Here is a 56,795-nt window from a genome sequence, read left to right on the forward strand (position 1 = left end):
GAATAAGATGTAAAATAAGATCAATAATTTAGAAAGTTTTATCAAAAAAGAATTATTTTAAAACTTTTATAAATTCATTAACAAATTAACTAATACTCGTATTTACTGAGTAATTTTCCATGAATAATATTTCCAAAAATAAAAATAAGAAAAATTTCAGGTTGGGGCCCACTTTCCCACCAATAATTAATAGCCGTACCCATTTCTATATAATTTATAAGCCTGTATGTACTCGAATACATACAGACGAGGTCTGATTAAAAAAATATGCGGAATTTAAAAATTTTCTCTAACTATATAAGTCCAACTCTTACATTTTTTATTTTCTGTGTTGGTGCACTTGTCTCTAACGTATATTTAAATTGGATGCTTAGTTTATTGTTGGCTTTCGAAAAGGCTACACGAGTTTTCATGTGGTCATCAATTTTTAATTTGTGGAAAGAATAGAAAAGAATTTCCATTAAATTTTGCTTTAAGAATGAAATTAAGTGCAGCACTACATTGTGAATGTTGCTTTCGGCGATTCTTCTATGAATAAAACGAGTGTTGACAAGTGGAACAAGCTTTTCCAATAGAGCCGTGAAGACGTTGAAGATGACGAGCGCCCTCGACATCCCAGCACATCAACAACCGATGAAAATGTCGAAAAAGTAAAAGAAAATGATTATGGACAATCCCCGAATCACTATCAGAGAGGTTGTTGATGATGTTGGTATGTCATAAATTTTTTCGGATGTTTTGGATATGAAATCTGTGACAGTAAAATTTGTTTCTAACTGTTGAATTTTGACCAAAAGCAGTACCGAATGAACATTGCTCAAAGTTGCTGAATGAACGATGACCAAAACTGTTTAAACGGGTCATAACTGGTGATGAAATATGGGTGTACAGGTATGACGTCGAAACTAAGGCCCAATTGTCCCAATATAAGCTTCTCGAAGAATCAAGACAAAAAAAGATCGTCAAGTTCGATTAAATGTGAAGGTTGTGATCACGGTGTTCTTCGATTTCAACAGCATAGTGTATCATGAGTTCTTGCCACCAGGTCCTACGGTGAATAAGGAGTACTACCTTGAAGTTCTACGCCGTTGCGTGAAGCAATCCGAAGAAATCGCCCGGATTTGTGGGGAAACAATTCATGGCAATTGCACCATGATAATATACCTGCTCACACTTTACTACTTGTTTGTGAATTTTTGGCCAAAAACAACACTGTTATGATGTTTTCGTTAGTTACAGCCTAGCAACGGTAGCCATCTTTGTTCATCTGACTGGTTCATTTGCTTTGTTTACGTTAAGGTGTGTTTTGATTGGTTGTTCTGTTTTATTTATAGTAGTCTTTATTGGTTGCTTACTGTTTGGATATTCATCTTGTTAGTATTTTGTTATTTTAGCATGAGTAGTGAACCCGAATCGGAGAAAGTATCACGTTCTTCGGGCTATCTCTGGAGAAAGGCAGCGCAAGTGGGGAAAACAGAAAAGATGCGTGAATCTAAGGTGCATGTTGAGCACAATAGAAAATGCATAAGAATGAAACGCGAGATCCGTCAGAAGAAAAAAGAAGCTAAAGAAAGAGAGGATACAGAGAAAGGCGATAAGGTAGCTCAGAGCACAAAGGGTTTGGATTTTGATTCAGAAGCAGAGTTAATGGAGAAACTGTTTGGTCCTGAAACTAATCAAACCAAGCAGGTCCTTCCGCCGACGAAAGCGAAGGAAGTAAAGGCAGCGGCACTGAAAGAATTAGAGGCGCGACTTACATCTTCTGATGTCTCTAGTGATGTCATTACTGAAGTGATTGAGATGTTTAATAGCCTCTGTGTTGAAGTCGAAGAGTTCGTGGGGAGCTTAAAAATATGTTAGGGAAAAGAGTGCGGCATACGTTCTGTCTCGGGTTCGGAGGCTGCGGTTCTTGCACCTACTAACCGTCAAGCTGATCGACAGGCTGGAAAGATGAAGGCTTCAGGGCGGGTATAAGTGAGCGGCAGCGGTTCGATTCGTTGGCGACTAAGAAGCTAGCCTCTGAAGTTGTGAAAGCGTTGAAACCAAAATTTAAGCTTATTGATAAGCCTGAGGGAGTAACTGCCTCATCGTTTAAGGGTGAGGTGATGAAAAATCTGGAGGCTAGAAAAAATGGCTTACGAATTGTCAGCGTGCGGGATAACCCGAAGGGTGTAAAGATCGTGGCCATTGACAGTGAGACAGAGCGTGGAATAAGAAACAATGAGGCTATAAACAAATATCTGATCACTACTGTTGCAACGCAAACCCTGCGGCCAAGGATGGTATATGATGTCCCGCGGGACATTGGAGAAGAAGGGTTCGTGGATTCAGTAAGGTACAAAACATGGATTTTTCAACGGAGGACTTTTCCACTTTGTTCAAAGTGATGTGCCGACATAGAGACAGCAATGTTGTTCATTACATAGTTTAATGCGACAAGCTTTTGCGTACAATGTTTTTGGAAAAGAGTAGGTTGTTTATTGATCACCAATCATGTAAAGCAAAGGATTATTTAATTGTCAGCAAATGTTTCCGGTGTCTGGGATTAGGCCTTGGGGCAAAATTGTGTAAAGAAAAAGAGCTTTGTTCCAACTGTGGCAAAGAGAGACATTATGTCTGCAAGGTTAAAAAGGATGGGGGCCCTCTACCTGTGTAAACTGTCTCCATGCTCGAAAGCTGGCCAATCACGGTTGCAAATCAAAAGAATGTCCCGCGTACAAGCATGCGCGGAACCTTCTAAGTGTTAGGATCGATATTTAATGCTATTACAGGATTGATTTTATTCTAGTTTCCAGTTATGTATTTAGTAATTTTGTTTTTGTTAGGGTTTTCTGCTTCGGTTTATTGTTTTTTTTTATTTTTAATATTGTGCCGTTTTTTATTTTGGTTTGGTTTTGTTAGGTTTATTTTGTTTTATTTTTATGTAAATTTATTTATTTTATTAGTTTTAGGCTTTGATGTCTATGGTTTTGGTTTTGTTTTTGTTTTGATTTTAGTTATATATTCTCCTGATTGTTGTGGTTTAACACAACTAATAATCATAGACTAATTAGAAAACAATAATCTTTAACTTGGTACTATATCATGCGTTTTGATTTTGTGTATAATTTTTTTTAAGTTTAAACAGATCTGAGAAGTAGGAGTTGATCTTCTTATGCGTTTTTTTATGTTTGTTTTATTCTAGTTAGTTTTAGGTAGGTTTTTATATCTTGAACCCACCGGGTTGGTCTAGTGGTGAACGCGTCTTCCCAAAATCAACTCCCCAAAAATCAAATTCCCAAATCAGCTGATTTGGAAGTCGAGAGTTCCAGCGTTCAAGTCCTAGTAAAGCCAACTATTTTTACACGGGCTTGAATACTAGATCGTGGATACCGGTGTTCTTTGGTGGTTGGGTTTCAATTAACCACACATCTCACGTATGGTCGAACTGAGAATGTACAAGACTACACTTCATTCACACTCATACATATCATCCTCTGAAGTATTATCTAAACGGTAGTTACCGGAGGCTAAACAGGAAAAAGAAAGAAGGTTTTTATATCTGTGTTTCGTGTTAGTTTCTGGCTTTTTACTTTGCTTAGATTAGAGTGTTATATTTATTGTTTATTGTTGTTTGCTTGTTTTATGTTTAATAGGTTTTTGTTCTCGAATTAGCGTTTAGAGTTTGTGTGTTTTCTTTAGTGTTTCGTTAGGTTTGTTTCAGGTGTATTTTAGGTTTGTTTATTTTACTGACTACCTTTGGCCTAGTTTTTCTGTTTCGTGTTATGGTTTTGTTAATGTTATGTTTAGTTTACAACTTTATATTTCTTGTTTATTGTTTGTTTTATGTTTTCAGTTTTTGAAATAGTTAGAGCCAGTTTTGTGTGTTAGGCTCACCCTCGCTTGGTTAGGAATGTTCGTCTACTTAATCGGATGGTCCTGTTTTAGACTATTACGATCAGTGTTGCTTAGATCCGCGTTAGGCGTGGAGCACCGATGAGAATGTAGCTTGTGCCATTCGAATCAGTGGCATTTTGACAGCGGGTAGACTGGATTACGTGTTGAGGCTTTTGACGATGACCTCCGGTAAAGCCTCTAAGGGCTAGGTACGGAGGGGGTGGCGTGACGACTGGATTCGTCCAATGGTGGTTGTCTTCCCTCCGGGGTCAAGATATTATGATGCCTCACCCTCCGTATTCGCTGGACATGGCCCCCTGTGACTTCTTCCTGTTGACTGTGACTTCCTCCCTCCAAGATAAAAAGAAAGAACTACCATGAAAGATGTTCTTTTGCCAACATTCTTTCTCCCCTCTCTCTCTCGCCCTCTCACTCATTCACTCTCTCTCTCTCTTTCTTTCTCTCATGATAACTAGCTGGTGTTTGGTGGGATCAACTCGTAAGCGCGTACGCTGCTGTGAGTGCCAATAATTGTCTGATTTCATTAACAAGACACTTCCGTGCATGAAGATCCATGGCCATTGTCCTGGTCTCATTAAGGTTTAGCCTGCGGTTTTTTTATATCATCATCGATCTGCTTGATCCACGTTTTCTTTGTAGCTGATCGTTGGACTATCCAATGGGTAGGTCATTCATGCCAGATAAGTTTGTATTGTCGTCGGTTTCCACTCACTCTGCAGACGTGGCCAAACCATCGCAGTCTTCAATTTTGAATCGGTTCCTCGATTGTTGGCTGTTGATCGCAGTGATGGTGCATATATTTATCTCAGATGTGATCGCGAAGTGAGACTCTGATGTTCTGGCGTAGGCATCGCATTTGGATCACTTCTAGTTTGCTCAGGTCTGTCTTAAGTAGTTGAGTAAGTGAACTTGTACCGTACGGTCGTGTTGTTGTGCTGCTCCGCGATCCAGGTAAAAACCAGGGTTTTTCGTGGTTTTTATGGCTCTTTCTTGGAAACGGACAATAAGTATTGTTAGGTAAGTGTTTTGAAATTTTTATGATTTTGGTTAACGGACGGATTTTTTTATTGTGATTTTTGTCGTTTCGCCCTTATTGTCACAGGCAACAAGGATTATAGTGGGCGACTCTTCATTGTGCGTGATTATTTGGTTATCTCTAGCCGATAACAGATAACATATCAGTAGGTGGTAATATAATTAATACAATTATTATTAACGACAACATAGTTATATCATAAACTTAAGGTTATTTTTAAAAAAATAATTAGAAATAGAGAATGTTTCTTATATTACGGGTCCTCTGTATATACGAAGGGATTAAAGAGCTTGTTTATGGACCCCGAATAAACTGGTAGTGATAAAAGTGTGCAGATTGTTATTTATCTGACGAACGGTATAGCCACAGGATGGACGGGAATCCGTTTCACCCCACTAGGAACCTAGAGCGGTCGCCAGTGAGAACGGGTCGCTCTCTCCGAAGCTCCACATCATCCCTGAATGTGGAGATAGAAGTTGCTGGCTCGGCTATAGCTGCTACAACAAAGTTGAGGGCTTCTCCAGCAACCAAGCGCCTTCATGTCGCTTCCTCAGATAAGGAACAACGTTTGCGGCAACCTGGAGACTCATAGCTAGGCTGAAGGCATTGGCTGGTTACTTAAGTCAATATATAGACCGCAGCACGAAGCGTGAGCTTAAGCTTCTCAATAAAAATCTTACGGTACTGGCTTCGGAATTTAGAGATCTATGCGAGTTATCTCCATCGATTGATAAGATAACAATGGCAACACAAACAGATGTGTATCGAGAGTCGGAATTAGCGGTTAAATGGAAAATGACGTCTCTGACGAGGAACTTTTTACCTTGATCGCCCGGCGTTGGTCCTCGGAATTATTGGCCACTCCTGAAGTCAACAATGAACCGGCTGCTACTGATGAGCGGGTGCTTCTTGTGGATTTGCCGGACCGGACTGATCGAGGCTTGCATGATTGGCGTACTCTGGTGGTCCTCTTGGCTTCCTTCTTGTTTCGAGAGGGTAGGGCTAAACAAGGACAAGTGATCCGGGACAAAACGGAGGGATCTGTACTCCTAGGCTAAGAATCGACCCTGGTTGGCGGCTCGAGATATACGGTTTTTCATGACTCCAGAGGAAGATAGGGTCTGTGTGGCTTGACTGCCTGAAGGCCTTGTTCTCAATGAAGCGAGTGACCCGGTTTTCAGTTTTTCTGTCGACAAGTTCGGACACTTACCCGGAGAATCTTGGCCTACCTCGGTAGGGGCAGGGCAAAACCAAAAATAGAATTTGACGAAAAGGGAAAGTTCTGTAGCTAGGAGCAAAACCACCTCCAGTCCGGTGCATCAAGACATCAAAAAACTCGTCGTAAGATCTTCATGCAAGTCATATGCCGACTTGCTTAAGTGGATGAAGGTCCAAGTATATCAGTTAACGAAGCCACTGAAGTCTTGCCACTCAGTCATGGAAATAATGACTAATTGATGATAAAGGTGAAAAAGTTTAAGGCGGCAGAAAACTTAAGTCAGTATTACAGACCAAGGCCGATGATTTTCAGGTGAACCTTCGATCGAAGGTTGACCGCCATTCTGTAGTACACTTTTTTTATAATAACCCCTTACCTCCCAAGACTGTCCCCATCATCAGGCACTACTCAGTCTTGGAAGAGTGCTCTTTAACCCCTAACCTCACAGGTGCAGAAACTGACCCCGACTATGCCGTTCCCAGCTGTAAAAGCTGATCCCCCGGGTCTAGTTCTTTAACTGCCATGCCCCAAAGGGCCTCCCCACCAGGACTCTGGTCTTAACAAACTCTCCCTATCCTCCCCAGGAGTCCCGTTCACTCATCGGAAATGAGGCACCGGAGCATCTCACCCCTCCTGAACGGGGCTGTTCGTCCAACCCTAATCTGACATCCCCACAGTTCCTTCAGTTCCCCACATGCCCAACTTCTTCCGCTCTGCCTCTTAATGGTATTGTTTATCATCTCACTAACCACCCTGCAGTTATTTTCCCCATGAAGCATTGCCTCTACTATGTTACCTGAAGTAACCATATCCACTTTGCGATCTCACTTTGTCTCTCTTCATCCTATCACAAGCAATAAAAACTGTATGCTCCACTGTATCCTCTTCAGTACAGTAGAGACATACATCGGCTCTCTTCCTCTTTCTTTTAAATAAGTAACTACTAAAACAGTTGTGGCCCGTCAAAAATTGGGTGAGCTGAAACGACTGCTCCCCATGTCTCCTTCTATACTACAGCTTAATGGACAGGATAAACCTCCGCGTCCACAGCCCTACCTCTGCTCTCTCCCATCGACTTTTCCACCTCTCTTACAATTCTTGTCTTGCAGTCTTCTTACTCTTCCCCTTTGACATCTCCATTCTCTCCATAGCCAATAACTCAAGAGAAGGCAACGTTGTCACAACCAAAATGACCTCCGTAGAGCCCGTCCGATATGCACAAGCTACCCCAATAACCAGCCGCCTCTGCAGCCCCTCTAACTTCCTGACTGCCTTCTTCTTCTTTAAGTCTCTACTCCATACAGAGACCACATACAAGCTGACGGACTGTACCACCATAGCTAATATCCTACTCTTGGATGTACTCAGTCTGCCAACCCCACTCATAAGCATGGAGACAGCTGATAGAGTCCTACTGGTCTTATCAAATGCCACCATCACATGCGGCTGAATGGTGCATTTGGAGTCAATCCAAACTCCCAAATATATAGCCTTTTTTCACCGGCTCTATAGCCACCTCTTCAACAGTCAATATAATTTCTTGCAGCCTCCTCCTCCCTACCATTACCACTAACTTTTTCTTCTCTGCCACAAGACTGAGATTTCTCTCTCTCAACCACTTGTCCACCATACTGATTGCCAAATTACCTCTTCACATCACCTCCACCTCCGTCTTTCCAGTGATCACTAAAGACACATCATCAGCAAATCCCGTAATATGGACATCCTCAGGATACACCAACCGGAGAATGACATCATAAGCAATATTCCACAGAGTCAACCCTAGCACCGATACCTGTGGAACTCCACACTCCACCACGGCCTCTAATACCTGTCCTTCAGCCACTCCAACCACCACCCTATTCGTAAAATAATTCTAGATTATTCTCACCAAATAGGGACTGATTTGTCTTCTCAATAACTCTTCCAGAACACATCCAAATGCAATACGTATATCCAACGCTACCGCCGGAATAGACCCCATCCACCACGTGCCTGCCGCATCCCGGTCCACCAACCTCATGACCCTCTCCACCGCATCCATCATGGTGCGCCCTTCCTGAACCCCTACTGAAGATAACCAAGACCTCCTTTCAAACCAACCTCCTCCAACAGTCTCCCCACTATCATCCTTTCAAACAATTTACTTAAGCAACTGAGAAGGTCGAAATTTGCTTGGATCTTCCACCGTATCCTCTCCCTTCCAAAGCAACACAACCTTGGCCCTCTTCCACTCATCCGGCACATTACTATCAAGCAATATTCAATTAAACGCATGCAAAACCTGGCCCGGCACCACTTCAACCACAGCCGCAACCGCCTCATTTGGGATGCCGCCCGGGCTCTTCTTTCTAGATAACCGCCTTACAGCCCTCTACATCTCCTCCAAAGAAAATAATGGGATCTCCAGTGCAGCCACCTCCACCTCACTCTTGGTGCCTGGGAAATACCTTAATACATTCCCTTGTTACTTCCGTCAAGAGAATGGGTAGCGCTCTACCGAATTTCCCAGTTACAATCCTGTAGGCACTATCCCAAATATCCTCCTCAAGATTAGAATAAAGTTCTTTCCATTTCTCCTTACTTCTCAAAATGGCCATTCTATACACCTTCCTCTTATCTGCCAACACCACTCATTGTCTAGCCTCCTCATTTCACCACCCCTCCTCCATGCTTTCTGCAGACCACGTCGGGCCCTCATACATTCGGCTCTTGCCTCTGCCACCGCTGCTGACTACCAGTAAACGTTTTTATTACGCCGACCACCACTGTCCAATGGCTCCTCTACCACCCTTGCCATCACAGCTGTTAAATACCGAGGTGTCACCTCCTCCATATGATCAAGGCTTTCCATCATCTTTCTCTGAAATTTGCAGAGCCTTTTACAGAAAACACCTTTCTCTCCTGCATACCAGCCTAACACACTGAGTCTCCAACTTCAAAGAAAACAACTTCATGGTTACTAAGACTCTCCTCCTCCCTCATCACTTGTCAATTCCTCATCCTTTTTGCCAACCTTGGTGAAACAAACATTACATCAACAAAGGAACATCCATTATACCTTGCCATCATTCAGACACACCTTTACTCACAATCATTTCTTCCAGAATAATACCTCTAGGGTTGGTAATATTACCCCCAGGCCACATTTTTGGCATTAAAATCAACTGCCAAACCAAGTCCTTCCTTGTTTGATTTAACATCACACACAAGTCCTCTACTATTTCCTCAAACTCTTGTATACTGAAATTGGGAGAGATATACCCACTAACCACCACCATATCAGGGAACTCCATAAATACAAAGCCCCTATCCTCACCTCTTGAGAGTAGAGGTCTATCTCTAACTACGAACAATGCAGCCTCTTTTCCCTGTCTGCTATCCATCACTGTTCCTCCACTCTCCTCCAATTGGGCTCTGACACCACTAATATGTTAACATCCAACCTCCTACCTAATTCTAGCAGGACATCATGCGCTGCCCCATTCCTATTTACATTCAACTGAAGGAATCTAACCACTTTTGGGTTTGCAAAGGGCGCTATCCATTCAATGCCCATTCTCATCACATTTCAAACACCTCATCTGCACTTTACAGTCCACCAACCTGTGCCCAACTTCACCACAGTTAAAACGCATGACAGTCCTATCTATTTCACTGCATCTAGCAGCCATGTGCCCACTCAACTGACATTTATAGCACCTAGGCTCATTTCTTTGCTGGGACACCCGACAGTGCACCCAACCCGCTCTCACTCTTCCCATAGCAGCTAACCCCGCAGCCAACACCGCTAACATAGTAACTACTCCATTTTTAGTACCTCCATAGGCTGGCCCAAAGTAAAATCACCTTTATCTCACCATCAAAATCTCCAGGAGCCTCCCTAGGGCTGCCACAATTTCCTCTTCTGACATCTCCATCTCCAGGTCTCTTATATACAGGAATTCCCACTTCTAAACCCAAAGGTGACACTTACTCCTGCTAATTTATTCTTAATTGGCTTTGAGACCACCTCACACTCACACTTAGGAGCCTTTAACTAATAAGTAGGGATTCCCCGCCATCCTTCTTCATTTCACCAAAATCACTACGATTAGCTCCCTCTTTCACCTTCTTGACTAAGTCGGGGCAGGAAGCACCATCTGCCCTGAACACAATCATACCAGAGCTCTCACCCTCATCTTGTTGGGCTCTCACCGCTCCTCTACCCCCCTCCTTAACCTCTTCCACATAAACCTCAAATTTCCTATTCATCTTTGTACCACAATACTCAAGCAACCTTTTGAACATCATGCCACACTTGTCTGCCGCCATAACATATTTAATCGCCGCATTTAATTCCAACAGCTTCCTCAGCGACCTATACACATCCTCAATTACCACCTTCTCGAGTCAACAATAACAGTTAAGACCCGACCTTGTCTTTCAACCAAATCATCTAATATCACCTTCGGCTGTCCAACCTCCAACACAAGTTGACGACTCTTTAGTTTATGTTGCTTAGCCAAGCTCCTCACCACAGGTGCCTTTTCCCATACTTTTCTTTCAAATTTTGCCTTGCTCGCTATGTCGTACAAAACCACAATATCCTCTCCACCAACATTAAAAATTAATTCTTTAACATACTCTCACTGCGAAAGGTCTCCACGGGCCACCTCTTACTTATTAACTTATTATCATCAAACCCCGAAAAATGAACTCGCCGCCGTATTCCCCGTATTTTGAGCACCCACAAGCCAATTTTTGTGGGGCGCCGAGGTTTTTTTTGGTGAGGGGTTCGGGGGGGAAGTAAAATGAATAAGTCCAAAGAAAAGGTTAAACATTTTGGGTGGGGAATCACCGTGCCAAAAGATGGAGAATGACCCAAAACGTATAAAACCAGAAGGATTTTTTGATAGGACCAAGCAAGATATAGGAATAGGCTTCAGGATAGTTATGGGGCGTTTTGGACGCCGTCTTCCCACTCTCAGAGCTACCCAGGTCTTGGAGTTGTTCGGGACTCTCTTCCCGAGGGCGGTTGATCCCCCCAGGATGGAGATAGTTGCGGGCGACCTGCCATTGTTCGAAATACATCAGCTCTTCTTGGCTGCACGAGGTATGAAGCCTCTTAAAAGTCCGGGACCAGACGCGATCCCGTTGGAGGTTGTAAAGATCGTCATGGAGGTTGCTCCGATTGCAGGAATCAAAAATATAATAAGATATTAAGGGCAGTTTAATATCATGAACTATATGATAGTTACACGATTACATACCAGACGAGAAGATCTCTAGATTAGTATTCATCGAGAAACCTTGTGGTCCTGGTGAAACCACAACTTACCGACTGTTGTGCCTAACGAACAGCTTTTGTAAGCTGTTTGATAGGTTACTTGTGGCTAGGCTGCAGCAGGAAGTCGAGGCGAGAGGCCGTCTGAGCGACATGCAATACGGCTACAGGCAAGGTCGTTCTACGCTGGATGCTGCGAAACACATCATGGATTTGGCAGAACGGGCTGCCAATAGGACTCGGCGTTCCAGGAGTATTCCGGCTGTGATACTCCTGGACATTCAAAATGCTTTTAATTTCATTAGTTGGGTGTCCATCTTCAGAGCGCTGGAGAAATGGCGTATTTCCCCGAACCTTCAGCTAATTTTACAGAGATATCTCCAGCGCAGAAAGGTGGTGTACGAACTGGGAGACCAACATCTGTATTTCGATGTAAAATGTGGGGTTTCACAGGGCTCGGTTGTTAGGTTAGCGCTGTGGAATCTCGTGTATGAGGGTGTACTAAGCCTGACTTTTCCCGAAGGGGTCTCATCTGTCGCATATGCCGACGATTTAGCTCTCGTAGTAGTTGCCAGGAGTGAAAGAGATGTTATGTCGAAAGCGAACCATTCAATAATCATATTGACAAGTAGTTGGCTAAGCAAAGTTTGAATTCATCTCCCCGCAAAACTAAAGTAGTTGTCTTGGCTGGAAGGAGGCGGCTAGAGTCTATGCGTTTCAAAGTGAAGTGGCACTCCATAGTTACGGATCATGAAGTTAAATATTTGGATTTCTGGATCGACCGTTGGCGCTCATTTTCTGCACATGTCGGCTAGGATGCGAAGAAGGCTGAGAAGACCATCCGGGCTCTGAGTAGGTTACTGACAAATGTGAGTGACCCTAAATCTTCCAAGCGTAAGATATACGTACATGTAGTTAACTCTATAATTCTTTATGGGATCCCTGTGTGGAAAAACGCCATGAGTTCGAAGAGAAATGTACGAACATTGGAAAGTTTACAGAGGCGTATGGCCCTGAGAGCGTGCTCCGCATACAGGACTGTCTCGGTTGAGACAGTCTTTGTTGTAGCAGGAACGCCACCAGTCGAGTTCCTTGCTAAAATGAGATACGCAACCTATTCAAGTATGAACAAAAGCGAGGCGTACGACCTTTTGTTAGAACGATGGCAGGTCCGTTGGAGTGAAGCGTCGACTGGTGCATGGACTAGACGCTTAACCAGTGAGGTTACGCCGTGGGTCCTTAGGGGATTTGCTGAGCTCGGTTACTAGTCACAGTTCCTGACGAGCCTCGGCTGTTTCCGCCAATATCTCCACAAGTTCCGCCAATCCACTCCACAAGAGAGTGGATGATAACGCGTGTCCATATTGCGGAACCTGGATGACGTGGAACACGTTGTGTTCCACTGTTTACGTTGGGAACCCTTGCGGGATAATTACAGACATCTGGGTCCTCTCACACCAGAGAAGGTGCCTCTCACATAATACAGAAGATGCTTTACAATGAGGAATCATGGGATTCCATCTCTCGTATGGTCACCCGTTATTATGAGTAAGGAGTCAGATGCGAGAACAGAATAGTCTGAGAAAGTCCTAAGTATTCCAGATGCTAAGTGAATAATTAGACCGGAGCGAAGGGTGGACGAACAGCCTCCTGCGGAGCCGTAATTTGTTCGCGCTTGTTACAGTGATGATACCCGAGGACTCTCGAACCCCTGAGCCAGAAGGCACCCCCCGGGACTGAGAGTGCTTCATTGTGGCCCGACCTCATGACATGTGGGGAGAAGTGGTGAGATGGAGTTTTAGTCCTCAATGTCAGTGAATACTCCACTGTCATCGGCAAACATCAAATCAGTCAGAATGTCATCCTCTCAAAACTGAATTCCTTTTCTGCCCTGGAAAACTCGTCACATTATGGAGTCAACTACAGTGTTAAAGATGAGTGGGGAGGCAATGTCTCCTTGGCGGACTTCTGTCAGGATGGAAAACTCCTCAGATAGTTCATTTTGAATGTGTATCTGACTCGAAGATCCACTGTAGCTCTCCTGGAGAAAGGTGATAACTTTTGGAGGGATTTGCTCTGTCTCCAGTGTCTTCAAAAGTGCGCCAGTGAATGCAATTAAAGACAGATCAAAAGTCAAAGGCAGATCGAAAGTCGATGAAGGCGATAACTGCTCGAATTTTTTCTTCCGTTAGTTGACGAATGACGAATATCTGGTCACAGCATCCTTGTGTCGAAATCCGGCTTGCTCCTCGTGGCTTGTTTGCTCACGAATTTCTACAGGCGCAATTGGATGACCATGAACACTTTGCCAACAACTGATAGAAGACGTATGCCGCAGTAGTTCTTGCACATGAAGTCGCTGAAGCAGAACAGCACCTCCGGCCTTGATAGACTCTGGGGTGATCTCATCTCCTCCATGTTCTTTTGCATTTTTCAAGGCAAGGATAACTGTTTTCACCCCTTCAATAGTTGGTTCGACATCAGACATTCGGAACTCAGGTAGCTCCATTGATGATCCCTGTGATGGTTCGTGGTTGTAAAGCCTTTCAAAGAACTGCCTCCAGCACTGATGGCACTCAGTTGTTGATCTTACAAAAGTTCTATCATCTTTTCGGATGTCATTTATTGGCTTGACCTTCCTCTCAATTTTCGGAGAGTTCAATAGTGTGTAATATTCATGTTTTGAGACTGCTTCTTCCAAGTCAGTCACCACTTGGTTCCCATTTCTTTCCCCGTCTTGTTTAAGGTGACAGCGGATCTCCTTATTCAGTTGTCGATAAAGTTCAAAGTTCACAATTTCACTCGTTTCCGCTGATCGTCCATGTTGAGACATTGATCAGATACCCACGGTCACTCGATGTCTGGTGGTTGAGCATATGGCCTTTGCCAGTGCATGAGAGCATCCGAGATCTGCCTTTCTTCGATGTCAACATCTTCAGTTTGGGCCAATGCTGCAAAATGGTTGGTTAGCGCAAGTTGGAATTCTTGCTTGCGAACAGGGTTCCGCAAATATTTCCCATCTAACCTAACTGATGGTCGTGATTTGCATTTGGCTCTTTGTAGTCGGAGTTTCATCACTTCACGCACAAAGTAGTGGTCTGATCAAAAGTCAGGTAAACGCATTAAACGGACGTCTTTAAGTGATGATCGGAATCGGCAATTGATCAGGATGTAGTCTAATACAGCAGTGTCTTTGCCAGCTCGGTTTCGCCAAGTAAGCTGATGTTTCTGAGGTTGCTGAAACTGACTGTTTCCAACAACCAGTTTATTGGTATTGGCAAAGGACAGGAGACGCAGTCCATTGTCGTTGATCATTCCGTGTCCAAAGTGACCCATTGTTCGTTCCTAACCGGTTCGATCAGCACCAATATAGGCAATGAAATCGCCTGACAAGAGGATCATATCAGTCTTTGGGATGGAATCCAATGAATGTTGGAGCTGACCGTAGAAATCATCCTTGGTCGAGTCTGGGTTGGTTTAAGTCGGTGTATAGATGGCAAACATATGGGTATTGATGGTGCCATTGATTGTAAGAATTGTCAGACGATTGGATATTGGCTGAAATGTGATCACGCTCTGGACTGCAGGCTTGGTCAACATGAATTCGACGCCGGCTTCTCTTTTTCCCAACATTGAAGAGATAAAGAGACAATTGCTGAAGGAGCTAAACACAATACCGAAAATTGTGTTCCAGAGGTGCTTTGAAGAATGGAAAAAGCGCTGACATAAATATATTACATCTGAACTGTAGTACTTTGAAGATGTCAAAATTAATATTGCTGAATAAATAAAGATCTTTTAGAAAAACTAAAATTCTACGTATTTTTTATCAAACGTGTGTTTGTGCGCATGATTGATGTGCATCAACCTAAATCACTTTATATCTCAGCACTAGAATATCAAAAAATCTGAAATTTAGCACATTTTGTCCTATATATGGGACGTGTGTCATTAACATTTGGTCCTAATAAAAATTGCATTTGGTACTTAAAAAGTAAAGAGATAATAGAGTGCAGTGGAGGTTTCATATCTTGTGATGTGTAAAGGTTGGTGACAGGCTTACGCTGATGCATTTTTAGTACCAGTCAAGACATTTACAAATTAAATCAAAACACACTCCGTAGTATTTTTCATGATTTTTTAATATTTTATTGGACACTGTCCATGCAAACCATACTTTTGAAAACAGAAACTTATCAACTAATTTATTTTCAAAATTCGTAACCATTATTATTTTTACAATAAAGATTATTTAGGAGCAAGTATGACTTTGTAGTCTGCACTAATTTGTAGATTAAACTTTCATTCGATAATTTGCCTACTATATTAATATTTATTTATCTTTCATTTATTTTTATCTCTTTCTATTTATTTATCTTTCATTTATTTTTATCTCTTTCTATTTATTTTTCATTTCTGTATAAGACATTTTTATTAATTCTACATCGAACTCTATGGACAATTTCATCTTTAACTCTATGCAAAAAATGAAATGAAAACACATTTTATCAAGCTTAAACTTTTATTCAATCATTTTCCTACTACATGAAGGTTCTTTTATATTTCAATATGACTTTTTTTTCTACATACAATTCTATGCCTAAACATATTTATCTTGAGCTAATGTTTTTTGCAAACCATTTATATACTAGAGCTGAACAAAGAGATGTGATGAACAAAATGTATCACAACTTATTTTTAAATAGTATTTCGTATCTTATTGAATCCATTTTGTAGAATTCTTTGTAGGATAAAAACAGTAAAGGTAAAGTCATGTATTTTCACTTAGCACTGCTCTCTGTTGAGTTAGAAATAAATTCGGCTGATAAGCAATTAACATGGCCCTCTTGCCTAAAACTAAAGTATTTAGTGGATGGTAAGCCGTCGTCACTGCTAAAAACGTTCCCTCCGCCTTCTCCTCAGTCGAAGGAACCGTATAATCGCCCTGAAAAGATTTTGAAATACTTATAAACCAATTAATTTTATATAAAATTAAACACTTCAACGTTTTTCACCGTCAATCCAAATACTCAATGCGCCTGAATAAGGATGTCATTAAATTGATTTTTCCACTTTAAAAAAGTTTTGTCTTGACTATAATAAAATATCTATACCATTTCAGATTTTCATAAGATTGAAAAGTGCTTACTTCTAATCAGAATATAGTAAAGGCATACTGCTAGTGTTGAATATAACTATATAGTTATAAGTTGTATGATATTTGATTGAATAGCTCCATATATTTTTCTGCTATTTGAATAACAAAATTTTTGTCATCTAAAATATCGCCAGTCTGATAAATTGTTAAAAAAGCTTACGTAACTGAAGCATATTATATTATGTGTTGGTATTTTCAATCAGATGTTTACAAAACATATGTTCAGAAAAACAAAGGAAAGCAAAATGGCCGTTGTCAAAATTTCAAGGATGTCGCGTATTTGAGATTTTTTAGAATGCTTTTTTAAGTTTTTGTATACTTGCCTATTTTAACGTTGTACTTTTGATGAAATAAATAAAAACAAGTTGTTAATTAATGAGTGTTTTTTTGCGGCCAAAATTTAAAATTTCTGTAGTACTTTTTTCTCAGTCTACGTGAGTCCTGACATTTTTACAGTATTGAAGTTATGCCAATCTAGTAATTTTGGTGAGTGATAATCACTTAATCGTTGACCAATTACTCTAACACTTATTTCTTCCCATTAGTGTGATTCATTTCCAATAAAATCATTTCCCGTATTGTCTTTCAAAGTTAATCTAAATGATTTCGTCGTCTTTTGTGTTACATAAATTTTTTATGGTTTTTACATTATGTTTTTTCTCCATTTCGTTCTCATGCTGATATAACTTACCCAGGTAGTTCTTCAAAGACCATACACTCCGTTTTACACTTTTTGTTTAATGTGCTTCACATTACTGCTAAATGATTGTTTATTTCCTTCCTACAAGAGTCATATATATGAGTTGGCTCTTGCAATTTCTAAGGTCAGACTGATTTTTTTTTTGTAAATACGTTAATGTAATTTAAATTTGATTACTTCATATTTGGTTACTTTTTCCTTGTTTATATGAATGCATTCTGTTTATAGCTTTTTTTAAATGTGTCAAGCTTGTAGAGATTTATTTAGATTTAAATGACAGTAATACTTAACTAATTATAACCTGGAAAATTCTCTGAGTAACTATGTTACAGTGTAAAATTATGACATTGTGGTAGTTTAAAATACAACCTATGCCTGAAAAAATAAATTGTGTTTTCTATGCCCTGTAATGCTATTGTGAATTTGAATTAGGGGCATTTCATTTACAGTTATGTCAGATAATTTCAGAGTTGTTAATCTGCCTCTTGGTTACAGTTATTTGGCTGCCAATTCCATACTGCCTTTGTGTTTCTATATTATATCACTTACAGATACATCCTAGAAAATTGTTTTCAGCTACTTTTGAAAACCTAAATCATAGTAGATTGGTTATAAGCTGTATGTAGAACCTAAAAATTATGCCCCTCATTGATCTAAAGTTTGTGAATTAAGTTCTTGTTCATTTTGTTTTTAATGGTTTTCTTTCATGAATATGTTTTACAAGCAGAGCTTATTGTGTTAACAGTCTGATTCTGTTTATTCATAGTAATCATATATATAAACCAATGATTATAATTATGTTGCAGCCATTTAATTTACTCATCAGTTTTTCTGACATTATGTAGAGCAGTAAGAAGTTCCTACACAATTTTTTATTTCTAAATATTTTTGATAATTTTGCACTGAAATTGCTTTTCAATATACATTGAGGAGTATATTATGTATTTTATAAATTAGTTTTAACAAATTAATTTTTAGTTTATATTTTTGTTGGTTTAATAGGTGCCTTTGTTTAAACATACGGTACTCTAGGTGCTGTTACTTAGGTAATTGGGGTGATTGTTGATTTAACCAGGAATATGCCTTCGCAATGGGAACTACGCCCCCAACAGGTAGGTGTATTTCAATTTTACATCTTTAAAAAGTTTTCTGATTTACTGATAATTCAGCGTTATACTTTAATATGATTTCATTGATTTTTTTTTTAAATACTGAGTTTAGATGGCAGCTGTAACTACAGAAATTAATTACTTTTATAATCATGTTAACATTAAATAAATAAATAAATATTTCATTCATATTAGTTAATTATTACATATTCAAAACAGACTGGTGTCCTATAAAAGAGCAGCAGAAACATAACACAAAGTAAGGCTTTGCCTGTATCGATGTTTGTTCAAACAATTGTTACTTATAAAAATAAAGTTTCCGAGTGTGATGAGTAAATAATAAGAAAAAGTGTTTGTAACTTGATATCAGTCTGTAATTGTAATTATTATTATCTTTTATGACCGCATAGGATCACTTAATTTAGTCCGTTATCCAAGACTCTTCAGTGGGACTGTTTGGGCCTTGCGGTCCTCCTCAGTACTTTTTCATTCGTTCCCATCTTTGTGCCCTTTCTAATGTTGAAAATTTTTGTGTTGTGAGATTTTTTTCTTGTGAGTGTGAAACGAGTGTTTTTGTTCTTGATTTTCTTGTTTAATATTATCTTATCTGTGGTGCCTACTTGTGTAAGGTCAATTTCCGTCAGATTCTCTCTTATATCTCTGATCCATCTGCATCCCGTCTTGGTGTTTTTAAGTCAAGATTGTACTGTATTAGCTGTTTCATAAGTCTTGAATCTTGCACCTCATGATATGTTCTAGAATCCTAGTCTCCTCTTACGCATGGTATCAGTGATGGGTTCTAACTCTTTGTACATGACTTTGTTGGGCACAATACACCACTTCCTATCTTTCTGGAACTTTTTATTGATGCGTCTTCAGATTAGTCTGTCTGTCTGATTGTTCGTTCAGGTGGAAGAGTTTTCTGCTGCATAAGTGGCTTCTGGTTTTATAACTGTGTTGTATTGTCTTATTTTTGAGTTTATTGATAGGCATTTTTTATCGTAAGTATACCAGGCTAATTTTTGAGCTTTAGCTAGTTTGTTTCTTCTTATTTGGATCAAGATTTTTTTTTTGTTTAAGTTGTTTGTTACCATTTCTTCTAGGTATTTAAATTGGCTTACTATTTTGATTTTATTACTGTTTATGTTTACTTATTTTAATTGTGTTGGTTTTTGGGGCATCATTTCTGTCTTTTCGAATGAAATTTTGAAACCAAATTTATTTGTAATGTTTTGAAGTTCCAATATCTGTGATTTAGCTTCATCAGTGTCTTGCTAGCAGTGCCAAGTCATCAGTGAAACCCAAGAAATTTTGTTTTGTTATTTTGATCTATTTTTACTGTTGGAGGTATTTTTTTAGTCATTCTCTTGTTACCATTCCTAGAGTGCAGCTGAATAATAATGGTGAGAGTCCATCGCTTTGGCGCATTCCTGTTTTGATCTCAAAAGGTTCTGAGAGCTCACTTCTGAATTTTACCTTTGACTTAGTGTTTATGAGGGTCAATTGTATCATGTTTATTAATTTGGTATATAGTCCGAGGTGTCTTAGAATTTTTGGTTGGGATTCTCTGTGAATTCAGTCATTAGCTTTCTTCAAATGTTATCATGATGTCGCTGTTTCTTTTACTGTTGTAATCCATTATTAGCTTGACACTCATTATATGGCCTGGACAGCTCCGCTAGGGTCTGTTATCTCCCTGATTTCTTCCTAGGTATTCCTACCCTGGTATTCTCATAGGTTTTTCTAAAGTTGTGAACCGACCCTGTTGGTGATGATTCTTGAAAGAATTTTGTATGTTGTGTCTAGAAGTGAGATTCCACTATAATTATTAGGGTCTGTTTTGTCGCCTTTTTTTGTAGCAGATGGATGAGGGCTGTCGTCCAGTGTTTTACACACACACACACAGTTAAAAAGTAAATTAAATTAATTGCAAAATCAAATTAATGAAATTTTATAAATATTATAATAAAAACCACTGCAGAATAAATATTTTTTTAGGTTCTAATTGAATATATTTGATTAATATCAATTCCCACCTATTGGTTCTAATACAACACTAAGTGCCTCATTTGAGACCCATTAAATGGTAAAAATGTTACTTTATTTATCCCAAGTTAAAAATTTCATAACAAAACTCAACAAAATTATCCATATTCATAAAATGTTTAAATATTCTACTTAGTATATTTAAAAATAAATAAAAAGGTATAATTCATTTGCAGAGATATTGTCAATTTTGTAAAATTCAATTCATGAAGAAAGTAAAAAGAAAAATTTGGAAAAAACTGCATGAGGTATATTCAAAAAGTATTTAACTTACTTTTTCTTGAAAGCATTTGACTGGAAGCAGTAAAATGTAGTAGAGCACAGCACTAGTACCTAGTATGCATATCTATTTCTTTGTAACCTCAAGAGCACGTCTGTCTATAGCCATTGTGTGTTTTAGTATAAAAGGTGCTTCTTCTATTTTGTGAATAATTATGAAATAATTACTTTGAATAGTATCACTTCATCAAGTTCTGTCAAAAACTTGGCTATCCCCAAAGTATAATGATTTGCAAAATGAAGTTGTCTTTCAGGAATGAAGTTGTGGGAGTTAGAAAGTCATATAACATTTTAAATTGAGTTGAGTTGTATTATTACCTTTGTAATAATAATAGTAGGTCATCAACAAATCAAAAAATGTCCAACCAATAATCAACTTCATGGTCAACATTTCTTCGGTAACACTAGCAACAGCTTCAGCTATTCTCAGTCTCAATGTGTTCAGATCAGGTACAGGTGTCGCATAACAATGAATGAGATGATTCATTCCTAAAATCTCCAACTAGTAATCCCCAATGTGGTGATATACCTTCCTGCTGGAAAACCACCTTAGGTTGGAATTCATTTAGTTGAGATTTAGCAAAGTGTTGCAACACATCCAGGTTAATGTTAGCTGTTATTGATTTCTCAATAAAAAAGAAGGGACCAATGATTCTGTTGTGCATCAAACTGCATCACACATTCACTTTAGGAAAAAATCTCTAATTGTTTCCTTGGTAAAGTATGGATTTTCTGAGCCACATATTCTCACATTATGCCTGTTTACTTTCTCTGAGGTGTAGAAAGTAGCCTCATCTGAAAAACACAGATGCTGCAGGTACTCATTATCATTATCAATTCGTTGCAAAATCTCAGTCTCAAAGGCAGCACAACAAAAGCCATCATCTGGCTGTAGGTATTGTAATATCTGAACTTTATACGCAGCAACTTTAATTTCTTGTGTAAAATTTCATGCACTTTTGACCAGAGAATCCCTAGTTCTTGAGATGCACGATTGGTGGACTTTGCATACCACAAAACTGTACTCTTGCTTTCAGGTGCTGGCCATCCAAATACCCTAATAAAATTTTTCTGCAATTTTTCTACAATCCTTCCACTGAGTAACTGAATAGAATACAAAATTTTATATACCTCTTAAGTAATTACTCTTTGATATTCATAGAAGTAGTATCACCTGCGAACAGAGTAGTATTGAATAGATACAATTTGTGAATAAAGGGTCTGAAAGTGAGAGGATTACTAATAAAATATTAAGAACAGAGAGGATCCAAGGACACTTCTGAAGGCACCACATGTTTTACATTTTGGAGTGAGGATCTTCATATTTATGTGGTTGTATCAAGAAATAAAATAAATTTTTATTTAGCTGGTTTACCAAATAAAATTTAGTCAGTTATAATTGGCTGTAAGCATCTCCTTTAATACCATTGTCACTTAGGATTTTATCATAGCAAGCTGTGTGGAATTAATTTAAAGACTTCACAGAGATAAGGAAAAGTAAAATATAATTTTTTTTTAATTTTCTATTCTAGTTAAAGTTTTTATGATTGTATAACAGCTATATCCACTGATAATCTTTTTTTTTAAATTGCAGTGGAGATTCAACAGTATATTGGGCTTGAAAAAATTGCCCAAAAATGTGTTTTGCATACTTTCAAATTCAGATAATTTGAATGGCTCCAAAATTAGTCAACTTTTAAATCCAGTACAGAATTTAATAGAAGATAAGAACAATAAAGTTTCAATGGAACTGCAATACGTTCCATTTCTGAAAACTAGTTAATCAAATTTGATTTATAAAGGAACAGTAATAGAATCTATAAATTATTTTTTTTAAATAGAAGATCTGTTTGTGTATGGGAAGAAAGAACTTTATGCAGGAGCACAAAATGAGATATACATTACCATTATTTTAACTAATATTTTATTTTATAGTTTTCTGAAAAGGGCACTACTAACAGAAAACACAAACAGTGTTGCAATTTTTTTCATATTAAAATATCCTTGAAAATTTTTCTGAATATTAGTTTATAAAGCAAACTTGATTTTTAATTTAAATCATGTTTTTTATTGAATCAGCTGTAAGAAAGTGGTGAAATTTTCTTTGTACATTTCTGTCATTACATAAGAAATGGTAAAATTAATAAATGTGGGTTTTTGCCTGTTTTCAAAGTAACATGTGTGTTTCCAAAAAGTAATTTATTAATATTTGGGTTGATATGGAAAATGTCATATTGTGAGATACTTCACAAAAGTCATTTCTATACACAATTTGTAGACATTAAATTCATTTTCTGTGAAAGAATAATTTAGATCTGGTGATCTAGTCACAGTTGCAGATGTCATTGTGCCAAAATTTATATTATTATTGACCATATGATAGAAAAGTCCTCTTCCTGCATTTTTCTATACCAAATGATTATATTTATACGTGAGATTAACCTGAGATTAGGATTTTTTCATACACTGTAATATGAGTGAAATGTTTTGGAATGCAGTTGGAACTTGTGAGAAGAGATCTCTGGATCCCTCTTATCTTATCTGTCTTAAATATAAGATATATCTTAAATAGAAGAAGTAGAAGAAGAATGGGAGAATGTTAAAAAGGAAATTCTTAAATCAGCAGAAGCAAACTTAGGCGGAATAAAGAGAACCGGTAGAAAACCTTGGGTTTCAGACGATATATTGCAGCTTATGGATGAACGTAGAAAATATAAGAATGCTAGTGATGAAGAAAGTAAAAGGAACTATCGGAAATTAAGAAATGCTATAAACAGGAAGTGCAAACTGGTGAAAGAAGAGTGGATTAAAGAAAAGTGTTCAGAAGTGGAAAGAGAAATGAACATTGGTAAAATAGACGGAGCATACAGGAATCTTAAGGAAAATTTTGGGGTACATAAATTAAAATCTAATAATGTGTTAAACAAAGATGGTACACCAATATATAATACGAAAGGTAAAGTCGATAGATGGGTGGAATATATTGAAGAGTTATACGGAGGAAATGAATTAGAAAATGGTGTTATAGAGGAAGAAGAGGAAGTTGAGGAGGATAAAATGGGAGAAGCAATACTGAGATCTGAATTTAAGAGAGCATTAAAAGATTTAAATGGCAGAAAGGCTCCTGGAACAGACGGAATACCTGTAGAATTACTGCGCAGTGCAGGTGAGGAAGCGATCGATAGATTATACAAACTGGTGTGTAATATTTATGAAAATGGGGAATTTCCATCAGACTTCAAAAAAAGTGTTATAGTTATGATACCAAAGAAAGCAGGGGCAGATAAATGTGAAGAATACAGAACAATTAGTTTAACTAGTCATGCATCAAAAATCTTAACTAGAATTTTATACAGAAGAATTGAGAGGAGAGTGGAAGAAGTGTTAGGAGAAGACCAGTTTGGTTTCAGGAAAAGTATAGGGACAAGGAAAGCAATATTAGGCCTCAGATTAATAGTAGAAGGAAGATTAAAGAAAAACAAACCAACATACTTGGCGTTTATAGACCTAGAAAAGGCTTTCGATAACGTAGACTGGAATAAAATGTTCAGCATTTTAAAAAAATTAGGGTTCAAATACAGAGATAGAAGAACAATTGCTAACATGTACAGGAACCAAACAGCAACAATAACAATTGAAGAACATAAGAAAGAAGCCCTAATAAGAAAGGGAGTCCGACAAGGATGTTCCCTATCTCCGTTACTTTTTAATCTTTACATGGAACTAGCAGTTAATGATGTTAAAGAACAATTTAGATTCGGAGTAACAGTACAAGGTGAAAAGATAAAGATGCTACGATTTGCTGATGATATAGTAATTCTAGCCGAGAGTAAAAAGGATTTAGAAGAAACAATGAACGGCATAGATGAAGTCCTACGCAAGAACTATCGCATGAAAATAAACAAGAACAAAACAAAAGTAATGAAATGTAGTAGAAATAACAAAGATGGACCGCTGAATGTGAAAATAGGAGGAGAAAAGATTATGGAGGTAGAAGAATTTTGTTATTTGTGAAGTAAAATTACTAAAGATGGACGAAGCAGGAGCGATATAAAATGCCGAATAGCACAAGCTAAACGAGCCTTCAGTAAGAAATATAATTTGTTTACATCAAAAATTAATTTAAATGTCAGGAAAAGATTTTTGAAAGTGTATGTTTGGAGTGTCGCTTTATATGGAAGTGAAACTTGGACAATCGGAGTATCTGAGAAGAAAAGATTAGAAGCTTTTGAAATGCGGTGCTATAGGAGAATGTTAAAAATCAGATGGGTGGATAAAGTGACAAATGAAGAGGTATTGCGGCAAATAGATGAAGAAAGAAGCATTTGGAAAAATATAGTTAAAAGAAGAGACAGACTTATAGGCCACATACTAAGGCATCCTGGAATAGTCGCTTTAATATTGGAAGGACAGGTAGAAGGGAAAAATTGTGTAGGCAGGCCACGTTTGGAGTATGTAAAACAAATTGTTGGGGATGTAGGATGTAGAGGGTATACTGAAATGAAATGACTAGCACTAGATAGGGAATCTTGGAGAGCTGCATCAAACCAGTCAAATGACTGAAGACAAAAAAAAAATCTTAAATATTCCACATAAGTTTTCTTCTAGAAGTTAAAATGTTATAATTGGCTATAAATAATTGTAGATTCTAAATTTTTTATCTGTGTAAGTAGTTTTCCTATCTACTGTAAGACTGAAATGATATGGTTGTGATCATTAGTTATTCATAATTTTGTAATTATTTGTTAGACCTTTCACAATATCCGGGTAGTGCACCTAGTGCAGTGCCCGTCGTGGAAGGCCGCAGTTGTCCTACCTGTCGCAGTCCAATGCGTGATGGAGGTATATGCCTTTGTACACCAACTGTATCAAAGTCATCTCATGCCCAGTCATCACCAATACTTCGGAAGAAGACACGACGTCGAAAACAGCAACATGCAGCTGAAACAGCTGTTACACCCTCAGATGTTTCAAAATCTCAGTCTGTTGGGGAAACACAAGAATCACAATTACAACTTAGGCGTCAGCTATTCAAACCTGAATCCTCCAGTAACTTAGGTAAGAATATTATTATTGCTTGTTTTAGTTGTATATATAATTTTGGTATTATTTAAGAAAATTATGCTAAGCGTAAAAACTTTTTTCTTAATTCTTCATGAGTTATTGTCCACTTTTACTTTAAAACCTGAATAATTTTGTTTTTCTGTTAATGTTGAATATTTTCCTGAGAAATTGAATATGAGTGAAATTTAATTGGTGTAAGGTAGCTCTTAATTTAACTTCTATTTTGATATCTTAATTCATCTATGTGTTTTAAGCACAGTTACTGTTTAATTGGTTTTATCCATCTCAAGCTGAGCATTTCTGAAGCTATATTATTTAATGAAACCTTACAAAAAAAGCGAGCTAGTTACATGGGTATAAATCCATATATAAATAACAATAATTTTAGTTAGATTTAAATCATGTACTGTAGCATTACAGAACAGCTACATTAATCATTTTTATCCAAATAGTAGTAGGCAAATATATTTTACTATTAGTAGATATTCTGTACTTGAGAGTTTCTCTAGAGATCATTTAATTTTTTTTATTCTCTTCTTCTATAATTAATATTTTATTAATTTTTTCTAAAATTTAGTTAGTTCTATATCTTTTTTTTTCTTTTTTTTTTTTTTTTTTTGTTAACAGTAAAAATAAACTTCAATAACATTGTTTTCTTCCTCTTAATCAGTATTTCCTTCTTCCCCTTAAACTGTATTCTCAGTCACCTAATAAATCATTGTAACACCTTATTTTTAAAATACCAGCTTTTTCAATAATAATTTTTTTTTCTTTCATCCAACTCCGTTTTTAGTTATCCTAACTGCACATTTGATATATGAGGTTTGATAAAAAATATGTAAAATTTTAGTTTTTCTCAAAACATTTTTATTTATTCATCAATATGGATTTTGTCACCTTCAAAGTACTCTTTATGAGATATAATACATTTGTGATACTGCTTTTTCCAATCTTTGAAGCACCTCTTGAATACAATTTTGAGTATGGTATTTAGCTCCTTCAGCAATTCTATCTCTTCAATGGTGGCAAAAGTCATCTTTTAGCTTGAGGAATAGGAAGAAGTCACAGGGGGTCATGTTCAGCAAATATGTAGGCTGAGGCATCATAACAGTGGTAGGTTTTGGCCAAAAATGCAGGAACAAGTACTGAAGTGTGAGTAGGTTCATTATCGTGGTGCAATTGCCATGAATTATTTCACTACAAATCCAGGTATTTTCTTTGGATTGCTTCATGCAAACGATGTACAACTTCAGGATAGTAATCCTTATTGACTGTCTAATAGTGATTGTCTGTAAACATTTTCTTCACTTTTTCGACGTCATTAGTTGATGTGCTGGGATGTCCAGGGCACTCATCATCTTCAATGGCTGCATGGCCCTTTTGGAAACATTTTTACCACTAGTAAACACTTGTTTTATTCATAGAAGAATCACCAAAAGCAATATTCAATATTTCCAATGTGGTGCTATGCTTTATTCTATTCTTAAAGAAAAATTTAATGAAAATTCTTTGTTTCATTTTTCCACAAGTTAAAAATCACCAAAAAACACATGTAACCTTTTCAATAGCCAACAATAAAGCAAGCATCCAATATGTCTACTAATGTAAGCATACATAAGTGAAAAAACAGAAACATTACAATAAAAAATTGATAACTGGATTTATACAGCTTAGAAAATTTTAAAAGTCTGCATATTTTTTGATCAAACTTCATATTTAAAAAAACTTTTCAAACAGTACTCAAATGGCTACTGTAGTGAGACAAAGCAGATTCCTTTCTGATGTATAAAGGGTCATATTCACCTACACTATAGGTAGTAATGTGTCTCATGTGAATGAAAGTACTTGAATGATGATGCTTAAATTCTGAAAGTAAATTGATAAGTTAACAAAATCATTACTTGCACAATTTATAGTTGTCCATCTAATAACTAGCTGAAGGATATAACATGTATGTAGGTTAATATTTAACCTACAATCCTTAAAGATCCTTGGCAGAAATCCTTAAAGAAATCTTGGAATCCATCTTGTTGCAGCCAGTTTGATGATATTAGCATATAGCCAAGATAATATAGAAGAGTTGTGGTTGGTTAGGAATTGTACCAGGCAAATGAGGAAAAGATTTTCATTAAATAAATCATAACTCATAATGAAACTTGGATCTATGGATTCATTGTTCGTCTAAAGAATAGCATTAGAGTAGCTTGGCAAATCTTTCCAAGGTCATAAGAAACTCATCAAGTCATTTTTTCCCCAGGATGGTTCTCCATCATTTTTTTTTTTTCTAAAGGAACAAGTTGTTAGTTAATAAAGTCTAGTACTTGAAAGTGATACATATCAGAGAAAAAGTAAGGAGTAGATGGCCTGCATTTTGGAAAGATAAATTGGTCCTCCACTAAAAGTGCACTTTTCACTGATTTTTTATGATTTTGGCACATAAAGCAAACTTCTACATACTGCAAAACTACCAGACTATACTTCTTCAGTTTATATTTCCAAAGTTAAACTCCATTGAAAGGAACAGGATTTTTTGTTAATACAAGAGATAACAAAATTCTCAACCAGAATTATATTTGATACCAAAACTGCATTTCTTCATTACTTCCAGAAGAGGCAATGATCAAGAGTTGTGTATCATTGAAAAAAGAGTGTAGTACATGAAGGTGTTTCCAGGAGATGGTTTTTGATTAGAATGTAACCAAAAACTGAATTTTTTTTAATATTTTGTTGTTAGTTTTTTTTTTTTTAATAAGGTATAAGTTCCTATTTATTTTAATAGACTGTTGCTGTTAATTGCAGTTTACCTTGTAAACATTTTCTACAGTTTTTCAGTGTATTAATTGAATTGATGATTATTATTAGTCTTAAAAATGTACATAAAGATATTGACCATTAATTTTTTAATGTATACTTTTGATATAACAGAATGTTAATTTTTCCATAAAATAGGTGAAAATTTAATATTTTGAATATTTAAATGTAATTTTTTTTAAATTAATGAGTAGTCAGACTTTTTTTAAAGAGATTTCAGTGTTTTATACTTTTAATATACAGAGTTTGACTTAATAATTGAAGTTGCAACTGTTTTTTAATGTTTTCTAGTATTTTGTTTGAATGACAATAATTCTGTGGTAAAACACAGAAAACGGTTATTTTATGTATAAAATATAAATTTTAAGTTGTTGAAGCTTCTCTTTCTGATCTGATATTAATACTTATCTTTAACAAGCTTTGATAATAGCATATCCATTCAATCTGGTAACAATATTATTCATTTAACAAATAGAATTTTTTTATCTGATTAGAATCCCATTTATCTTTCTTAGCAATACTTTTATGGTTTTTATATAGTGCTGTTATTGGCTGCTTTATCATTTCTTATGTATCTTTTTTTGTGTTAAGGCAGAATAGAACCATTCGCATTTTTACATATATCCTTATAAGAGAAGTTTAGTTTCCCTCTTATATTTAAAAGTATCTCCAGTTTTCATTTCACTTATATTTTTAAATGAATGTGTCATATGGATGAGAGTAACTGCATGGGAAAACAATAAGCATACAGTTGCTTTTTCTTAACAAACTAACTACTTTCAGTGCCCACATTAATATAACAATAATCCGAATCAGTGGTTTACTCAAGTCATACACTTTTCCACTGTGTTGTTGCTGACTTTCTGCTCTGCACTTCCTATCTTTACAAAACCTTAAAATTTAAACAGTGTTTAAGAGATATATATCAGGTTGGTGGTGTACTACAAAGGATAATAAACACATGAATGTAATACTTATTAAAATAAGTTGGGTGCTATCTGAAAATTCCCAAATTTATTGAAATTCATTCATTTACAAAAAACTGATTGGCTATATCTTCTTCAAAGTGATAGTCTGTTGTATTAATCTCAGCATGACCTTTAATTCTTGGAAGCACTGCTAGAAGTAATTTGTCATTAGCTTCTTTATGACATCCTGTTGATTCCTCCTGAATCTCCTTGACTATACATGCCAATTCTTCTTCATTTGAGCTTCTCATTTATTTTGGGAAAAACAAGGACTATGTAGGAAGTGGGAGGGAGGTTGGCAGTCATACTCATTTGAACTTTACGCACACATGAAAATTAGCTTATTTTTAATTATTCAGTAGTAAATGAAGCATAAATTTTGTCTCAGCACAGCAGATTCCAAGTTTTTCTAACAAAGTTTGCAAGCTAATTCTATATGACAAACCTAAAGCCTTCACAAACATCATGAATCATTTACCATCAGTCTTCATGAATTTTTCATGTGCTTTAACAACATTTACATTCGTGATACCAGTTGATGGCCTCTCTTGAGCATTTGTTATCTTCGTAGATTTTCTCTTCTTTTTAAAATTTTTGCTTAAATTACTCAGGCTTCATCAAAAAACAGTTGTGTGAATATTTGGTTTGTCTCTGTGGTTGTCTTCTTCTCAATTTTGAAACAAAATTAAATTTTTTTTCGGTCATACATAACTCAAATATGTATAGTGTAAACAAATTCACGTTTCCTAATAACAGCAATTGCTATACTGGTTCTCTAATAATAATGAAGAAAGCACCTAGCAGCAAAGGTGTCCTTTTAAAGGAGTATACCACACTCCTTTAAACGTTTATACCATTGCATATACAGTCTTAAGTAAGATCTGTTAGTGTAAGAGGACATATAATTATATACGAGGTGCTACCCAAAAGTTCGGGGAATTTGAATTTCACGCGCGAACCATTGCTGGTACGACCTGATGCCACTAGATGTGGCTAACAGTACTCTTTGTAAATCAGTGTTCCAACAGCTGTGACAGTGAGAGGCCGCATTGTCGACTTTCATGCGGTTGTGTAACATTGTGTTTTACTGCTTCGCTGAAGTTCTAAATGGCAGATTTTAAAGAGCAAAGAACCTGCATCAAATTTTGCTTCATGTTTAAAAAAACTGGTGCGGAAACCCGTGTATGCTTTTGGAAGCATTTGGTGACAATGCTATGAGTAAAAGTATAACTCAAAGATGTTGTAGTATTCAAAGATGGATGAATGACAGTCAATGACGATGAGCATTCAGGAAGACCATCAACAAGCGCAACACTGGAAAACATCGTGAAAGTGCAAGAGGCTATTGTTGCAGATCGTAGACAAGCAATCCATGATGTTTGTGCAATTGTACAAATGTCATATGGTTCTGTGCAACGCATCTTGTCAGACAATTTGAACATGAGACGCATTGCTGCAAAATTCGTACAAAGACTGTTGAACAGCGACCAGAAACAAAATCGCGTAGCTGTCTGTAGTGATTTGAAAAATTCAGCAAGAGATGACCCTAACTTCATCTCCAACATCATAACCGGTGATGAGACATGGGTGTACGAGTATAACCCTGAAACTAAGCAGCAGTCATCGCAGTGGAAGTCGCCAAGTTCACCACGGCCAAAAAAAGCACGCCAAGTTCGCAGCAACGTGATGTCCATGATGATTTTTTTTTTTTTGACATCAAAGGCATTATCCATAAGGAATTTGTTCCTCTTGGTCAAACTGTCAATGGGATGTTCTATTGTGAAGTTTTGAAGTGGTTACGTGAAAGCATTAGGCGCTAACGTTCAGATCTGTGGGGTAACAACAGCTGGGTTCTGCACCATGACAACGCGCCCGCGCACACATCACTAACTGTTCGGAATTTCTTGGCTAACAAAAAGACAGTAGTGATTCCCCCCACCAACCCTATTTGCCTGACCTTGCCCCGTGCGACTTTTTTCTCTTTCTTAAAATAAAATTTCAATTAAAAGGCTGTCGTTTTAACACAATTGAGGAGATTCAGGAAGAAACGCAGAACGTGCTTCGAACACTTACACCTGCAGACTTCCAGGGATGCATGGAATCGTGGGAAAAACGCTGGAATCACTGTATCAATGCCCAAGGGGATTACTTTGAAGGAGGCAGTGGAAATTATAAGTTATGGTAAGCTATTTTATTTTTATGGTAAAATTCCCGGAACGTTTGGGTAGCACCTTGTATACAAATTAATTTTTAAAGAAGAGGTTTAAGTGAACGTCACCAACTTTCTAAGAAAACTTTAAAATCTGCTTCGTTTAACTAATAATCTTTTTTTTAATGAATTTTCTAACTATGTCAACTTTTTATATTTAAAAAAGAGAAGAATTTTAAATAAACATTACCAATTTTCTTTCTAGAGAAATTGATATTCTACTTCATTTAATTAATAATTCAAAATTTTTTAAAATGATTTTTCTAACTGTATAAATGATTTATATTCAAAATATTTTGTCCAAATATATAGAAGAGTGTCTTTATGTTCCACGTGGTATTCATTAATGGTAATTTTTTAAGAGCCTGAGTCCTTGATGTAATCACTCTACTTATCATTGTCTTCATATGTTGCATTTTTTGTATTATAGTAATATTGGAAAATATTGATAGATTAAGATCACACATGTTTACTTTCATGTTTTGGTGTACCTCTGTGTTCTATGTTGTTATGTTATGTGTTATAAACAGTATATAATTTCTGTTGTTTATTCTACCTTTAATTTTTTATTTATTTGTTTGTAATTAATATTTTATAAATTTAATGAAAAACTATTTTGAAATTTAGAAGCACTCATTTCCCCTGTTTTGCATGTATTTAATATTAACTGATTTAAGTATGGAACATAATAGTGAAAATTTGAATGAATTTTAATACTATGAAGAATAGAAAACATTGTAATAAGTATAGGGAAAATATGCTTAATTAAAATTAATTTACTTTTTGTAATATTGCAGCTTAACATTCTTAAATTCTGTTTATATTTCTGAGGTTTTACAATACAAAATCAATATGAGCTGCTAATAAAATACATATTTTTCATTAATTCCTATTAAAAAAAAATCATGTTAATATTTAATTACTTACTTATTTCTTTGAGAATTTTACTATAAGTGTACATCTTTACTGTCTTTTTTGAGCATTCAACATCAGTTAACCTGATGGCTCAATGTCCATGGTATACCACAACAGGGATTGTATAATATTGTAACAAGTACGATATAACGGGTCTGAGTAATGGATTTCTATCAATTATTATGAAAGTAATGTAAATAATAATCGCAGGAATCCAGAAAGGGACAAAAAGGAGAACGGAACCCTTGTTGTAAGAATAGGTCCATTTTACAATCGTCTTTTGTTATTCTGCCCACTAACACAATGAACACCTGTTGTACGGTGAGAAGTTTGGAATTCATGGGAACAAAAGCCTCTGTCAACTTTCTCACACTTCGACTTGGGTCCAGTCCAATAAGTAAAGAGGCTAGCAGTATAAATAGCCCAGTAAGACCAGCTAAAGAAAGAGTTCTATTAGAACCAGACTTTGAGGTGTTACAACATCATTCCTGCAAGGGCTGTTTAGCAAGGAGAGGCTGCGAGTTGTGTGGGTTCGGCGGAGTTCTGCGAACTAGTCCAGCATCACGTTACAACAAAGGTCCAGCGGAGAATCACAAGGTGTGAGTCTGTGAGACGTCAGTCCAGCGAGGAGAGTCCTGAATCCACTTCAGTACAAGTGAGGTGATGCCATGAGTAAATCCAAGTATACAAGAAATACTATCGATGAGGTACAGTAAAACTACAAGTGTATAAGTGAAAGAAATAATGAGACTTCATTCATAAACTTTTAGGGTAGATAGCCAAGGTATTTGCAAGTGAACACTATATGATCGTTTTGTTAATACAAGACTAGTGGTTAAAAAGGGTTAAGACTAGCAGTTTCTTTTGTTAGTGGGTTTAGTTTTCTATTTGTCTACCTGGAATAAATTCTGAATGATTATTTATTTTGAACTCTTTCTTGTGTGTAATCTGTATTTATTATTTACTAAAGGCATTTATGTCATTAGTAAATTGATGTGTAATATTCTGATTGTTATCTTTGTTGATTACACCTTGTTTTTATGTTGTCCTGAACATTGTTACGTATTGTTATGTTTGATTTGTTGTTATTGATATGTTGTAATATTATTATCATTCACTACTATTATCCTGATTATTATTGGGGTTGTAATTACTACATTAATATTTGTGTTCATTAATTGTTTTATTATTGTCACATTTTATTATTATTATCATTATTGTATTTATTACCATTGTTATTATTAATTTGACTGGTTGTAATTATGACCAAATCAATAAACTGTGATTATATAAACATTCTAAATTATCATCCTCTCAATATCCTGATTGAGCTGCAAAACACGCGACAATATTAAATAAATATTTCCAGTAGTTCCTTTATAGAAGATGAAATGATGAAAAACCTTTTCCATGGGTATAAATTTTTTGTTTAACAAATTTTTATTTTACATAATTCCCTATTTAAAAATTACAAGATCTGCGAAATTTATGTGAACAATGCGACACTTTCTACATTTTGTACCCCCTGAAAACTTGAAAATTAGAAAATTAAAATTTTGCTGACTTTTAAGAATGATGCTTAGATTGCAATAGTCTACAAAAAAAAGATTACAATAATCTAAAAGTAAATATTTTATTTATATTATAAATAAATATTATGTCCTTTTCCTATACATAAAACAGCATAATCCAAAACTACACGTTTATATCATTTCTAGCTAGCTATTTTAAGGTCAAACCAGATGTTTGACCTTAATGTTGATCAATGTTAATTTACTTCGCTTGTACTACCGAATATTAAGTGATCTTATAATAAAATTATTTTCTGAATGAAAGCACTTTTTGTCCTTTCATTCACTTTTAAACGATATTGAATCTTTTTTATATACGTCTGGCTTTTTAATTTTTTCTTTAAAAAAAATTTTTTTTGGAAAATAAATGTAATTGACTGTTGTCAATTTTTAATGGTCAATTTTTATAATGGTGTTGTGTGAAGTAAATGAAATAAGGAAGGTTTTTAGAATTTTCCATTTGAATTTCTTTTAAAAAACTTAAGACTAGCAGAAGGAAGAAGTTCTTAATTTTCTCTTTTTTTTCAGAGGCTGAATGCCTCTGAATAGAGCGGCATGGGCTTCTGACAATGGCTTCCCTTACTCGTTCTCCAGAGTGCTAGCAGTTCGTTGGGGACCCGGTGGTGTTTTCTTCAATATTGAACCACTTGTTGGAAGGTTTTTTACCCATCACAATACTGTGTTACAAGAAGGGACACTTGCATTACGATGGATATTAAACTGACGGTGGAAATCTTGCTGAACAGCAGTTACGGATTCGTCATTTCACACAAAGCTGTCATACGCGTACAGGCGTTGGTCTAGCGTCCACGGCTCCATCTCAACGACTAAAATGTAAATGCTATGAACAAAGGAAACGTCAGACACTAGCCATGTGCCCCTCCCACCACGAACACCCGAGTACAACTCACTTCAAAAACATCCGGTTCCTGTGAATGACCCTGTATTTTTATTTATTTTATATTTTTATTTGTTCAAGTGGAAATTGTGTAAAATATTATATTACCTTTTATTTCAAAATAAATCCCATAATATTTGTTAAGCTAATTTTTTTTTTTTGTCTTATATTAAGGCTAATCTTTTAGCCTTTCTGTAATTACACACATCAATATAAACATATAAAGCCCAGTTTTTTATTAGTTTTTCTGATTTTTAGAATTAGTTTAGATTCTAATATACTAAGTCTAATTTATAATAATTTCCTGTATTTAAAGTTGTATTGACCTGTACAAATAATTATGAAACAAAGTTATAGCACACGAGAAAAATAAATGAATTATAGACTAAGCTACTATTGTTTAGCATCTAAAATAATAATAAATGACCTACTACAATTAGATGTATATTTCATTTCAGCATATTGACAGGGTCATAGCGAGTTAATATATTAAAATTCAATACACTGACAATACACAGTTGATTAAACTGTGTTTATTTTAAAAAATACTCTTTTATGCCTATGTTATATCCTCACATACAAAACAAAATTCTAAGTGAACCTTTAATCAACATTGGATAACTTGTGAAATTTAGGCATTAAAAATCTTAGGTAAACTGTACATAAAACATGAAATTTCAGTTTAACATAAGTTTGATATTGTGGATTGATTATTTTTCTTTTCAAGAAAAACAGTTTTTAATATCTATCCAACTGGTTATGTAAGAATAGGTTAAGGTTTTTTTGTTCGTTGGGAACAACTGTAAATTTTTAAATTTGTGGTTAAGCTATTTTAGGCAAAATCCTTGTGATGTAAATCTTATGTAATGTGTAACTTCAATCCTGGGTAAAATCTCCCAGTTCCTAAGGGTTTGTGAGTGGTTTGGATGTCTCCTGTCTGATTGATTGTGAACTGTACTGTAAATGGGGGTTTTCCTTATGATAAATTTCCTTTATAGGTTTATCATCCTTTCTCACAATCAACTCCTTTTCCTTAACATTTGATTCCCTGTAGATTTACTTACTAGGTGTAATTTACAACCATAGGTATAAATCAACTTTAGGTCTAATGGAAAGTAACTGTCGTATGTCGAGGATTCTTTCCTGTCCTGTGTCCACTCAGTGACTGAATTGTGCTTCAAACAAACACTTCCTTCTCCCTAAACTATAAATACTATAAGATTGTATGTATTCTATGACACGTTAAGTACTTTTTAATCAGGAGATATATAACAAAAAATATTAAATTGATTATCACTTTTAATATTGAGTATTTTATCTTGGATTATCAGTAAATAAGAGCTCCTCTTACTTAGCCCTGGATTGTAAAATATATTTTGATTCTTCACTCAAATTTCTCAAGTGTTTCACTCAAGTTTATAGAGAAATATGATTTGGACTTTTTTTAAGTATTCATATTTATAGTTAAATTCTGTTACTGCATGATACCTGCTTTAGCATGCTCCAGTTTCCTTCATTGTTCTTATTTACATATAATATCTGATTTGTCTAGTTATGTATGATTTCTTGCTGTTTGTTAAAGGTAATTTTGTTTTTGTTACAATAAAGAAGTGACTGCTGAGCCAGGAACATCATCTGCTGCTGGGACCAGTACTGCTAGTCATGAAAGTAACATTGTTGCTGATATTAGTGGAAGCAGCCAAATTGAAAGAAAAACAGCAGCAACTGCTAGTAGTCGGACTCGTCACTTGTGCCCAAGATGTCCCAAAAGCTTCAGTAGTCCTGGTAAGTTAAGTCAGCATATGTACTCCCATACAGGAGAGCGTCCATTTGTATGCCAACACTGTACCAAAGCATTCAGCTCAAAGTTCAAGTTGGTACGACACACCCTCATACACTCTGATCTTCGTCAATATATTTGCCCCATATGTGAAAAGACATTCCATCGGAAGGACCATTTGAAAAATCATGCTAAAGTACATAATCCTGTCAAAAGTCTCTATGCTTGTGAAAGGCCAGGCTGTGGGAAAGAGTACAGCTCATTGTTGAACTATCGCAAACATGTTGCTGTACATGCTGCAGAAGATGGTAATCTTGAATGTACTATGTGTGGACTTAAGTTTTCTACAAAGGAAGAAATAATATTCCATCTTAAAGTCCATGCCGGTTCACGTACTGTTAAAACTGAACAAGATAGAAAATATCGATGTGATTGGTGCAATCGCTCATTTTTTACTGGTAAAGATGTTCGACGACATATGGTTGTTCATACAAAAAAGAGAGATTTTCTTTGCCAATACTGCCCACAACGATTTGGTCGTAAAGATCATTTGGTTCGACATATAAAAAAAAGTCATAACTCTACTGGAAAGAAAACCAAAACAAAACGGCCAGAAGCTAAAACAAAGTCTGTCAGTTCTATTATTGCTGAAACAAGCATTGTAAATCCATCAGATATTGAAATAGTGAAAGGTGATATGGAATTATTAAAAAATGAGAAACGGAGAGAAGTTTCATTTTCTCATATTGAAGCAAAGCCATCTGTGTCATCAGAAGAAGATATATTGTCACAGCCAAGTACTAGCATTTTACAGCCTGATGCTTCCAGTATTATCTTCACTTCAGCAAGTCATCCTTCAGCTTCAGCATCTCCACCTGCATACTCTGTAGTAGTCTCATCCTTTGAAGAAATTAAACCAGAATCTGGCTATTTGCCTGAGGACATAAAACCAGAAATTATTCCAGAGTATGTAAGCATTGAACATCTTTCACCATTAATGATGCTTCCTGATACTTCACAGCTCCAGCCGCATCCTTCTCAGTACTTGACAGCTGATGAACCACATCAGATTTCTAGACATATAATGAATCTGACTGCTCCTGGTTCCAGTTCTGATCCTGATTTACTTATCCCAGAGTTTATGAATCCTACAAGTGATCAATCAACACCATCCAGTACTACTCCTCTTCCACGATTTAACCAGGCATTTCATCAGCAACCACCATAAATAATTATATTGTGGCCAAAATCTCAACCCACCTTTTGGAGTACAATTTTTATTAAAACTTTATCTGGCATTTATTTACATTGCAATTATGGTTTCAATTTGAAGAAAATAATGCAGTATAATGTGCATTTATGCAGTCCAATATATATTTTTTTAAATTTCTGTGTTATTATATGCGAGTTTATTTTTTTGAATTGTTTGAATCACTGTTGATTTATTAACAAGCCTCAAATTCTTCTTCAAAGTAATTTCAGCTATATCCAAATTTAAGTAAACATAAAAATAAGTTCAAATTGGCCTTTTCAAATGCATTGTAACAATTTTATATGGTCCTGATCTGTTTTCCCCTACTTTACACCAAAGAATTACTGTGTAAAAGTTGAAGTAATCTTGCATCAATTACCATTGATGAATTGAGATTTTTTTTATTTTAGTAAAAAAAAGAATCTTAATTTTTTTTAACTGATATGTTTTACATACATTTATTTATTATTTAATTTTTACTTATTTTGTTTACAGAGTATGTATTTACTTCCAATTATTACTTTAATTCTGTTAGTACAACCTATCATCATTCAGTAATGTAATTGTAAAATTTAGAGTGGACAAGTATTTCTACATACGTATCCTGTGTATATGAATTAATATTTTGGAAAGTTTTATGATTATGTAATTAATAAAAGTTAAGAAACATTTTGTTAAAAATTAATATGTTTTAAAATAAAACATTTGTTGAAAAAATAAAGATGTTAAATATCTACATTTGTAGATCCAGTTTATGAAATCATTTTATATTATAGCATCAACATACTTAGCCCTGAAATAATGAGTTTTACTTATGTAACTGAAAAATTTTGTGTTGCATTCTCAGTAAATATGAGGTCATTAGTTCAGTGTAATGTTTATTTATTAGGAAATAATTATTTACTTTGCAAAGTATTAATTGGCAATGGTATATACTCAACACTTAACTATTTTATTTTAAATTTATGTACTTATTCAGAAGACAGGCGCGGCATCAGTCTTTTTTCTGTTTAATTATTAATAAACATTCTCTCAACTGTAAATTAGTGTATATTTTGCACTACCTTATCAAATAGCCCTATAATTAGGGTTGGCAATTTGATTACAACTCCCTTTTCAATAACTGTCAGCCATTGCACTCCAATTTCTGATATGTAGGTCCTTGCCTGCTTCAGCTGTGCAGTCATTTCATGGCCTTCTAATTATTATTATTATTATTATTATTCCACAAACTCCTGTATATATACATATTATATCCTTTATTGTTTTTGTGCTTATCCATTTAAAATGGAACCATGTAAGACTAATTCATTTATCTAAAGAAAAAAAAAAGAAGTATCTATATATACATATCAACTAAACAAATCCTATAATGGTATATGTTTTTTTCTTTTGAACATACTTTGCTCCATTTTATAAATCAAAATCACTATAAACAGGTCCTAACATTAGTTAGTGAACAACTTAATAATTAGCTTGCTGTAGGATATATGTAAAAAAAGGAAATTATAATGTAATAAATAATTATTATTGACAGCCAGGGTAATGATATTTGAAGTGGGTAAATCAGAAATATATCTAATAAAATAATTATTAATAAATTTGAAGTAACAATAATTTATTAAATAAATTGAATAATATTAAACACTTTGATTCATTTTTTTTTTTTAATTGTTTGGTGGTGCCTGTTGCCTGATCTCTTGATAAGCATTAAAATATATTTAATATCTATTTATGTTTAATAAAATAATTATTGAATATTAAACAACTAGGTGAATTTAATTATGGCATTTATGCTGTAATAAAAGAACATGTATAATATATCTAATTCAATTATTTAGTAATTTGTAAAAAATGATTATACTATTTTAATTTAAAAATAGAGTATAATTTGTTAAGTAACCAGTATTTTATATGTTCTGGTGTCAGTACATCATATTGTATTGAACATAAAAAAAAGATATTGCAAAATTATAACATAAAAAAATATCAGTTTTAGAAAATAGCTTTATTAATTTTTAAATTTTAGCTTACTAATTTGATATAGAAACTAGTATATAAGAACTATAGTGGTTACCAAATATGTGTGTATATATAAATAAATATATATGACTGTTAAAAAAGTCAGCTTATATTATTGTGCAACATTCCATTGATTAGTGGTATATTAACTTTTTGTAAAATAATTTTTAATAAAATATATTTTTTTTATTAATAAAAATATATTTTTAGTTAAATTTATTGTTAAATAGAAAGAATTCTGTAACTTTTAATTAATTTATTTGTATTTCTACCTAACAGTTCTTAATGTGTACAGTAACTTGTATAAAATATGTTACGATAATATATTAAAAATTGTCAATTAGTATTTGCACAGAAGTAAAAATGTAGTGGTTTTTTTATACAAATTGCTTATTAAATATCTACTTATATATTAAAAAGATATTTTAATTTATCAAGTCAAAATCATAATATGCTAATCTTACAAAAGTTTGTTAACTTTTCTGATAGAGTTAGCAAATTTTTCACAAATTTGTTCTATATTTTTATCACTAGTTTTTTTTAAATTTTTTTATGAATATTTTTTAACTTAAAAGTCTTAGAACTTCTCATGACAAAATGTATTTCTGTAGACACATATAAAATTCAGTTTAAAACAAAGATTCATGTAGTCTTGTTTGTTCAAACTGGGATGCATTAAAAGTATTTAAAACCACAAACGTTTGAGAAAACATATTGAATTAAATTTGATAAATACAGTGTTTTAATAACTTACTTCTAAACATTTTCAGTTGCTCTTGTGACCACCTTCAGTAACTTAAGATATATTTACAGAATTTGGCTTGGTTTTTTTTTTCAGAAGTTGAAATATTTTCATCACCAACCTCATGGGCAAAGCATAACAAACTGCACTAAAATGTGCAAGATTTTTACCAATTATATATTGTTCATTGGTTCACTCTTTTAAATGATATGAAGTACGTTACAAAATCAGTTCATTTCCTATGCCACTTCCACTTCTTTTCTGTTTTCTTTCTGAGAATATACATGAAAGAATAAAGAATTTTTTTTTTTGTTTATACAAATTTATTTATTCTAATGTTCTCTCTTTATTACATTCATATGAATTCTGTTCATTTTATTATCTATTATTCATAATTTTAGAAAAAAGTGATTTTATTTGATGAAAGTACTAAGTTGTAAGACTAGCTGATATCACACTGATGGTATGATATCTTTTATTATAAATAGTTTATGTTGAACAAATATGCATTATTGCTGTATTGTGTTCAAACACAACACACTTAAAAAACACAATACCCTGGTTTTAAAGGATACAGCATTTATTATTGCATGTAACAGATTATGGTTCTTACTGTTTATTAATGTTTGAAATGTAATCAAGAAATGGATCTGAAACAACTCTGTATAACTAATTTTCTTTTTGTAAAAATACTGCCTTCTTTGTTTGTAAAACTGTTTTGATTGTTAGGTTTTTCTTGCTTCTTCTAATATAAAGTTGATATTATAATTTTAAAGATTTTCTCAATTCTCATATGCTCCTGCATATTTTTTCTTGTGCCTTTTGGTGTTGAATTTAATTGCAAATCAACTTTGCTCATAGATTTAATTTTTTTCTGAAGACCACTCAAATTTATAAAGAAATTTTTATTGATTGATTAATAGCAATTTTTATTAATAGATTATATTTAATGCCACTTGTATATGAGTGGCAGTCTTAATGTTAGATTGATCTACATCAGTTACTGTCTACAGATGCCTGACTTTCATTTTGCCCTCTCAAGCAGTAGATCCATTGCCAACCCTTCATATAATCCTATCCTAACCTTAGATAATTAGATCATATTTTTGATATTATCAAAATGAGATTCTCTACCTTGTTTTTTGTGTTTTGTTATACATACATGTATTTTTTTATAGCAGAATTATTTATTTTATTTCCATTGGAAAGAAATTAAATTTTCTTCATAAATTGTATCATTGTCATTGGTACAAATTAATTTACCGATGCTGTAGTTAACTTTATTGCATATTTCAATTCTCAGATTAATAACTAACCAAATGCATATTATTTACACATTCAATACAAAATTTAATTGAAAATCCCTTGCCTCAGTTTTTTGTTTTATTTAGTTAATTCACATTACATCCTCTGATTCAACAGTTAATTTTATTGTAGATTAATAATTAATCAAATGCATATTATTTACATGTTAAGTGCAAACATTAATTGAAAAACCTTTACCTTTGGTTTTTTCTCTTATTTACCTAATTCATACGTTTCTTAATAAAAGAGGTGTTCTGATTTCAGTTATATTAATTTTCTTGTATCAGAAAAGAGATAAAATATGTAGACATTGTACTCATGTCACCAGCCTCAGGGTACAGACATAAATATCTGGTCCTACAATATATCCTTTATTTCCAGCCTTTCGTTAGGTTTCTCTTAAAAAAGTATTAGTTTTGTATTTATTCATTTATTTATCAATAAATATGGAATGTTAACAATCTAAATAAGGATAAATCACTCTTATGAGTTAACAGATATACACTTAAATAAAATAAGTAAAAACTGTCATAATTTTTTTTTTCGCTTCATATGAAGGCGAATATATCAGAATTCCTAAGTCTAAATATACAAAAAATAATGCAAGATAATTATATTTTTATAAAATATTATTTCTAAGATATTGAAAAAAATCTGTAATTAATGAAATTTAAATCCTTGTATATGTGTATTTGTTTTACAATACTTTCTATGAATAGTAATGGATGTTTTATTGGTCTGTCATGGCTGCTTAATCTCCCACTACGTATGTGTCTCAGTAATGTCATCAACCATCTGGTCATAATGAGGATGTGAGCTGTATGTCCTTTTAGTAGTGAACATGTTAAGCAACTATGTTGATAAGTAAACTGTCTTTATAAGCAAATGTCATATAGATAGATATTTTTTAAAAATTATTTTTTGTAATCTTAGATTAATCTCCATTTCTTTATGTTTCTATACAGTATTGCCTGTAAATTTTCATAAATCTTTAAACAATGCATTTTAATAAATCCTGGTATATTTAAATCATCATATGTGTGTGCATATACACATATGCACACACACACACACACACACACACACACACACACACACACACACACACACACACACACACACACACACACACACACACACACACACACACACACACACACACACACACTGTATATAATATAATACACATATTTCATTTTAATTTTGGCTATCTGATTATCATATATGGACAATTTTTTTACCCTCTTCTATTTTCTACCATCGCTTGTCTTCTGCATCAAACTCAGATCAGTTTGGCACATTTTTAACGTAGTTTTGTTTCTAATCTTTATGTGCATTCTTTTACCTAGATCCTAATTTACTTCAATTTTTCCTTTGAATATATTGTTTTTTTGTTATTGAGTTTTCCCTTTATACATTATTTTGAAGATACATTTAATCTATTTTACTTGTTCTGGTTTTGACTTTATAAAATTTTGAATTTATTCATAAAAATTGATTATGTTTTTAATTAAAATAATGAAACACAACATCTTTTCATAATTCTCTAAACTTTTTTTATCGACTTAATTATTAGTGAATATCACTTTTATAAGTTCTTTTTTTGTGTATTCAAAGCAGTAGTTACCAATAAATAAATATTTACCTATTTATATTGTATATTTTAAACTGTTGAAAATTAACTGTTAATTAACAATTTTTTAAATTATTATATTGCTAAATATAGTTTTTAATATTTATATTGTTTAATAATTTATATTGGATGCCTAATTTTTACTACAGTCAAAAAATTTAACAATTTAAATATATTTCTCAAAAAACAGTTTAGTATTTTGTCCTGAGTATTCAACCAAACATTACCATGTAAAAGAACCAACTACCCAAACTATCTTATTTTATTTGTGTATGTTGTATTTTATTACTGTTTATTAAGAAAACATACCTGTATTAATTGTTAACAAAGTAATAATGAATTCTTATAAAAAAAAGGATAGTAAAATATCAATAGAGGCTTATTTGAGATTTTAAACTGATAAAGAATTTTATTTTTCAGAATTTACTGACCCCTTTTATGAAGAGGTGCATTTGCCTTTGATGTGTTGAATAATTTCAGTGACTGTATTATCAGATTTTTGTATAATACAGAACACAGAATGCTCAATACAACAGAGAAATGTATCAGTAGATTAACATCTTTCAGTGGTTCGAAATATTCAGAGAATTACCAAGTTGAATTAGTAACAAATAAATGTTACATGTTTAAAAATTTCACAGTATTTTTTATATTAATATAAATAAAAGTTTTTGAAAACATTTTTAAGTGTTATATTTTAGATAATTCATAAACACTTTTGTAAATGAAAACATGTGTATTACAACATATGTGTAATTGTTTATATTAATAAATCCCCCATTGTTTATATTTGAAACATTTATATATTATTATTTATAAAAGGTATAGACAGAGAGAGATCTGTAGTGGATTTTAATCGTAATCTGTTATAATAAAATTTCATTTTAATTTTGATTATTACTAATAATAATAATAATTACTAATAATAGTAGTATTCTACTATTATTTATTTAGACTATTTTATATAGGATAGGCTTTTATTTCTGTAAGGTTTTTTATATTGTTCTTAGGAAATGTTTGTTTTAAAATTGTTATGTTACAGCTGTTGAAAGATATTAATGGATAATATTATTGAACGTGTTTCTTATTCCTGAATTTTTAACTGATGCAATCATCTCTCATAATAATTTAAAAATAAATTAATTAACTTAGGTTTTCGGTGAATCATCATTTAATGAAAGTCTTGTTTTGTTTTAATTGAAGCTGCTGATAATGGTTGCGTATGATAAAATAAAGACCTGATATATTAGTTCTTTAATTCTTTAAGTGATACATAGTTATTGTACAAGTCAAACTGAATTTTGTGTTTTTCATATTTCATACATTTATTGGAAAGAATAAAGGTAAAATATTTGTTTGTTATGAAGGTTACTTGAGCAAAACAGTTTTTTAAACCTGAGACATTTGGATTCTAATTTTTATTTATTAAGAGATCCTGCTTCTTTTATTAAATCTGCATGTGTAAAATGGTGCTGTGGAATAAAAATGAGGTAAATGAGTCGAACTTATCTGACATGTATTATTTGCCTTGTCAAGGTTGGGACCAGATATTTTTCAAAATTGTTTTTTGTGTTATGCAACTTGACTATATCCCCTTCAAAGTGCTGACCTCCATTGTTAATACCTCATTTCTAACATTTTTCCATTGTCTGTTTGTATTCTTATATGAATTTTGTGGAATCGCCTACTGTCTTTTAACACATTTTCTTAATTTCCAGATAATTGTTCAATCATCTAGAAACTGAATCCTTTCAGCATTCAGCATTCATCCTACCTCAAATATTGCATTAATTCCAAATGAAATATATTTCATTAGATAATGTTATATCCTTGTGGGCATACCTTTAATGAACAACATAATTTCAATAAAAAAAAATATTAATATTACCAGATAAATAAGTTCACACACACCACCACCCAACACAAGTGAATCAGTAGGCTGAATAAAAAATCCCAACATGTAGGTTGCTTGCTAAGTAGCCTAAAAGCTTCAGTCAAAACAAAAAGTCTCAAAACAATAATTTATTTTTTAGTGTTCATTACACTTCATGGATCACACTTTGTTCCCCATAAGCTTCTTGCAACATTTTCAGATTTTATATAAACATCTTGCCCTATTTGAAACAATAATTTTCCCTAACACATTTTTTTAAGATTCTTTTTTTTTATCAGAATATCACTGCAATTATGAAACACAAATTCACTTTGAGTCCAGAAATAGAATATTAATTTAAAGAATCCCACAATGCAGCACCACTAGTAGAATAACGTGTTTATATGTTGTGAGCTATTTGAAAACTTAGATTTGTTTTTGGACAAACTACATTTATTGAAACAAAATAAAAATAATGTTTGTTCAACAAGCACATTTGATGTTAATGAACTGACTTTGTAAAGAAAATTGCATAACAAATGTTTTTCAGTATTCTCTCATGTGACTTTTCCTTTTATCTTTTAATCTGTCATTTTATTCATATAATTGAGTAAAGTAAAATATTTGGGGAAACATGTATATTTTGAGATAATTGCCTGCTTAAACTAAAATACTTATGTTATTTTTAACTAGTTAGCTACTTTCCTTCTTATTAAAAAGAAAGAATATTAATTTTAGTAAACCAAATACTTCTTGAGTACTGGTTTTCATGTTTATATTGGAGTATTTTAACCATTTAAATTGACTGTGAATATTAAAAAAGTAATGACGTTCAATAATTCAAATAAACTGATTCTATTTTCTTAATTTTGATTTTATTTGTTTATATTATAATTAACTGATGTATAACTATTCATTTATCAACATTGTAACATCTTTTAAAAATATTCTAAGTAAACAATTTTTTGTCTCCTGCAATTTTATTGTTGATGATGAAGTTGTGTTTTACCTTCAGAATTTATGTAAATAAATGTGAAACTTGATTTAGGTTGTAAAAATTAGTGCCTTAAAAAGCCAGTGATAACAAAGAGTTTACAGTAAGATCTATGTGCTGTGAAGTAATGGTTATTATGTGATTTAGTAAGTTTAGATGTGCCTTTCATAATATGTTATTTAAGGTACTAACCAGATACTTGGAATAACTTAATTTGGTTTTTATTATTGTTTTAGTAAAAGGGGTTTGCTCATCCGATGAATATTTATAGATTCTGGAATAAATTACATTGATTCATATTTATACGTGTACATATGATCATCATCTTCAAATTTGAGATTTCCTCTTCCAAATTTCCTCATATTATATTTACAACCACTCTCATTCATCTTTTCTGTTCATTCTCATATCTTATTCTTAACTTACCCCAAACCACATTTTAATTTTTCTTTCCAGCACCCTAAATAAACTTCACTTTCACTTTACATTTTGGTCATCTATCGTCCACTTCTAAATGTAGTTAATATATCTACTTAGTTTTTTAATTAAATGTATAATTATTGTGAGTCCTTTTCAGATAAATAGCAAGAATATTAATATTATAAAAGTTGCACTTTCATAGTTGTCATCAGTTGTATTAATCAATTATGTATAAAGTTACATACAATAAAATTTATTCTGTATACTTATGTAAAATATTAGTACTGTATGTGTATCTATCAAGAAAGAAGTTAAAGGTTTTAATTAAATGACAGTATAAATTACAGAAATATTGATATGATACTAAATAATAAACTGCTAATCTAAAGATAATCTAAACTGTTTTCTTAATAGGTATAATGCTTGCTTCATACCTGTGTGTCTATATTTTCTGTTCAGGTGACTTAATTATAATAGATTAAGATGTATTTGAAATTATATTGTGATAAAATTATACTTAACATAAATATTTATTAATTTTGCAATTATTGTTGGCAGATATTTTTACAAATAACATTTACAATTTTCCTATCACATGCATTTTAATCTTAAAAAATTAAGTTCTGCCTGAAAAACAAGAAGATATTCTTTAATCCCATGATAGTATGACCACAACTACTAATTCCTGAAGGTGTAGCTCAAAAAATCTAATTTTTTGCCTGTTTTATGACCAGAATTAATTCAGTTTTGCTGTTTACATTTGGCATAATGACATTTTCAGGATTTTATCAGTAAGCGTGTTAAACTTCCCTTGATGAAAAAAATGGCAAATTAAGATTAATTAGGAGAAACTGCTCTATTAAACCAGTGTTGATAATTTCTTTGACATAAATGGTTTAAGATCTGTATATTCACAGTCCTAAAAAATTACCTCAAAATTTTTTTTAATGTGTATGTAGTTCAGTCATATGAGAGCTTCTGTGGTGGAATTGTTCTTAAGCAATTGAAGTACATAAAATGGAAATGTAATTCTGTGTAATATAAAAAAAAATTGTAACATTTCATTCAAATTATCATTAGACCTCCGAATTCTTTTAAATGTTTCTTTTACTTGATAAGTTTTTCCCATCTGTAAAAATATTATCCCAGTACATATTAATATCATGGTTATTAGCATTTGTGCTTGAATTCGGTCCTAATTTAATATTAAATTGATTTAATAATTTCTAATTTATTGTTGCCTTTTGGAAGGTATTAGTTATCTTTCAAGCCTTCAAACTCTTTCAGATTTAAAAAATTACATTTCTAGACATTTATTTTTCTCAAAACTTGGCATTAGGGTTTATTCTTCAAACTAATTGATAATTATGCATGTACATTAATAATTTAACTATTTTCAGCATAATGACACTCTCACCAATAGTTGTTATTTATTATTCCTTAAATTACTTTATGATAACACAACCATAATCACAATTTTTAATTGTGCTTAATACACACTAAACCATATGTTATATTAAAAATGGATACTTGTTGCAATACCCATAAAATTATTAAATATATCTGCTGCATACAGAATTCCAATGGTCACTTGACAACAAGACTCGGTCACTTAGCTTCCTGTTTTGTCAGTAGCGTTACAATGGCACTTTCTATTTATGAATACTATAACTGGATTCTTACTACTTAGCATCATCAAACTCTTAATACAGAAAACTAAAAAGATAATAGTTTTGAACTTGAAAATATTTCATTTTTAAAATTACAAAAACAGATTTGTATTCTACAGTTTAAATACATCCAAGTTATCTGAAAGACCTTTCTTCATTTTTTATATGTTGATTATTTGAACAGCAATAGGAAGGGCTTACTTTTACCCAGCAGGCACCTTATTACTAATTTGGTTTTGTGCTACCCCACACAAAGAGTTCTTAGACAGTTTCACAGACACACAGGTTCCTATGTCAATAAATAAGAAGCTGCCTTCCCACCTAGCAGAAGTTGCAGTATAGAACCAGAGATGAAACCAGGTGGTTAGCTTACCCAATTCCCATGTCATGTGCCCAAGGAAGAAGCAATAAATAAGGAAAGAGGAAGGAAGAGTTAACAGATCAATCCATAGAGGAGAAATAGCCCCTGTAATTGAGAGATTGATTTGTTTAGTTTAATATCTTGATCAGCATCTGCACAGTAAAATTATTTGTCTATCATTTTATTGCTTGTTATAGGTTGTTTAAAACAAATTAACCATTTTCTCATCAGTAATAACTCCTAACATTTTTAAATTCTATTAAACCAAGACACAAAGCTATTTACAACCACAGTTAATTTCTGTAACTAACTGATTTCTTTTTACAGTGTAATATTTTAGAAGACATGAGTGATTTACAGGAAAGCATTACCCAAAATTAACAAAAGATGATTTTTGACATTTGAATAATTACATATATATCTTTGATATGATTGTTAACTTTTTATAATAGACAGTTATTTATTTAACAGTTTATTATTTCTATCAAGACTGATTTAAGAACAGTCAGTTTTGTTGCCAAAATACGTACCTGCTGATTAGCTTTGAAAATGTTATATTGATATAGAAAAGAAGATTGTTCTAGAACATTATTTTATTGTTAATGATTTTTTTGGAGGGGTTTGAATCATATATCTTAAAAATATTGACTAAACCCCATTATTAAGGTTTTGAATTACTGAACACGTAACTTCAATCTTTATAGATATAAGTGATTAATTTGATCATATAGATGATAACAGTGGTATTTCTTTGTTTAATTTTCACTCATTTAAAGGATAATTAAATAAATATTAATATATATCAGGCTAATATATTCTTTAAGTAGAATATTATCTTTTAAAAAATTAGGTTTTGTAATATCTTTTAATGAATGTAAAATAAGTAAATTTCTAATTTGTATAATTACATTTTGACATTATCCCTAAAATATTATGTTGTAAATACTCTGTGCAAAGAAACTAGCTGTACATCATATTGAACTGCCATTCTGTCTGTATCTTCAGTGGTATCTGGGTTTTATTACAATAGGTTTTTGTCATATTGTTAATATTATTATTATTATTATAAAGGATTTGAACTATTAAATACCTTTGTATTAATGCCTTGAGTTTTTCTGAATTTTTCATGTTAGACATTCCTTTTTTCATATTGTGAATTTTTGTGAAGATGTTAATCCTGCTAAACTTTCTTTTTAATGTAGAGATTATGTTACTTGGTTTTGGCAGTTGTAAGTATTTATTATATATGTTATGGTTAGTAAAATCTGATTTGTAAGTCAGTTATTGCAAAATTTTAATATATATATATATATATATATATATATATATATATATTCAGTCAACTTATTTGAGATTAAAGGATTAAGCAAAAGAGTTTATGTCTGTGAGTTTTTTACACGTTGTTATTGATCAGAAACTTTCACAGAATGCTATTTTGATAGTAAAACTATATGTAGACAGATAATTAAAAAGATCCCAAAACTGATTTGAAATAATGAAATTAATTTAAATTACATTTTAAAGAATCTGAAAAATATTATTCGTAATGAAATATTTTTGGAACAGAATTAGTTTTAACTATTAGTTCAGCCTTATACTTTATATTCCCTACCTCACAGAAAAAACACGTCATTCTGTACAGTTTGCAACACATCTTCAGAATGGAACTGACGATTTAGGAAGCCTGAGAGTAGAAGCCTCCACTCTGCTGGTTACTAGGAAATACCAGCAATATATCACAGAGGGAACCAGGACAGCAGCTGACATGTTTCCCAATACACTGATCCAAGAAAGAAGGAATAAAAAGGAGGAAACAAATGAGAAGAGAAATAGTATGATTAATCCATGGAGGATGTATAAACTTCTGATCAAAGTAAAATAATGTTGAAACCATAACTGTAACCCAGGACCAATCATCATAAATATTGATTTTCTATTAAACATGTTATAATAAAAATAAGCCTGCCAAAAAGTATAATAACATTATGAATATGATATTTATACACAGTGTTTGACAGATATTATGTTAACACATTCCCAGTTACAGTGATGACATCTTGATTGAATATATGTACCTTGAAGAGAAAAGGAAGAACGAACTGCTTTTATGAAAGAGGTATTAATGATTTGTTTTGTAAGAATTGACAATATATGCATTTTGGGATGTACAAAATTGTGTCTTTTTTTACATTTTAAAATTGTTTCACTTATAATTATTGTATAAATAAAAGTTTTTCTGTGAGTCACAGTTTTTATTATACCTTAATTAGTCATATTTTCAATGGCACTAATATGACTGACTATTTATTGTTGTAAAGTAACAAATTATTTTATTATTTCTCTTTAAAAAATAAAATAAAAAAACATCAGAAGAGTAAGCACATTATCCATGTGGATTCTCATCAAAAATTGACATCCAGATCCCTGTAGGGAAAGACACCACCCACCTTATGCTGATCCACTGACAGAATAAATATTAGCTTTTTTGTATTAGCTGTATAAAATAAAAAAATATTATAAAGCAATCAAGAATAGTTGTAGAAAATATTAGCCTTAACAGATTTTTTTTTTTGTAAACTTTATACTGAAATATTTAATAGAAGGCATAAACTTTAAAATTGTCTTATGTTAACATGCATATTTTTTATTATAGGCTTCGTATATATACATATATATTTTTTTTTTAACTTAAAAAGTTGTGATTATATTTATCAGTGCAGATTGTAATCATTAAATTGTTGCAATAATTTATGCATTATGTTTTATAAACATTTAACTGTAAAGAACATTATGTTAAATCATTTTGTAATTGTTATGAATCCAGTATAAATCAATGTATAAAGTGAACATTACTTATCAAATTTAACAGAACATTTATATAAAATATCATTACTTCCGATTGTAAAGTTTTCTTTTTGTTAAGTATTCTTTAATTGATTTTTTAATCTCATGAGTTAGAGCAATAAAGTTTCAGTTTAAAAATAACGAGTAGTAATAATAATAGTTCTTTATAAATGTTATTAATTATTGCTTTATTTAAAAATAAGTTTTACAATATAATTTATTATTGTAGTTTTACTTGTTCTGTGGTGTTTTCAATGTGTAAATAATTATCAGTAATAATATAATATTGAATCTACCTCATTTTGATAGCATTATTACTGTGTCATGTAATAATCATATTAGTTTTTCTCTATAATTTTTTATTATTGTAAATAATTATCAAATTTTAAATAGATGTAATTTTCTAATTCTTGTTATTTTTAAGAAATTTATGTACAGTTTATCAGCATTCTTTCAACAATCTTTATTATTTATAAATAATTTAGTAAATAAGTTATCAGAACTATATAATTTTATTTTGATTATGGCAGCATTCTGGATCATAAACTAAAACTTGGGATATCACTTAGAATATCAAAATCAATGAAATGTTAGATATCAGTTGGATTTACAGAACTTAAAAAACTATTCAATAATTAACTTTTTTTTTCTCTAAGTCATTTGACTGGTTTGATGCAGCTCTCCAAGATTTCCTATCTAGTGCCAGTCATTTCATTTCTGTATACCCCTTACATCCTATATCCCTAACAATTTGTTGTACATATTGCAAACATTGTCTGCCTACACAATTTTTCTCATCCTCCTGTCCCTCCAATATCAAAGTGACTATTCCAGGATGCCTTAATATGTTGTCTGTAAGTATGTCTCTGCTTTTAACTATATTTTTCCAATGCTTCTTTTTTCATCAATTTGCCTCAACACCCTTCATTCATCACTTTATCCACCCATCTGATTTTTAACATTCTCCTATAGTACCACATTTCAAAAGCTTCTAATCTTTTCTTGTTGGGTACTCTGATCACCCAAGTTTCACTCCCATGTAAAGCTACACTCCAAACATATACTTTCAAAAATGTTTTCTGAACATTTAAATTAATTTTTGATGTAAGCAAATTATATTTCTGACTGAAAGCTTGTTTCACTTGTACTATTCAGCATTTATATCACTCCTGCTACGTCCATCTTTAGTAATTCTACTTCCCAAATAACAGAATTCTTCTTCCTCCATAATCTTTTCTCTTCCTGTTTTTATATTCAGTGGTGCATCTACATTATATCTACTACATTTCATTACTTTCATTTTGTTCTTGTTTATGTTCGGCCGGTAGTTTTGCGTAGGACCTCATCCATGCCATTCATTGTTTCTTCTAAATCTTTTTTGCTCTTAGCTACAATTACTATATCATCAGCAAATAAATAGTAGCATCTTTATCTTTTTACCTTGCACTGTTACTCTGGATCTAAATTGTTCTTCTAACTGCTGTTTCTATGTAAAGATTAAAAACTAACGTAGGTAGGGAACATCCTTATCGGACTCCCATTTTTATTACAGCTTCTTTCTTATGTTCTTCAATTATTACTGTTGTAATTTGGTTCCTGTAAATGTTAGCAATTGTTCATCTATGTCTATACTTGAACCCTAAATTTTTTAAAATGCTGAAGATTTTATTTCAGTCTAAATTATCAAATGCCTTTTCTAAGTCTATAAATGCTATCTATGTTGATTTGTTTTTCTTTAATCTTCCTTCTACTGTTAATCTATTAATGTCTAATTTTACCAAATTACTGCTAAAATTGTTATCTTGTCCCTATACTTTTCTCGAAATCAAATTGGTCTTTTCCTAACACTTCCACTCTCCTCTCAATTCTTCTGTACAGAATTCTAATCAAGATTTTTCATGCATGAATAATTAAGCTAATAGTTCTGTATTCTTCACATTTATCTGCTCCTGCTTTCTTTGGTATCATAACAATAACACTCTATGAAGCCTGACGGAACTTCCCCTTTTTGTAAATATTACACACCAGTTTGTGTAATGTATCTATCGCTCCTCACCTGCAATGCGCAGTAATTCTGCAGGTATCCTGTCTATCCCTGGAGCCTTTCTGCCATTCAAATCTTTTAATGCTCTATTAAATTCAGATCTCAGTATTATATCTCTCTTTTCATACTCTTCAACTTCCTCTATAACACCAGTTTCTAATTCATTTCCTCTGTGTAACTCTTCAATATATTCTACCCACCTATCGACCTTTTCTTTCATATTATAAATCAGTGTACCATCATTACTTAACACATTATTAGATTTTAATTTATGTAAAAATTCTTAGCTTTCCTGTATGCTGTGTCTAATTTACCAATGATCTGTTTCCTTTCCACTTCTGAACACTTTTTTTTAGTCTACTCTTCTTTCGCTAATTTGTACTTCCTTTTTTTACTATTTCTTAATTGTCAATAGTTCCTTTTACTTTCTTTATCATTAGAATTCTTATACTTTCTACATTCATCCATCAGCTACAATATATCTTGATATCCAAGGTTTCCTACCAGTTCTCTTTGTTCCACCTAAGTTCGCGTCTGCTGTTGTAAGAATTTCCTTTTTGAGCATTCTTCCATTCTTTTATATTTTCTACCGTGTCGTTTTTACTCAGACCACTGTGATGTCCTCCTCAAAAATCTTCGTTACCTCCTTTTCCTCAAGCTTCTCTAAATTCCACCAATTCTTCTGACACTTTCTTTTTTAGGTTTTTAAACCCCAATCTATATTTCATTATTACTAAATTATTGTTGCTATCAATGTCTCCTCCAGGATATGCTTTGCAGTCAAGCAGTTGATTTCTAAATCTTTGTTTAACCATGAAATAATCTTATACCTTGCAGTATCACTGGGCTTTTTCTATGTGATATTCTTCTATTATGGTTTTTAAACTGAATGTTGGCAATTACTAAATTATATTTCATGCAAAACTCAATAAGTTGGTCCCCTCTTTCATTCCTTTTGCTCTGCCTGTATTCACTCGTTGTATTTCCTTCCTTGCCTTTTCCAGTGTTTGCATTCCAATCTCCAACTAATATTAAATTTTCATCTCCTTTTATGTGTTTAATTTCTTTGTCAATTTCTTTATATACACACTCTACCCCATCATTATCATGATGGACACTTGTAGGGATATAGACGTTAACAATCTTTGTTGGCTTAGGTTTTGATTTTTATCCTTATTACAATAATTCTATTACTAAGCATTTAGAAATACTATACCCTCTTCCCTATCTTTTTGTTCATTACGAAACCTACTCCTGCCTGCCCTTCATTTGATGCTGATTTAATTTTAAAATCATCTAACCAAAAGTCATTTTCCACTTCCTACCGAACCTCACTAATTCCTACTACATCTACATTTAACCTCCATTTCCCTCTTTAAATTTTCTAACCTACCAACCTTTTTTAGACTTCTAACATTCCACGCTTCGACTAGTAGAATGTTATTTTCTAATTTTCTGTTGACCCCTTCCTTAGTAGTCCCTACCCAGAGATCCGAATGGGGAAGTAGTTTACCTCCAGAATATTTTATCAAGGAATGCACCTCCATCTTTGTTACATGAAAATGCAGAGCTACATTTTCTTGGAAAAAAAACAGATGTAGTTTTCCATTGCTTTGAACTGTGCAGTACTCAGAAGATTGAGTGATGTTGATATGACCATTTAAGTCTTCCTGACCTACACCCTTAACTACTGAAAGAGCTGCTGCCCTCATTCAGGAATCATTCCTTAGTCTGGCTCTCAACAGATACCTTTGGTCCAGCTACTCTGTATCACTGAGCACTCAAGCCCCCTCACCATCGGCAAGGTCTCATAATTCATAGAGGGAGAATAATTAATTAAATGATTCTAAAAATTTGAAAAAAAAAATCAGTTAATAATTGATTTGTCCACATTTTAAATGTTTTACCAAATTAGCAAAAATAATTCATTGGGTTAATCTGTTTTCTCCCCAAAAAATGTAAATAAGATATTTAATAATTTTGTTTAACTAGTAAATTAATATTCTTTCAGTTTATATAATGTATCCTTTCTTGACAGAAGGACTACATTTATTGCCATTTTACACTATCTGAACAGTTTTTCTTACGGCTGTGATACATGTAAAGTGGCTGACGTACAAGCTACATCACATTAAGGAATGCACATCTTTACTACTTGTTGAATACAATTTTTTTTCATTGCATTATTTATTGATTCTCTGAAGTTGTTGAATATTTGAAAAATGTACTGATTGTGGTATTCTTGAAAAGTTAAATTTTTATTAAACATTTTTACTGACAAAACCAGTTGAGTGAATGATTGTCAGATTAACTTCATTTCTAGTGATTATTAGAATGTTTCACCAGTAGTAAGGTATGTTTTTAGTTTCCTGCAGTTTGAATGTGTACTCAACATTCCTATGGGTACTTTCCTCCAGTTTTGTGGTAGTTTTTTTTTTTATATTCCTTGTACAAATTAGAATGACATTACCTTGTTTCTCATCTTTATCATTGTTAAAACAGTCATTATCAGTATGCACCTCAAAAATGAGAAATTCTTTCTGCATTTTCCTTGGGAAAAATTATTCATGCTGGCTAAATACCTGCTACCCATAAATGTCCCTTTATTATATGCATTTCAGTTAAATTAATAATTTCTCACATTAAACTGAAATACAGATTACAGCTTTTTTCCACCATTGAGGGTAAAATTGGTTTACTTGAAACCCT

The 56,795-nt window shown here is 33.2% G+C and overlaps 1 protein-coding gene across 1 annotated transcript; it reads left to right on the plus strand.

Moving 5' to 3' along the window:
• The first annotated feature begins 16,832 nt into the window (after window positions 1–16,832).
• Window positions 16,833–38,629, plus strand: LOC142318216 (uncharacterized). The gene is made up of 4 exons (XM_075354782.1): window positions 16,833–17,062; window positions 18,279–18,388; window positions 25,460–25,768; window positions 36,755–38,629. Exons 2-4 carry the CDS (start codon window positions 18,367–18,369, stop codon window positions 38,152–38,154), a joined length of 1,731 nt encoding a protein of 576 aa, XP_075210897.1. The 5' UTR covers window positions 16,833–17,062; window positions 18,279–18,366; the 3' UTR covers window positions 38,155–38,629.
• The last annotated feature ends 18,166 nt before the right edge of the window (window positions 38,630–56,795 follow it).

Source organism: Lycorma delicatula, chromosome 1 (genome assembly GCF_047948215.1).
Source record: "Lycorma delicatula isolate Av1 chromosome 1, ASM4794821v1, whole genome shotgun sequence".
In the NCBI taxonomy this organism is placed as follows: Eukaryota; Metazoa; Arthropoda; class Insecta; order Hemiptera; family Fulgoridae; genus Lycorma; species Lycorma delicatula.

Coding starts and splice junctions, on each gene's coding strand:
- LOC142318216 (XM_075354782.1), top strand. CDS start 18,367: ATGGGAACTACGCCCCCAACAG. Junction 18,389..25,459: donor GGGAACTACGCCCCCAACAG/GTAGGTGTATTT, acceptor ATTATTTGTTAG/ACCTTTCACAATATCCGGGT. Junction 25,769..36,754: donor TGAATCCTCCAGTAACTTAG/GTAAGAATATTA, acceptor GTTACAATAAAG/AAGTGACTGCTGAGCCAGGA.